Source organism: Lynx rufus, unplaced genomic scaffold (assembly GCF_022079265.1).
Source record: "Lynx rufus isolate CCGP_SWC_20201006 ecotype Redwood Valley unplaced genomic scaffold, mLynRuf1.p SCAF_16, whole genome shotgun sequence".
Taxonomy (NCBI): domain Eukaryota; kingdom Metazoa; phylum Chordata; class Mammalia; order Carnivora; family Felidae; genus Lynx; species Lynx rufus.
Genome location: NW_025814830.1, coordinates 54,822,434 through 54,893,700, shown reverse-complemented (window position 1 = coordinate 54,893,700; position 71,267 = coordinate 54,822,434). Strand labels below are relative to the sequence as shown.

Here is a 71,267-nt window from a genome sequence, read left to right as displayed (position 1 = left end):
AACTAATGATTGTACAGCCCGTGCTCTGTGAAAGCGTTCTACACATATTGATTTGCGAAACCTTCTCCAGAGCCCTGCAGGGTGGGTGCCGTTATCCCCACTTTACAGTTGGACAAAGTGAGGCAAAGAAGGTTAAACAAGGTGCCTGACACCACCCAGCTCATGGGGGAAGGCGGGGGACGGGGGGGAAGCAGACGGCATGCAGACTCTTCCACACTCAGAGGCCCCCACTGAGCGACGTGTCCCAGGGATCACTGCCTTTGTGAATCTGCCTCTTTATTCTGAAGGCTGCACCCGTCCTTTTCGGGATAGATCCCAGTTCACTGACTCACCCCCCGTGCACGAACGTCTAGGTTGCGTCCAGGCTTCTGCTCCCGCACCCAGTGCCTGCAGGCTTCTGAAAGTGCACGCGCCCTCTCATGGTGGGGCAAACCCCCAAAGAGTGGAATTGCAGGGTCCCGGAGAAAGTGCATGCGAAATTTTGGTAGTGACCGTCATATGTCTTTCCAAACAGCTTGTCCTGCATCTGCTGCAGCCAGCTACATGTGAGAGCCCCTGACCCTCACTCTAGCACACACACTGCTCATTTAGTCCACGGCAAAGCACTGCGCCCAGCTGAACGGTGCCCCCCCCAGGTTGTGTAGGGCGCAGCATGCGTGGTCACACCTAGCGCCCTGAGATACTGGCGAAACAGCCTCACTGTGGTTAGAATTTGGTTTTCCTTCACTGAAGATGAGCTAAAGCATTGTTTTATAGATTGAGACTCCTTTCTACGGCCTTTCCTTTAACTAAAACATTTTCACCCCCAAATTGTGGCTGTAGGTGTTGGTTGACACACAGGCTTATCCCTCTCCCCCAGTGTGCTCCTAGAAGGTAGATGAGAAAACATTTATTTTACTGCTCCGAAGGAAGAAACAAACCATAAAAGGAGACAGGGAATATGACAAAGAAAAGAAACCTGGGTTGTGGGAGCCTGCGAGATCCCTGGGCCAAATCACCCATTTGAATCTCATTCCGGTCAAACCCCATTCCAACATTTTCCAAGAGGCTGAGAAAGGAAATCTGCTGGGAGCGGAGGGAGGGAAACGCCCAGGGGGTGTGTGCTTGCCCGTGTGTGCGTGCATGCGTGCGTGAGTGCACACGGACTCCGTGTGTGTTTCAGACGTGGACTTATGAGGACAAAGAATAAGTAAGAGGAAAGAAAGGAAGAAAATAAAACACAAACCTTGTGTTCAGGTGGGCAGCGTGCCGGGAAACCCTGCAAGGGGATCTCAGAGTTATCGTGAGGGTCTTTGCCGCTGTGTCCTGAATATCTAGAACATTCCGACCCAGGGTGCTCTCAGAGAGGAAGTGGTGGGTTCTCTTGTGCCCTGCACTCCCCGTGCCCTCTGACTAATTCACTGGTATTTATGAGAAGAACACAGCTTAGCGGTCTTTTTCTGATCTAACGCATTTGGAACGTAACTTAGGACAGTATTCCGTGTTTTCTTGCGAAACCGTTCCCGGGTCCCCGTGCCCTGAAAGTTCGCCGTTCTTGGGGACTCTCGGGCAGCTCCTGAGCCCGCCTGTCAGGGAGGGACGGTCCGCAGGTCTGGGGTAGGAAAACCAGTCTCGTTTCGGTTTTGGGTTTTTTTTTTTTTAATTGTGATGAAATTGCAAACTTACATCCTGAGACTAAAATTAAATGGAGGGAAGGTCTGACGTCGTGGGTGGTCTTCCTCAGGCGCTTGGAAGGAGGGGTGGGGTGGAGCGGGAGAGTGCGTTTAGCAACGTTTCCAATAGGGTAATGACAGCAATAATGATAGCTGTCCCACTTGGGAAGGGGAAATCACACAAGCCTACACGGCGACAAAAATAAACAAGCATGCAACGCTGGCCAAGGGGCCCGGGGTCCGTTCTGAACTTGAAAAACATCAAAGCGAAGCCAGTTATCAGGCCGGCCAGGCTCCAGGCTCCGCCACGTCCTGCCCGGCACTTTTTATCGGCCTTGGACGGGCTCGGAGGACGGCCGCCCGGCACAGCTGTGGGAAGGACGACCCGCAGACGGAGGGGAAGACGCCGAGGTTGCACAGTGGTGCCCGGGACCCCCTGCATCCAGATGCCCCCGGGGCCTCAAGACCCCGAGCGTGAGCCCAGCCCTGAGCCCCTCTTCCCCGTCCGCGCAAACGGGGGGTCCTGAGGACGAAACGCACCCGATGCTCAGCCGGTAAAGGCGTTTGAGTCTCTGTCACGTGCCAGGCATGGTTCTGGCAGTGGGAGGAAAGTTGTCCCAAAATAAGGTCTTAAGAGGCTCTTGAAGAAATCAGGTTAGAATACAAATTCCAGAGAAATCAGATTAACAGCTTCCTGGTGCTGAGGGAAACGTGCCGTGCCACGACCGCGTGCGGAGGCGGCACGACCCACGTCATGCACACCCGTGAGCTCACACGCGCGCACGACCACAGGTAGATCTGACAGAGATGTGAGTGACCAGGTGGGTGGTGTCAGCACTGAGACGCCGCTGGCACCTTCGTACGGCCGTTTTGCGAAACGTTACCCCTGGGGGATCCACCTCCCTGGACCCTCTCGTACGACTAGGGGCGACTCTGCCATGATCTCAGCAGGAATTCCAGGAAAAGGAAGACGAAGCCCCTGGGCTCCCCGAGCCCGTGTTCCAGCGGGGAGTGTCTCCTCCGAGGTGTAAGCTGGGCTCGGAACCCCACCTTCCAGTAGGCGTCAGGTGCGTGGACAGCGGGTAACCGGTAATAGCCCGGTTAGGGACACGGGATCAGTCCGGGTCTCGCTGGGCTGGAAATAAACAGCCGCTCGAACTGGGTTTTAAATTGAAGGGGTTTGGGGGCACCTGGCTGGCTCAGTCGGTGAAGCACCCGACTCTTGATTTCGGCTCAGGTCACGATCTCACGATTCATGGGTTTGAGCCCCACGTCGGGCTCTATGCTGACAGCGCGAAGCCTGCTTGGGATTCTCTCTGGCTGTCTGTCTCAAAATAAACAAACAAACTTAAACAAAAAATAAATTGAAGGGGCTTTAACAACAGCAACATTTGCAAGGTGTGGGCAAGGTCTGCGGACCTGGGGGAGGGATGGGAGGCAGCAGCAGGGGACTGTAGGGATGAGGGGACACAGGTGACATCATGGCAGGGTGTCCACATGGAGAGGACCCCAACGGGAGCTGTGACCTCAGGTAGGGGACACCGCCCGCCAGGTGGAGGTGGCCCAGCGGGGAGGGAGCAGAGAGCACCCAGCCTCCCTCCCCTCACTGTCCTGTGGTCCACGGAGCCCCCGCTGCCAGCTCCAGCTGGGAGCACAGGCCAGGGTGGGACGATGGAGTCCAGGCAGGTCGGCCGCCAAGGAAGGGAGGACCGAATCGGGAGGGGCGCGAAGAAGATGGTCGGCAGGACACCCATCCATCAGGATGATCTAAATTAAGACGCAGAGACCAGCGTGGGCATCTACTTGAGCATCGCGTCCTGGGGCCCCAGTGAGGGGGAGCACGCTGGGCAGCTGGGAAGGCAAGGGCTTGGGGCGCTCGCGGTGGGGGTGAGGGTCTCCGGGTGTGAGTCAGAGGAGCGGACCCCTCCCGGGAGTCATCGGGCTGCCTGCGGCTGAGGTCCGGGCTTTGCTGGCAGTTTGCTGCCCCACTGGTCACTTTGAGGACCAGAGCAATGCTTCTCGCTCCCTGGGGCCCCGAGGCTCCGGTTGCCGCTGTAAAGGCACTGGGGCCACGGCCGTGAGCAGCGCGCACACACACAGAGCCTCGCCCGGCTTACAGCAGGCGGGGGAGAGCTCACGAAGCTGGCACAGAACAAAGCAGAGAGGAAGTTGGAGGGAGCTGCCAAAAATAATTGCCACCAACCAGGTGATTAGAGCAACAACAACTTATCCTCTCCCAGTTTGGGCGGCCAGAAGGCCCCAGTTCGTTCACGGTGTCACAGGGCCGCGCTCCAAAGGCTGGAGGGGAGGATCCTTCCCGCCTCTTCCAGGTCTTAGGGGCCCAGGCGTCCCTCAGCTTGTGACCGAGTCCCTCCTCTTCTGTCCCTGTCCTCCACAGCCTCTCCTCCCCTCTGGTCTAGGGAGAGGATTCAGGATGGTCTCCTCTGCGATTCTTAACCTAATCACATCTGCAAAGACCCTTTCTCCAAACAAGGCCCCATCCACCGGGTGCAGGGATTAGGATGTAGACATACTTTGGGGGACCATCCAGCAGCCCCCCCCCCCACCACCACCACGGTGGTTATAGGGAATGGGGAGCTTGGAGGAGCGGAGGAGGGAGAGAGACCATCTGGGCAGGGAGAGGCGAGGGGAGGCATCGGTGAGGTGCACCGCCATCAGCCCTGTGAAGGAGCAAACCCTGAGGGCGGGGGCCAGGGCCCAGGTGAGGTGCTGCCCTCGGTCCTGTCCTTGGTCCTGCCCTCGGTCCTGTTCCCGCCTCTCACGGCCTCTCAGCCTTCTGCCCCGTTTTGCACCGTGGCTGGTTTTGATTGTCTACGCTGTGTTTACTCGTCGGATTGATTACCTCGTGTTGTATAACCTGGGCCGCCACAAGCCGCCATCTGTATTTTACAACATCCAGAAAGCCCAGGCCGGCCTCAGGTGTTGAGTCGGGAGCCTGGGTCTGTGGGAGGAAGAACTTTGCAGGCGGGGCTGCATAACCCCGGGGGCCCAGGGCCGAAAGGAAGCACCAGGCCCCTCCCCGCTCAACAGTGATGAATTTCAAGACAGTGACACTGGGCGTTAAACCCAGCGGGACTCTTGCGACAGGGACGCCCGCTGAGTGGCAAAGGGTTAGAGAATCACCCGAGTTGATCCAAAAACAAACACAAAACCCAGACTGATCCCGGGTCCCACCCAGACCAGTGAGATCAGAACGTCCGGGTAGCAGCATGTCTTAAGGCTCCCGGGGTCTCTTCCTCAAAGGGAACCCATCGTCTCCCACAAAGGCCTGCTTCTCCCTGGGAGGCAGTCCGCGGAGCTGCTGAGGCGAGGCGGCGCTCACCGGCCACTCTGTGCGTGCTGGAGGTGGAACTCTGGCCACACACCTCGGTGCCCTGGGGACAGCCAGGGCTGGGAGCTCAGGGGGCAGGTGAGGGCGTTGCAGCGGTTAACGGAGGTGACCTTCTTCAGACGCGCCCGCTCCTGACGGCTCCCGGGGGGCCCTGTCAGTGTTGGCTGTCCTTACCAGGCACCCTGGGCCAGCACAGCGCCCGCACGGCACGGTGTCCTGCAAATTCTTGTGAGCGTACAAGTCCTGGGTACGAGAAGGGAGGAACGCCGTTGTCCGAGGCGTGCGGCATCCCTGGGGTCTTTTCCTGGCTCCCCATTTGGGCTTCCTGCTGACAGCAAGGACCAGCTTGAGCCTTTGCCTAAACTAAACAGCCCCCTCTCCAGCTCCCACCCCACGACATATACCCTACACACACACAGCCTACACACACACACACACACACACACACACGTTCATTTTCTTGGCTGTTCACACTTCTCCTTTTACAGTTCCTCCAGTCCTGATCCTAAGACTCCCTTGATTTTGCTCCGGGCCCAAAGCAGAGCACTGAAGGCACACACCTTCTCTTGCTGCAGTGGGTCAGCGGTGGCTGAGGGTCAGTTCAACACTGGGCTCCCACCAAGCTGGGACCCCCAGGGAGGCACAGAAGAGTCAGACATATGGATGGAGTCCACCCTGCCAGGAGCCAGAAATGTGATTTAGAGGAAGGGGCCATGGTCTGTGGAGTCAGGGAGAAGGGGCGTGTGGTCTAGAGGTAGACGGTCTGGCTTCAGAACCCGGGCACCATCGTTCACCGGGAGCGTGAACCCGGGCAGTTACTTAGCCCTTGCTATGCGTGGCTTCCTCATCTGTAACCTGGGGACGGTGTGAGTGCCTTCCTGTCTGTGGCTGTCGGGAGGACGGGATTAACGTTAATATTAAAAAAGATGGACAGGGGTGCCTGGGTGGCTCGGCTGCTTACGTGTCCGACTTCGGGTCAGGTCATGATCTCACGGTCCGTGGGTTCGAGCCCCGCGTCCGGCTCTGTGCTGACGGCTCAGAGCCTGGAGCCTGCTTCGGATTCTGTGTTTCCTTCTCTCTCTGCTCCTACCCCGCTCATGCTCTGCCTTACTCTGTCTCTCAAAAATAAATAAATGTCATAAAAAAAATTTTTAATAAAAATTAAAAAATAATAAAGATGCACAGGTCCAGGAATTTAGTAGATGTTCAGCAAAGCTTTTCCGGGCCCCTGAAGTTGCTTACGGTCTAATAGGAACAGGATGCCCGCGGAGGACCGAGTAAGTTGGGGTGAATCTAGGGGAAGGGTCGGGTGGGGATTTCAGACACTCGGTGTCATGGAACCTCAGAGAAATCAGAGCCCCCCTTCTCACCCCAACTGTGGTCAGTGATTCCTTTTCCCTTTACCACCCTGAAAGCGGAATTATATTACAATTCCAATATATCGCGTTTATTTTTGAAAATTTACATATTCCTCAACTAACGCCGTTTGTTACAGGAAAATTGGAACATACAGATAAAAAAAAAAAAAGGAGGCCAAAAACCCACCGTGTTTCACCAGCCGGAGATGACAGTGAACATTTTGGTCGATGTCCATCCAGGTTTTCTTACTTAAAACACAGAAATGGGATCGCCGGCCTTCTCACCCACTCGCCTGGCTTCCGCCCTCCCCCGGTCACTGACCACCACCCCCCCCCTTGTCCAGGTCACCAGTTACCTCGAGGTGACGATTTCTGCGGCCACTTGGCAGATTTCACAGCGACCCTATTGTGATGACACTGCAGTGAGCATCCTTCTCGCTAAAATTTGCATCTTCTTTATATGCAAACAGATTTTTAAGTTAACCCCGCCCCCAAACGTATCAAACCCTAAAGCTGTGGAACTAGCAAGGACCTACCTGATCCCCACCTCTGCACCGTCTCCCCCCTCGGGAAGCCAGTGCCCCATCAGGACAGACTGGTGATATGGCAGACAGCACCCCCCCACCCCCCACCCCCGGGTGGGACTCCTCTTGCCCAGGCAATAGGATGGTTCTAGACACACACTGTACAGCCACACGTGGCTACTGAGCCCTGGCAGTGTGGCTGGTCTGAACTGAGATGTGCTGCCATATTTTGAAGAGTTAGCATAAAGGAATTTTAAATATCTCCCATCTTCACATTAACTGCAGGATAACGCGTTGGATATATTGGGTTGAGGTATTTTAAAATCAGTTCCGCCTGTTTCTTTCTACATCTTTTTTAACGCGGTCGCTAGAAGATTTCAAATTCCATGTGTGGCTTGAGTTATATTTGCATTGGATGCCGCTGGCCAAAACACGCCCCCTTTTCACACCCGCGAAATTGTTTATGCCTGTCAACGAACGTTGTGTTTGTTTCATTTCACCACCCTGGCAGGTGAAAATTGCTCGTCTTCGTCTTGTAGATAAAAATGGGTCCCTTGGGGCATGTGGGTGGCTCAGTTGGTTAAGCATCGACTCTTGATTTGGGCTCAGGCCATGATCCCAGGGTTGTGGGACTGAACCCGGCTTAGCGTGGGCCCTGCTTAAGATTCTCTCTCTCTCCCCCCATCCCGTCCCCCTCCTCTGCTAGCTCTCTCTCTCTCTCTCTCTCTCTCTCTCAGATACAAAGATAAAATTGAAACAAATGTACCCCTTGGAGAGATGTGAGATTTGCCCGAGATCACAGCGTGCTGAAAAGAGCGTGCTCTAGAACCGGACCTCCTGCAAGGCCAGGGCGTGTGCCCCGCGCTCCTTGGAAGCCCACCTGCCTGGACTGCGGGTCCAGACTCCCATCCTGCTCGCTCTGGGCCTGCGAGGCTTTGCGCCACACTCAGCCCTGCGTCCCTGAGGGAGTCTGGACTTCCGGGGGACTCGGCTCTGATCCCGTAGGCCTCAGGGAGCCAGGACAACTGGGGAGAGAGAGCTGAGCCCTCCCTGCCCTGCAGCCCTGCCCTCCCTTGCCCTCCCCCTGCCCTTCCCTGTTCTGCAGCCCTGCCCTCCCCTGCCCTCCCCTGCCCTCCCCTGCCCTGCAGCCCTGCAGCCCTGCAGCTGCCCCCTCCCCTTCACCAACAAGAAGAACACAGAGCGGAAGGGAGGCTGCCACACTGTCTTGCTGGGTCCTGTTCCCGCTAGGGTGACTGTTGACAGGAACACGTCACCCGAGAAGACAGATGCTGGCCTGGTCCTCAGGCCTCAGTGCCAGAGGCAGCCCTGGGAGGCCTCTTCTCTGTAAATTACTGCATTTATTTAGCCCTTGAAGGTTTTATACGGAGCCTGCTAGGCCACAGGGGTGGGGCGTCCGGTCCCCCCTGACAGCCACACCATCCTCTCTGTCACAGGGACACTGGAACCAGCCTGGCTCAGACCCACCCCCTCTGGCCATTTCTGTATGTATTAGAGGCACTTGTCAGTCGTGTTCAGATGTGGTTCTAATCGTCTGTTTCGCATTATCGACGGCAACGTAGTGAGTTGGTGAAACCGCACAGGCTCAGGGGTCCCTCGGTCGGCCTCTGACGGCCCCCCACGCGCCTCCTGGATGGGACCTCACAGCTCGTCATTACGAGGCGCCACCACACGCCTGGCACGGGGCTTGGGGCAGCCAGTCAACTAGACGTAGCTGCGTCGTTTCCTCAGGGAGGAAACTGAGGCGGGAGGGGCGGAGGCATAGCCAGGAGGTGGAGGCATCAGAACGTTAAGGGGGCTGTGGCCTGCCAAGGGTCTCAAATAGACCGCCGGCCAGGTGACAGCACGGGAGTGCCACGCTGGGATTGTTACGTGGACCAAGAAGGCAGGACGGCGCCTCGGGAAGATGCTGTCGGAATAAGCCGTTATCCCTCCCTCTGTACACAGATCGGACCCCCCCTGCCCTGCTGGTGGGAACGTGGAAGGGGCGGGGCTGTGGAAAACCGTCCGACAGCTCCTCAGAAAGTTAAATCCGGAGTGTCCGTGAGATCCGCAATCCCACTGCTGCGGATGTAACCCAAAGCTGCGAACAGCGCAAGTGTCCGTCAGCGGGGACTGTGGATGGACAGACCGCAGTCCGTCCAGGCGGTGGCCTATCGCCCAGCCGTACGAGCCCCGGGCACGGCAGGCAGCAGCTGGGAACGGTGATGCGGGGGCAGGGAGACACAAAGGCTGGCAAGCTGTGGGGTTCCGCTTCCGTGAAACATCCCAAAGAGGCAAGTGAGGGAGACGGAGGGCGGATGTGCGGTTCCAGGCCGGCCTACGGAGAACGGGGAGTGCGAACGGGCCTGGTGTCTTTGGGGACGACAGAGATGTCGGGGGACCACACAGAGGTGGCGACTGCACGATGCCGTGAATGCGCCGAATGTCATGGGTTCGGACCCTTCAAAGGGTCCATTTCTTGTGTTTGCTTTTTAATTTTTTTTTTTTAACGTTTATTTATTTTTGGGACAGAGAGAGACAGAGCATGAACGGGGGAGGGGCAGAGAGAGAGGGAGACACAGAATCGGAAACAGGCTCCAGGCTCTGAGCCGTCAGCCCAGAGCCCGACGCGGGGCTCGAACTCACGGACCGCGAGATCGTGACCTGGCTGAAGTCGGACGCTTAACCGACTACGCCACCCAGGCGCCCCTCTTGTGTTTGCTTTTTAAAAGGGGCAGACAGGGGGTGAGTTTGCAAGCCATCCTTCCCACCTACAATCTCATGAGAAGTCTCTGTGCCCCCTTCCTCCGGCTCCAGTTTCCCGGGGCTGGCCTCTCCAGCAAATTCCCCACATGCAGCCACGATTGATAGCTGTTCAGAGGGGTGGCCCCCGTCCCCATGCCTGAGCTCTGCAAAGGGAATTGATGCTCTCACAGACGGAGAGCCGGCCTCTCCGTTCCCATAACACCCCGCAGTTGCTGTCTCCCAGTGTGGTAGCTAATGGACCAGATGAAGGTGTTTAGAAGTGAAGTCAGGTGTCTCAGAACCACAGTGGTGACTCCAAGTCCTGGCTCCTTAAATTAGCAAAAACAAAAAACAAAAAAACAAGGCAAAGGCCTGAACACCAAGGTGGAAAGATACAGGCGCTCGTGTGCACAGCTGGGGGACGGGTCCGTGAATTTACAGCCTCTCCACGCGGTGACTTGTCAGTGTACACGCAGGAGCTTAGAAGCGTCCACACCCTCTGAGCTGTGGCTCCCGCGCCGGGAAGTTACCGCAGGAAACACACGCGACTCGCGTCCAAGGATTTGCATCCGCATCCTCGTGTACGAGGGTGCCCGTCCAGGAGCAGCCCCCACGTCGGTCAGGAGTAGGACGGGCTGCGTCCTGTCTTGGCGTTTCTGCTCACTCTGCAGAAGCATCTTCTTTGTTGTCCACAACAGGGTTCGGTTTTTCAGTTTTAAAACATACATGTTCCGGGGCGCCTGGGCGGCTCAGCCGGTTGAGCGTACGACTTGGGCTCAGGTCCCGATCTCGCGGTTCTGGGGTTCGAGCCCCGCATCGGGCTCTGTGCCGACGGCTCGGAGCCTGGAGCCTGTTTCAGATTCTGTGTCTCCCCCTCTCTCTGCCCCTCCCCCACTCGTGCTCTGTCTCTCTCTCTCTCTCTCTCTCTCTCTCTCAAAAATAAATAAACGTTAAAAGACAATTATTTTTAAATATACATGTTCCCAAACGATATTTTAAAGGAACAGAAACATTTCATGATACAGTGGTTATGGGGAAAACAGGATCTAAAATTATATCATTCTAACTGTGTTATACACAGATACATAAATGGAGAGAAAGAGAGAGAAAATATAGCAAGATGCGTAAAGTGGCTAATCCCCAAATGGCAGGGTTGTGGATAATCAAGAAATTATTCCTTAAGTGTCTCCCTTTCTTTTTCTTTTTTTTTTTTTAATTTTTTTTCAACGTTTTTTATTTATTTTGGGGACAGAGAGAGACAGAGCGTGAACGGGGGAGGGGCAGAGAGAGAGGGTGACACAGAATGGGAAACAGGCTCCAGGCTCCGAGCCATCAGCCCAGAGCCCGACGCGGGGCTCGAACTCACGGACCGCGAGATCGTGACCTGGCTGAAGTCGGACGCTTAACCGACTGCGCCACCCAGGCGCCCCTGTCTCCCTTTCTTAATCAACTTTCTATACTGAATGTTTTGTTTTATAATAAACATAAGACACTTACTTTACAATAGGAAGAAATGTGGTGGTTTTCAGATCCCCCACTCGTCGGGAACCGAAACGGCAAATATAAGAAAAGGCACGAGGGGCAAGTACGTCTAGGATTATCGCTTAAGGGGCTGTTGACACTACGAGATCCCATGCCCCGCTTCCTCCTCCAAGGAGGCAGGTGTGGGGTGTGGAGATCCCTCGGGTTTGGTAAGCTTGCTAGGGGGAGACTGGGTCTCAGACCTGGTGCTGAGGAGGGCGACCTCCCCTGTGAACCGGAGGAACCCGCGGCCCCCCAGTCCCAGCAGGGCTCTGGGGCCCAGGCCCAGAACAATGGAAGGTGTTAAATGTCTGTTATTCCAAGCGAGCCGAATTAGCCGACTTCAGGGTACTTAAGACCCGTGCCACCCTCCAGAAAGCCCTCCTCCTTCAAGTGCCGCAAAGCAAACCTCTTATTGGCGATGCTCTAACTGTTGAAAGATCACAGGCCCTTTACAGGGCCTGACAAACCCCAGAGACCCCGGAGGGAGGGCGGCAGTGAGACTCCCAGAACGGTCAGGTCAGCGACACAGGCTGGAGGGGCAGGGGGAAGCTTCCCCGGGTAGGAGAGGGAGCACAGCCCCAGCCACCGTGCTGAGACCCCCCTGGACACCAAGGGCCGGACTCTCGACAGGTCTCGGGTTGCCCTGATCTCACCACACCCTGCAGGTCGGGAGCACTGAGCCCAGTTTATAGGTGTTTTTAAAAGGGAGCTCCCGTGGCCCCGTGAGGAAGCATCATTCACTCACCCATCCGTTCAAAACTATGTACTAAGGCCGGACGTGACAGGCCCTGTTCTCCACGCAGGGGATACAGCAGCGGACGCCACGGGCAAATCTCTGACCTCCCGCAACTTGCGTCTCTGGGGGAGCGTAAACAGACCCGCAAACGTCAGGTCATGTTAAGGAAAAGGAGGGCAGGGCGAGGGGCACCGAGTGGAGGGCCATGGGGTCTGAGCAGACACCTCACTTTCCTGGGAGCCCTGCTCCCCTTTGGCCTGAATAACACGGTCGGCTGTGCTGACGTCACATCCCGGTTGTGACCTCATGCCGAAGCTATGCGGGGCGTCACCACTGAGGGAAACTGGCCGGAAGCTATACAGGGATCTTCCCAAATTATTCCTTACAACTGTGTGTGCGTCTGTAATGATCCCCAAATTAAAAGTGTTTTAAAAACCAAATAATGATCAACCTCCTCCCCCCCCAGTAATAATCTTAGCTCCCATCTGTCAAGTGTATGGAGAGACTATAGAGGCTGACGGCCCTCAGCCAGACCGCCTGGGTTCCAATGTCTGCCCCACGTGTGGGTAAACTCCTAACTGCTCCGTGCCTCAGTATTTGCATCTGAAAAATGCGTCCTAGGTGGTCCCTACCTCCTCTGGTTGGTGCCAGGATGAGCTATTTCTGGGCCGGTGCCCCATTTGGGCTGTTTGTTTCTTATTGTTGTGACTCTGCGGAAGGTTCTGGAAGGCTCTGGGCTGGCCCTTTACAAGCATGGATCATTGCCTCACGTAATTCTCACAGCCACACTTCAGAGGCATGAGGAGCCCCCTTTTACAGCCTGGAGATGGGAGGGGGGGTCCCAGAGCTGAGGTCAGGTGGGCAGGGCTTAGAGGGCATAGGGGAGGCTCCTGGGCCCAGCGAGTAGAGGGGGGCCTGGCCTCTGGGGTCAGAGGCTGCGGGAGGCAGTTTGGCCGGGCCCTGGCTCTGCAGAAGCCACAGCCCCATGGAGAAGCAGGGACAGGGCCGGCTCCCATCTCCTCGTGGGGAGGGGCCGCGTGCCCTCCCACCACTCGCACGGAGGCCGGAGCCGTGTCAGAGGGGCGGGGGTCCGCTGGGCCAGCCAGAGCTCCTGCCTCCTTCCCGAGCCTGCCTCACTCTCTTTCTGTGTCAAGCCCCGAGGTTTGTCTCGGCAAAGAGAAGCTTGGCATTTCCAGAAAGGGTTCTTCCTTCCCTGAGAACAAACAGACCCCAGCCCGTCACCAGCCCCACGGGAGGCCCGACGGAGGAGGAAGGTGGCCGCGCGTTCCTGCCTGTGGAGGGCAGGCTGCGCGTGTGCGGGGCCACCCCAGCTGAGCCCCACCTTGTGGGGCAGCAAACGGAGGCCCTCAGAGGCAAGAGCGCCCCACGGAGAGGAGCAGAGCTGGTGGGGCCGGCCTGCTGCTTTGACACCGTCCGAGGGGTTCTCCGAGATAACATTCCATCTTCCGGCTGCGGCGCCCGCCTCTCTTCCCCGCACTGCCGACGGGGTTCCCACCCCAGCTCTGGCACAAACTACCTGTGTGCTTCAGGGAAGTCACCTCCACTTACCCCATCTGCGAAATGGGCACAAAGTAACACGCGCCCCATAGGGCGTTGCCATGAATGAGGCCGCGTGAGGCTCCCCGACGGTGTCTGGACTTCTCGATACTCTACGCGAAGTCTCGTGAAGAAATCCCTTGCGATTTACAAGGGGCCAACGGAACATCAGGGTTACTTAGAACAGGTAACTGGGCTGTATTCCAGTTCATCAAGATTTGCTTTTTTTTCTTTCCAGAAAAATTTAAAATTTTGTTTTTATTTTGTCCTGCTACCTTTACCAAGGAAGAGGGAGCCACACAAAGATTCGAGAGAGCTTTGTGGAAGTCCCACTCCGGGCTCAGAACCTGCCTGTGCTTTCAGTTTGGACGCTAGGCCCTGGGCCAGGAGTGGGGTGTGCAAGTTAACGAGGGGCCCCTCGGTCGCCCAGATGCCCAGCCCGGTGTGCACGCCGCGGGCATCCTTACCGATGCTGCATCCCCGGACCAGGGCTGGCCCACCACCCACACAGCGTCTCCAGTGCGCGAGTTACCGACAGCCAAGCCTCTGCCGTGTCCAGTTAGACAAGAGGAAGCTCACAGAAGAAGTCTGCACCTGGAAGTTTAGGGTCAGGACAGCGGTCTCAGTCCCTGACTGTTCACGGAACCCCTGGGAGCCAGCAAAAACATTGGTGGGGACCCCCGCCCAGCCTAAGGCCTCCCCGATCTCTGGGGGTGGTGCCAGGCTTCCGCACCGTCAAAGCTTTCTAGGGGACCATCAGGGACAGTCAGGGTTGAGAGCCGCCAGGGGGCGGGGTGGGAGGCTTAGGGTGGGAGCAGCAGGGGACGAGCTGCGGCCAGACGGTGAAGGGGAGGGTGATGCGGGGTCCCCCTGCCCCTAGTGGACTTTCCTCCTTCTGCTCCTCGCCACACGTCCCTGACCCCACAGCTTTCTTCTCCCCTCCCGCCCGGCCCATCCGTCACCCCCTCCCCCCGCCGTGTCCCAGGCCGGCCACACGTCCAGTCTTGCAGATGGTGCCTCTCCAGACCCCCGGGCTTCCTGCTTTGACGCTCAGGGGGTGGAGGGGCTGCCTCTGCCCTGCTGGGAGCGACGGCCGGGCTCCCCAGCCGCTCTCACTGACCCAGCCGGAGCGGCACGTGGGGTTCTTCCACAGCAGCCCTGCTCCAACGCTGGCCTCGGTCCCCTGGGCCCCTGCCCGTCCACCCAGAATCCAGGCCACCTTCCGAGCGCCTCCCCACCAACGCATTCCCAGCTGTCCCGTCCCCTCCGGCCTGACGAGGGCTCCGGAAAGCTGAGCACAGAAGCCGCTGTCGGGCTGCCCGCCGTCCTGCCCTGAGGCTCCGTGGCCGTCGCCGGGGCCACCGTCCCTGCGGGCAGCATGCACAGGTGTCCGCTAAGAAGGGGGCAGCGGCACCTGTCCGGGAACAGGCACGGCAGCCGGGGGTGCCGGACCGCTCCCAGAGTCTCGGCACCAAGGCTTTGCTGCCGCATTGCCGGACGTTTTCCTTCACCGCCTACGCTGCTGCCCAGGGTGACTTAACGGGAAGGGTCAGGCCGTGGGTCTGAGCCAAAAAGTAGACGGCCCGTCTGTCCGTGTTGGGGATAAAGGGAATCAGATTCCCCGAGGAAGGGCCCTGAGCGACATGGGGTTTTTAGGAAGGGAATCCATAGGGTCTGACGATGCGCGTGACTGCATCTCGGGCAGATGAATCGGACGGGGGCTGTGGGTCCCGGGTGCCCCGTCCGATCCGTGTCCAGTCCATTGACAACGAAAACGCTTAAGTGAATATAAAGATCACTTTGGGGGTGAGGGAAGAAAGACAAGGCGTAACTCCCCGCCCAGGCGCACGGGTCTACTGGGGCGCGGGAGGGACTCAGCCTTCTCTCCGAGGTCCGGCTTCGAGCTGGTTCCGGGTGCTCCTTCCCGCGGGTCAGGAGACTTTAACGAGCTAGACGGTGGTCGCTGAGAAGTGCAAAGACTCTCAGCGGGGGGGACGAGCCTCAGCGTGTCGCCAGCGCCCACCCTTTTTACAGAAGGAGAAAACTTGGCCCGGAGAGAAAGACGCGCCCGTGGTCACACACACCCAACTCCCCTCCCGACCCTCTGCGGAGACCCCAGACCCGGCTCTGAATTGGCCGGCACACGCACACAGACCTGGCGTCTGTCACGAGCGAGCAAATGTGGGGAAGGGGGGAAGGGGCGGGATCTCATATTCCCAATGATTTTTTTTTTTTCATTTGAACGTAGACATCTGGCGTCCTCTAAATACATCAGAAAAACGTAAATCGTGTAAAGCCCATCAGAGAGTCGTTTTAGGTTTGGCGGGAGCACGGGTCAGCGGCTGCCCGCTGCACCGTGGTGGGAAAACGTGGCTGTGCACACGGGTGATCTCGCCCGTGGCCCATCACCCCCGTCACCCCGTCACCAAGGTGGCCAGGCTACACTTTGTCTGATGCATCCACGTGAAAACGTGGGCCAGCGGCCTCACGCGCATTGTGTTGCATTAACCGTTTTCAACAGCTACCTAAAACCTTTCCTGCTTTCGTTTTAGGACGACAGGGCGGCGGGCAGGGGAGGGGGGTGGGGACACCAATTCGTGGAGGAACAGCGTGCTTCTGTCTGAAGAACACAAATCCCGGGCACACCAATTAAGCCTCAGGACATGCACCCAGCCAGATTTCTAGTCCCACGTCTAAAACCCTCCTCAAAAGACATTTTCTGTTTGAGACATATTAAACAAGCTTTATTTAATAATGCTCGACTTGACTTATCCAGTTTAAATATTTGCTCTGATCGGCAACCATCTGATCCTGGCTTCCTTCGTTCCTGGCTGAGGAATAATTTCTCCGGGTTATTTTTCTTTGGTGCAAAGTTGATCCCGGAGGCAGGGGAACTGCTCTCAGGTTCCCTCCGCGTCTCTGGTCCGGGCCGTGGGGAGAAAGGAACAGAGCCATAAAAAGCCTGCGCCCCAGGCCGCTTTTACCAAGCGGACAACTGTGCCGTTGACGGAGGGACATGTCGTTTAAAAGACTCCCCCTAAGCAGATAATTATAAGGAGAGATTTCTCTTCTTAAAGGAGAGCATCAGAATGTAAGGAAATTCCCAAGGAGGTGACCTTTCGGGCGATGTATTCCGTCCTCCGCCGGCCGCTTCCCCCCATTCAGGGATCTTTATAACCATCGCTTACACCAGATGCAGGGTCATCCGTCAAGGGTCGGGGATTCCAGGGTGGCACGGAGAAGATTTAACCTCTTAATTCACTATGTTTTAAAGGAGGGAAGGACACTTGGATTTCTACTAACTTTGGGGACCCTCCACAGAGACGTTTCGGTTATTACTGTGGCTATGATTCAGATTTTATTGTCAAGGTTGAAAACACAAGACTTTTGTTTGTTTGTCTTTTAGGTTTTACCTTTGCACACTGCCTTTGAAAATAGCCACCTTGACGCCCGTGGGCCTGGCCATCCATAACGACACAGACCTCTGACTGTGCTCCAGATACCAGCCCAGGGTAAGCCGGCCAGCGGCGAGGGCAGTCGGTTATCTGCGTGGCCTCTGCGAAGGGGCTCTGCTCCCATCCCGGGAGGGGTCTTTCTCGGTGAGAGGGACGTTTGTGATTGCGGGCCAGCGCCTGGTTTATGGACCCCGGCCGGGTGGGAGGGTGCCGCCCGCCAGCCCGCGGCCTGCGCCGGCCTGAAGTGTTTACCGCTGGGGTGATTTACATCGTCCAGGTGTTCGTTTGGGAAACATCTCAGCTCAGCTGACATAGCGATTGCCCTGCATTTGCAGACTTTGGCATTTTTCTGTTCCTGGCGATCCAGGGCCCAGAGAGACGGTCAAAAAAAAAAAAAAAAAAAATACTGAGCCAAAGTGGGTCGTCTCCTGTGATGGTCACACAGGCCGGCCGAGGAAGCCCCAGCCCGATGCCCTGCGTCCTGCCCCACGTGGGAAATTTCCCGGCACGGAGTCTGTGCCCCCTCATCAGAGTGGTGTCTTCTTCTGTCCGTTGGCTCTTTGGCCTCTTGGACGCTGCGTAGATGTCGTCCCAGGCCTCCTCTCTGCCCTTTTCAGCCCCCCGGTGCTTTGCCAAAGGGCCCCTGAAGCTGTTCTTTTCTTGGGCGAGATTCCGGGACCTTGGGTATGGCAGGCACATTCTGGAGAGTGAGCCGGGGTTGGTGGGGGTTTGCTCTGCGTGGACCAGCCTCGGCTAGGGTGCTTGCACTTTGAGGGACCCACTCGACAGAAGGTTCTGCCGCTTTCCTCGATTTCTGCTCACATTCAGTGCCGGCGCGATTGTTAGTGTTTGTCCCTGGGTTCGCGCCAGGAGGTCCTAACACCCATCCTGGAGCGGCCGTGATTAAAACATGCCCCAAGCAATCAAAATGGCTTTTTTGTTTGCCAAAAAAATACGTATTTTGTGTTTAATCCGATCCCTCCCATCCTCATTGAAAGGAGCCTGGACATTGATTACGGGTCTATTTTTACACTTATACTCATCTTTTCTCCAGCCACTTCTGATAAGTCTGGTGAAAAAGAAAACAACTGTATTTTTGCCTCATAGAATATCATATCAATGCATATATTGGGGTGGAGGCAGGCAAGGATGCTCGCACAGGAGTTGAGAATGATTCTTTGCCTATGTTTGAATTTTTACAAAAACCCTTCTCGCCGATTCAGGGATACTGGGCTGCTTTTAAGAGCTCATTTCAATTTCTTATTTCTCTCTCCTTGACAAAAACGTCTCCAGAAGCCGCAGTTTTCCTCCCTACACAATCTGCAGACGGAAAACATCGGGTCAAACACAGACGGGTAAAGAGTAGGGGCCGTCAGACCCAGGTTTCACAAATGATACAATTCCTTCTGTTTTGAGTCCTACATTTAAAACAGCCTTTTCAGCCAGTGATTCGCACACTAACAAATTCACCAAAAAAGCATTCAAACTTCCCCTGTTTGTGCTCCTTTCTCCCGGACTGTAAATACATGAACCTCCCAGCACAGAGAAGTATCATCATTTTGCCACACTAAACGGCCACGTTTTCACCAGCAGCGAGACTGTTTGAAGTGATCGGCCCTGGGGCGAAAAAAAGAAAATTCCAGCAATAAAACAAAAATCTTGATTTCTAAACATCAGGCCGAAATCCTTTCAAGTGACCGTGGACTCCCTGGGAAAATGGTTTTTCTCCGTTACCATTTACAGCCTAGTATCGAGACGCGCCGTGGAAAATGTCGTGCTGGTTCGAAGAAAAAGATCCCGTGTTTTAAAAGAACAGCTTTTGCCTTTGCTGCAGATTTCCTAACTGTGTGTCTTTGTAAACCTCTGTCCTGAGTCTAAATAGGATGTCTCCACAGATACACGAAAATGCATGTGACCGCGGTCTGTTGCAGAGAATTGCCTGAGAAAGTTGAATTTTCAAACGCGAACACAACGTTGGCCATTGCCACCACGAGCACGGTTTCACTAAACGACCAGATTCATTTATTCTAACCTCTCCTGGAACCGTCCCAAAAAAGCAGGTGACTGTTGAACGATTTTGTTTTTTCATTCTAAATTACAAGCAGGATAAAACGAACGTCATTCTATGGAGTCTGAACATTAAAATGTAGGAGGGAGTTCGCCAGGATCTGGTAAATGGCTAAACAGATTAGTAGCCTTACTTTTTAACATATAAACATCTGAAACCCGTTTCCTGTTTAAGAAGAAGAAGAAGAAAAAAAAAAAAAAAGGCTAGGTGGATGACCCCGGGTACTTTTTTTTGATTAACAAATGTGAATTGTACATCATGGTGGAAAAAAAAAATGGCCCACGCTTGGTGGTCTTTCTACAGTCTGTATATGGGAGAGAGAGGAAAAAAATACAAAAATAAACGTTACCTTCTCACTTTCGGGGTGGGCAATGCCATTTCTACAGCGGCGTCCCGGGCTCTGGTAAATGTTAAGGCTGTCACCACAGACAGAATCCCCATGGTCTGTGTGCCTCGATAGAGTCCGAAGAAAAACATTCCCTGCATTCCTGCCGGCTGGTCCTATCTCCAGGCCCCGGGCTCGGCCCTGCAGACCCGTGTCACCCTGTCAAGCGGCGTAGGACACGGCTAATCTAAACCTACGCCTTCCCCGGCCAGCCCCCGGCGGCAGGGCGAAAACCAGGACCGGTTTGCTGTGAAGGCGCCACACGCAAAGTCGAGGCTCTACCTCGAGGGTAGAGCAGCAGCTGCAATTTGTTCAGCTGAGAAGGGCTTAGAGGTTCTGGCACATTCTGACAAGATAGATTTTATAGGGTTTGCGCTAAAACTTGATATTGGAAGTTGGGATTCCAATTTTATGTCTCGAACGATAACAATAGCAGCTGGGACCTTTAAGAAATGTGTTGTATCCCTTGTATTTAAGAGTTACATAATAAAAGCTATTTATGTCAAACCCCTTATAAGGGAAAGATTTAGCCTGGATGTCAATAGAACATATAATACTTTGTATATTCAGATGGGGAGAAAATCCATATCAGCACCGCCAATTATTTTCGGTCTGGAGTACCTGATATGTGGGGCCTTTAAGATTTTAAAGTAAGCATCTCCTTGCTTTAACTTGCAAATTCACTGAGTGGCGTTTGGGGGGGGAGGCGGCGGGGGGGGGGGACGCGGGGGAGGGATACTATTTCTTTTAAAAAAAGAAGACAAGTGCTGATGAATCCTTATTTGTTTTTCCACGTCCTTCTGGTGGAAAGACACAAAGGCACGCAAACCCGCTGTTGTTTGCTTTGATTTTTACGATTTCCACGGCCTGTAACGCAGGCACTCGCTGGCCCCGCGTGCCGATGCCTCCCTGCTTGTCTGGAGGCGGCCGTCGCTTTGGGCAGTGACCGGCGGCCAGAACGTGTTCGTTCCGACCAGCCGACGGTCAGCCGCTCAGAAGGAGAATCTCTCCGGGGGCTGCAACCAGACCCCGCGGCCTTCCGCAGGCGGATTTCAGCGGGGCTCAGGGTGGCCTCCTGCTGTCCCAGCGACAGCACGCCCGATGGTTTCCGAGCCGAGCGGGGCGATCGCACCGCCTCACCGACGGGGCTCGGGCTGACGCTGGCCGCTCGGAAATGACCACGTGGCCCCGCCGGGCGCGCTTGTTAGAAAAGCCCAGCTTCCTTCTTATCTTGTCTGCTCAGACAAAGAGCAGAGCCTGATCGAGAGGAGCAGAGAACCCCAATTAGCGAGGCCCAGAATCTTCCCCCCTCCCGGCACCCGCTCCTGCAGCTCAGCCCCGCCCTCGCTCTCGTCCGACTTTATCAGGCCGGTGTGACCGGGTTAATGAGCAGAGCCCGGCTGGGTGGTGGCGGGAACGGTCATCCGGACAGAGGCCCCGGGGACAGGCTCCTCGGGCCCCACTTAAACTCGCCAAAGCCCACGCTCCGTTTCTTGTCCTGAGGCCACAAGTTGAGCGGGGGGCCCCCCAGCAGACGAGAGGTTGAACAGGGACACTCCTCAAGCCTCTCCGCTGTCGTGTGTCGGAAGCTTGCGGCTCAGCAGAAGGTATCTTCCTGTCCTTTCCTCCTTCCCTCCGAGCCCCGCGCGGTGCCCTCCCCAGTTTTCCCACGGAAACCGGCACAGGACAGGGCAGGCCTTCGCAGCGTGTGGGGTTGGGCGCTGGCCCCTGGGCGGCCGTCAGGGAGCACGGGGGCCCGTGAAGGGCGTCCGAGGACAGCGTGGGTGCTCAGGACACGAGCGGGCCGGCACACGGGTTCTGGAGACACGTGCTGTTTATCCACATCGCCCCTCCCCCGCCACCGACCGGTGACACCCTCGTCCACCATCATCACCTCCACCACGAGGAAATAGCAGGAAAGGGAGACGCGGCCGCCCCCGCGGAGGAGGCTGCTTGGTCCCCAGTGATGACCGCGTGGCTGACGGCCAGCCGCCGGGAGGCCATGCTGGATGCCAGACGTCGTGCGCCGTTGCAGCAGCTTACGGAACAGCTAGTCCGACCCCCACGACAGCCCAGGGGGCAGTTTCTCATTGCCTGCACTTGGCAGAGGCAGAAAGAGGTCAGCCTCTGAAGACCAGATGGGGGGGCAGGGGCACAGTCACAGGGTCAGGAGCCAAAGCCGTGCCGTCTGCCAGCGGGTCCCGGATGTAGCCTCTGTGCCGCGATATCAGGGAGAAAGCTCGGGCCACACCACCCAAGGGCAAGCCCTGGCCCGTCTCCTGGGCCTGTCACGCCGCCGTCTGGAGCCTCCCGGTGCTTGCCTGCAAAGCGGGGCCGGCACTGCTGGTCCCACCTCACAGAGGTGTTCAGGATGGCAGAAGGAGACAGGAAAAGCGTCCCTCACGTCCAAAGTGCTCGGCAGACCCTAGGTGCTCGACCTGGGGCCTCGGCCACTTGACCAAGCCCCCTGTCCGCTCACCGAGTGGGTCACAGACCACCAGGTCCGTTTCACGAATCCACCTGGGAGCTTGGGCCATGTTCTCGGACACGGGATAGCACAGCTGCTGGGGACACACAGTGGGGTCCACCGTGCCTGCCCCACGGAAGCCCAGGCCGGCGGCAGAAACCCTCGGTCCCGCGGGGAAGGCGGGCACAGCGCCTGGGGCCCCAGCCCTCGCCGGGAGGGACCGCGCAAGGCCCCAGGCCTGGCCTTGGGAGTCACGTGACATGCCATCACAAGACCGCACGCGAGCCCCTGCAGGCTCGCCGCCCACCCACCGGCCTTCCGGCCACCCTGGCTGCCCTCTGGTTTCTGTTGCGTCTGTTTGGACGGCAAACCCCCGTGGGACCCCTCCTTCTGCACTCTCTTCAAAGCCCACCGGCCCCACCCTTCAAACAACGTGTTGACGGTTGCACAGGGAGCCGCAGGAACAATAAACAGGCCCGCATCCTGCAGCCGGCCTGCTCCGGGCATTCCCGGCCGCAGAGGCCAGGCGGCGTGGTGGCTGGGGGCTTGGGGGTCGGGCAGACCAGGTTCAAATCCCACTCTAGCTTCCCGTGAGCTGTGTTTGCTCAGGCAAGCAGCTTGCCCTCTCTGGACCCCAGCTTCCCCGGCCAGAAAAGGACAACAGACGCGGGCAGAGAGCCGGTTTGCAATAAATGCCGATTATTGTACTGCTGTTTCACTGAGGCTATAAAAGGAAAACACCTGAATGTGTTGAGAGCGGGAACTCATTCTTAAAAAACAGGATGCTGCCTGTTTTTTAAGGGCTAGAGGGAAGGCTCTCGGTGGTCTGGCGCGGCGGTGAGCAGGGGCGCTCTGCCTCGGGAAACCCGGGTTTGGCCTGGTGCGGTTTGTACGTGCTTCCTGCGTGACCCTGGACCTCCTTCTCCTTATTTCTGGACCCTTCCTCCGCCTGTACACGATGTCGCCCACGTTTTCTCCCCACCTTCTTCCTCCGGCTCCCGAATAAAACCTTCCGTAAGACACCACCTCAATACAGACACCCTGCTCTCAGCCGCCCCGGACATTCTCACGGCACCCACCCCCGTAATTAGAAGAATGCTGACTTGTCGCAAATGTGAGAAAACCTGAAAGCGGAGGGATAATGGGTGATTCTCTTCTGTAGCCCATCTTTTCTTTCCACTTCTTTTAAATTTTCTATTTTATAAAGTTATTATAATTACATATAATTATAATGAATTATCATACAATGACAAAGTTATAACTATAAAGTATTTTTTAATAAAGTACAATTAACATAGAATGTTCTGTTAGTTTCAGGTGTACGTTATACTCATTCAGCCATTCGATACGTACTGGGTGCTCATCACGACAGGCGCGCTCCTGAATCCCCATCACCTACTGCCCCCGTCCCCCCACCCACCTCCCCTCTGGTCACCATCCGTGTGTTCTCTAGGGTTAAGAGTCTCTTTCTTGGTTTGTCTCTTTTTTGTTGTTGTTGTTGACTTTCTTAAATTCCACGTATGAGTGAAATCATATGGTACCTGTCCTTCTCTGACCGATTTATTATACTCTCTAGCTCCATCCATGTCATTGCAAATGGCAAGATTTCATTCTTTTTCTGGCGGAATAATACTCCTTTCTACATAGGTACCGCGTCTTCTTTACGCATACATCTGTTGATGGACACTTGGGCTGCTTCCATACTTTGGCTATTGTAGATAATGCGGCAGTAATCATAGGGGTGTGTGTATCCCTTTGAATTCGTGTTTGGTATTCTTTGGGTAAAAACCCAGGGGTACAATTACTGGACTGCAGGGTAGACCTATCTTTAACACTTTGAGGACCCTCCGTACTGTTTCCCAGAGTGGCTGCACCAGTCTGTGTTCCCACCAAGAGCGCACAAGTGTCCCTTTTCTCTGTGTCCTCACCAACGCAGGTTGCTTCTTGTGTCGTTGATTTTAGCCATTCTCTTTTTTTTTTTTTTTCCTTAGAGAAAGAGAGAATGTGGGTGGGGGAGAGGGGCAGAGAGAGAGAGAGAAAGAGAGAGAATCTTAAGCAGGCTCCACACTCAGCACGGAGCCCGACACAGGGCTCCATCCCACGACCCTGGGATCCTCCCAATGAGCCGCCCAGGCATCCTGATTTTAGCCACTCTGACAGGTGTGAGGTGGTATCTCATCATGGTGTTGGTGTGTATTTCCCTGATGATGAGTGACGTTGAGCATCTTTTCATGTGTCTGTTGGCCATCTGGATGTCTTCTTTGGAGAAATGCCTGTTCATGTCTTCTGCCCATTTTTAATTGGGTTATTTATTTTTTGGGTGTTGCGTTTGGTAAGTTCTTTATATATTCTGTGGGTTTTTTTAATGTTTATTTATTTATATTGAGCGAGAGAGAGAGAGCGAGAGTAGGGGAGAAGCAGAGAGAGAGAGGGAGAGAGAATCCCAAGCATCTGCCTGCTGTCAGTGCAGAGCCTGATGCGGGGCCTGAACTCAAGAACTGTGAGAAAGGAAAAAAAAAAAAAAAAAGAACTGTGAGATCATAACCTGAACCAGAAACCAAGAGTTGGAGACTGAACCAACTGAGCCACCCAGGTGCCCCAGTTCTTTATGGGTTTTGGATACTAACTTTATTCGATATGTCATTTGCAAATATCTCCTCCCATTCCATAGGTTGCCTTTTAGTTTTGTTGATTGTTTCCTTCCCTATGCAGAGGCCTTTTATCTTCATGCGTTCTGCAACATATCTTTGAGTAAAGTCTCACATCTTCTCTCCCCAACACCTTCTAGGAATTTCTCCTGACAGGCACATGGTTGTGATGACAGATGTAGCTGTATGACCCCATAGCCCTGCAGCCCTGACGTGTACCCCACCGCGTGGGCACGGCATTCTAACGGGTGACCACACCCCTCCCTGTTGTGGGTGTTGGTATAATTGCACGTCTGTGTTACATGTTTATCTCTGTAACGGAATATTTTACCCAGAAAGCTTTGTGCCGTATCTCAGTTATTTTGGGGGCCATGGATTTACAGTAGTCATAAAACAGAGTCCAAGGCTACCAGCCTTTGATGACCCTTGGTTCATTTTAATGGCACTAAGGAGCCCCACGGGGGGACATAAGGCACCTCTGCCCAAGCAAGCAGCCCATAGGTCAAAGTTCAGTGGAAGTGACCCTAGGGCCTTTGCCTGTGAATTGCAAGAACCTGCATGAACTCAGACTTTTACTAAGAAGCAGACTTGGGGGGGCGGGGAGAGGGGGACGTTTTCTTTCAGTTGTCACAAGTTCTCTGGGGGAGAACAGCTTTATAGATGAGATTAGTATTAAGAGAATTATTTACAGAGACTGTGGAGAAACCATTTCTGCTGATTAAGGGCACATCTAAAAGAAATGAAGAAAAATGAAAAACCTAAATCGCCATGCTGGGGCAAGGACAGGGACAGTCCCTCCACCGTGTCATCTCTTAAAATCCACACCCAAACGCAGGGGAGGGAGGTGAGCGGAGCCCAACCACAGGCTGCCAGCCCAGCAAGGCCCCTCAGGCTTCCTGTCTTCCGTGGCCTTTCCGTGCAAATGCACACTGGGGTTCAGCAGGTCGAGGTGGGGCTGAGACTGTCCATGTTTAACCAGCACCCAAGGATGCCCGGAGTTGCTGGTCCCTGAACCACACTGAGTGGCCCTTGATTTTACCTAGTCGGTGAGAGTGGCTTCCCAGTCTCCTTGGTTTGGAGCATTCAAGACTTTAGAATCACCAGGGGAGATTTTTCAAAACCCGGTACCTAGGCCGCATCCCAGACTAACCCAGAATCCTCACACGGGAGGCCCAGGCATCAGGACGTTCTCACACGTCCCAGGTCCTCCGACGTGCACCTCATTTAGACGCTCCCTTCGTCTGGGCTGGGCAGGAGGAGCAGGAAGCTTGATCGACGCACAAGAGAGCCCCACCATTTAGGGTCCTGGAAGCTCGCAGGAAGGGTGGTTTGCCCAAAGGGCAGAGTTAACAGATCCCAGCAAATCAGGGCATCCAACGCAAGGGCGGCACTGAGGAGTCTGGTGTTTTTCCAGGCACACGGAGGGTGGAACTCACAACAAAGGCCACCCCTGGGGCAAGTATAGGCTGAGAAGGGACGGGGCTAATGGGGGAGCCCCGGGTACCGGCGATAGCATATGTCTCCGCTGAGGTTACGCATCCGTAACACTCGTCAAGCTGGACGTGTAAGACTTGTGTACTCCATATACGTTCTGGATGTAAGTTAAACTTGAAGGAAAAAAACATTAAAAGCCAAGAGAGATAAATCTATATACCAAGTAAGATGGCTGAGGGGCGCCCGGGTGGCCCAGTCGGTGGAGGTCCGACTTCGGCTCAGGTCGTGATCTCACGGTCCGTGGGTTCGGGCCCTGAATCCAGCAGTCTGGAGCCGGCTTCGGATTCTGTGTCTCCCTCTCTCTGTGCCCCTCCCCCGCTCATGCTCTGTCTCTCCAAAAACGAATAAATGTTAAAAAAGATTAGAAAAAATAAAACAAAATCAAATCAATACTGAACCGTAAAAAACAGAAGTATAGCAAAGCTTTTCTTCCTCTCTTCCACGTATTGACTATCAAATCCTTTTTTTTTTTTTTTAATTAAAAAAAATGTTTTTTGGAGGAGGGAACTCTGGGAGGGGCTGGTCATCCAGGTGACGACAGAGGAAGCTGGTCTCAGAGACACGGAGGATCCAGCCTTGGCAGCTCCTGCCATGAAAGGGGCTCGGAGTAGGGGTGAGTGTCAGGTGTGGGAGAGCAGGTCTCCGGGAGCTCTCGCTGGAGAAGCAGGTGCAGCTGAGGATAAAGAACCCAGCGTTGCTCAGGGCACCAAGGGTGGTCCGAATGTTAGCACAGGTGCACCTCGCACCGCGCCCCCCCCCCAACCCTGCCTCTTCTCCCCGAATGTTGCGCCCGGGAACAAGTCTGACTCATTCACGAGACGTGATTCATAAAACGCGTTTCCCAAGTCGGATGGAGAGGCGGGGACAGAAGTTCATACCGAGGTGGAAGTGACTGTCTCCAGGCCCCTTCCCCAAGCCAGAATTGCTGCAGACCTCTGGGAGGAGAGAGCTTTGAGGCTGGGAAGGGGCGGCCAGGACCCTCCGAAGCAGGAAGAGTGGGCCCCAGGCCAGTCACCGCCCACTTCGACTCTGCAGCCCTGCAAGGGGCACAGAGGAAGCTCTGGGTCAACGTTGCTGTCGTTACTGTCATGGAAGGTGTCAGTGAATTTGTGCGTCCTCGCAAGCGTGGAGTCCCTTTCTCTGGGTGCTGAGGGCGTGTCGGCAGGTTCTGCGTGGGGCCCGGGCCATTGCACCCAAAGTAGAGAGACGGACAGTCAGCACGGGTCCTGCGGAGGCTGAGCCCAGACCTGCGGGGAGACGTGAGGGCGGAGGCAGCCCCTCCTCCGGACAGCGTGACACTTGGGTGCCCCGGGACGGGCCAGTGTGTCCTGCGCTGTGGGAATCCCCGAGACCCCTCCTCGCCCCCACGCCCCCTCCCCTGGGGTGCCACCGGTGGCTGAGTGTATCTACTGCCCTCCGGAACTGGGGCATGACCACAGGCGGGTTTGGGGACCCACTGGACCCGCTTACGACGCATCTGAGCTACAACCCCGCTAACCCCCTGCCCTCCGTAAGCCCCTCCTGGGACTGGTTGGCTCCCGTGGTATTGCGGGCCTCCTGGATTAATGTCTGTTCGAAGCCAGGGTCCGGGGATCCGCCAAGAGACCCGATTGCCCTCTTTCTGCCATGCAGTTGCCTCGGTCAATGGCTGCTCTTGTCCCCGTCCAGCCCTGCCCTTCTGAGCTGTGTCCTCACACGGTGGGCCGTTCTCACCTTCAGAGAGGGTCGTGTCATCTGCTGTTCAAACCTGGGAACTTCTGAGTGTACGTGGGACAGCAGCCACAACTCGGGACAGACAGAGTGGGACGTGTGGCCGCCATCACCCATGGACAGCAGCCAGAAGCGTCTGGGTGACTCATAGCGCTGCAGGTGTTGGGTCTCGGCCCCACACCCCCCACCAGTCTTGTCCTACATCTGTAGCCCAGACAAGCAGGCTTTCCTCCGCCCACTGTGCCTCTGAGCCGCCGTACAGGCAGGTTCCTCCTTACCTGCCTTCCCTTCCCCTCTGGCTGCCTCTGAACCCGCAGCCCAAGAGTAGCTGGGGCCTCTCTACGGTGAGGTCTCTTTCCTGTCGCCCTCACGACACTGTGGTTTGTCATTTCTGCTGGACGGCGGAGACAGGGCCACTCCCTATGTGGTCCCCACTGGTGTCTGCTGTGGGCACACGGCAGACAACCACAGATACTCGTCGAACGAGCGTGGGAATCTCACTGGATGCCTCCGACAGGGGAGGAAAGTAGCCGCCAATCCGCCGGGACTCTCGGCGAGCCGATGCAGCTTGGTGACGCTTTCGCGCACCGTGTCCTGATGTGAAAGACAGCCATCCCGTGGAGAAACATGGGAAGTCTAGAGCAACGTGGGCAGCTCAGTAGTTTTCCCAGCCGTGAGCGGCCCCGGGCTCTTGCCACGCGCAGCCCCATGGCCTCTCCTGAAGGGGGAAGCGCGGACAGGGAGAGACCGCCTGGGACCTGGTCTCTGTGGGCACAGCGCACCGGGCAGCACCGGCAGGGCAGCCGTGGCCGGGCGACACGGCGCCTTTGCGAGGACCATCAGGGCAGCGCCACCCTCTGGGCAGGCCCGGCGCCGCACCGGGGTGTGTGGTTTGGTGAGCTGCCTGGGGGCGGGCGGGACCGCCACCAGCCCCCTCGCCAAGGGCAGTGGCTCAGGGAGCAAACCGCACGGCTGCCCACGGCAGCCCCGGGAGGTGCCACGGACAGCGTGCAGCCCAGGGGAGCCCTCGCTCTGACCTCGGGTTCCGCGTGGAACCCCCTCCCCCCTTTCCTGCCCCGAGCCCCAGGTTACGGGAGCAAAGCATGGCGATGCCCGCAGGACGGCTGCATTCAGAACAGTCCCTACTCCCCGCTGCCCGATGTCATACCAATGCTATTTCCTTTCATTATAAATAGGAATCGCACTCAGGGGTACGGCCTCGTACCCCCTCGGCCGCTTTGTACTTTAATCAGAGCTTTCCTGCCGAACATGTTTATCTTCCAGCAGAGAGGTGCTAATTTGGTCTTGCAGGAGTGGATATCTGCTTACGTCCCTTCTACCTCGGAGGAAGATAACCGAACGCGCATTATGTCATCTAAATACAGCATCCTTGGAGATCAAAAGGCATAATGTATACATCTGCCAAAGTTGATGGAGCGGCCATTGGTGGACTTTTCCGCCGGGTCGTGTGCGATTCATTGATAGGCATGCTTCGCGTTTCTGTGAAAGAAACTCCCAGGCGCTCTGTTTGTGCCAGTTGATTTCAGTGATATTGAGAGGTTTTGAAATGAGAGTCCAAAATAGATGCGCCCTCTCACCCCCCTGTGTAAGCCCTCGCCGCAGGAAATGGCACAGGTTCAAATTTTCATAATGGAAGCGCCGTGGGACTAGATAAGGCGAATGTCCCTTACTGTGACGTTTCAATGTTTAAAATAGAGTCAAAATGATCCATAGGCAAACTCCACCTGAGCGTATTTTTGTCTTTGGACGCGAGTCCCGCCTCTGGTTCTAGTGCCCGGTCCTCACTTTCTTGGATCCCATTTTGTTGTGAGCGTGCACATGCCAACACACACACACACACACACACACACACACACATATTTGAACCAAATGGCCGCAAAAGTAGACGTACTCTTCCGCGACGCATTGTTCCCTGACGTTTCGTCTAGTGTGGTCTAGCCAGGGATCTCGTCCTTTGCTTCTCGAAGTGTGGTCCCTGCACCAGCAGCAGCAGCATCCCCTGAGAGGTACCAATATGGAACCGAGGACCCACCAGCCTGCGAAACGATGGTCTGCAGCGTCATCAATTGGACGAGCTCCCAGGCAACGCACACTGATGGCCGAGAAGCTCCGGGCCGGTCTGTTTCCTTTTCTGAAGCTCTGTCTCTTTTTGTGAGTCGATTGCCCTTCTCTAAATGGACCAACACATTCTTCTGTGCTCCGTGACCCAGGGTTTAATTAACCTACTTGGGGACTCTGGAGCCAGCATTCTTTGGGCTTCACGTGGCTTTGTTGGGAGAAGAAATTGATGTTTGCCTACAACTGTGCGCTCAGGAGATGCCCCAGATGGGTCTTCGAGATGCAGAAAGATGAAGGCAGATGGTTGCCTCTTGACGTAATGGTGCTGCCTAACAGCCAACCACAAAACCTCAGTGTCCTAAGGACAGTAAATTTTTCTTTGCTCACGTATCTTGATCTGGGCAGCGCCGCCGATCTGGGCTGGGTTTGCTCACATGTCTGGGACTGGTAGGCTGTGGCTGATCTGGGCTGGCCGCAACCGGGACAAATGGGAAGTCAACGCGGCTGCATTGTGTCTCACGTCTAGCTGGCCAGCTCAGGCACGTCCTCATGGCGTGGCAAAGACACAGGAGAGCACATCCCAGTGCGGGAGCTCACAGCGAGCCCCTACTTCCCTTGTGTGGCTAATGTCCCACTGGCCAAAGCAAGTCACTCAGATGAGGCCAACGTCAAGGGGCGGGACGGTTCTCCCAGCCCGCGGTGGGAGAGCCCTTCACGGTCACATGCACAGGCATGGATGTAAGGAGGGGTCAACGACTGGGATCACGGTGTGCCACCCTAGCTGTGTGACACTTCCAGATACTCAGATGGCTGGGAGACAGTGTTCTAGCTCACAGTACCGGTGAGAGGCTTGGATTAGACGGGGTAGCTCCAGCAGATGGCGGGGTGCCTGCACACAGGGCGTGCTCCGTAAATGGCCGCCATGACTTTCATGGCGGTAACAGCTAAGGATGATGGGCAGGTCTCGTATTCCAGCCCCAGGGGCCTGACTCTGCCTGTTCTTCAACTCTACAGAGAACAGATAAGGCTGTGCTCTGTGTCTGGGGGCAGAGAGAGTTGGAGTGAGTGCGTGTGTGTGTGTGTGTGTGTGTGTGTGTGGCCAGATTACCCAACTCTTGCTTTAGTTGCCCGTAATGAGGTTGAGGCTGGAGCAAACCCTGATTGCATTATGCAGACACATTTACCCACTAATAACCACACTCAGAGCTCCTGCCCAGCACCCAGCCTTGAGATCTGCAGCTGCCCCTGGAAGGATCTCAAGTCTCCCTACACCTCCCACAAAGATGAAAATGTGGCCATTATTTTAAGAGCCCCATAGACATTTCCATTAGCCTGAGGGTAACATGAATACACATTTTTATGCTTTGGGGCAGATTTTTTGAAACTGATCTTATTGAGGCAAATTTTATTTACAACAGAATGCGTCCATCTCAAGTTTTGACCAATATATACACACTGCAACCATAACCCCGACGAAGATATAGTATGTTTCGTCCATTTCTGTCACCACTCAAATACCGCTGCCCTTCCCAACGAATCCTCCTACGTCAGGCAACCACTCATCTGATGTTTACAGCTATGGATTACTTGCACCTGTCCTAGAACTTGATTTCAATGGAATCATGTAGGATTTACTCTTCTGTGCCTCGCGTCCTCCACACAGAATAATATTTTAAGCTTCGTTGATATTGTTTCTTATGTCAGAAACTTGATCCTTTTTATTATTGAGTTGTGTTCCACCATACAGATTTATCACTGTGTGTCCATTAACCTGTTGATGAACTTTAGGGCTTTTCGCAGTTTTGACCGCTTAAATAAAACTGCTCTGATCATTTGCATGCTAGTCTTTTTATGAACAGGTGCTTTAATTTCTCTCGGGAAGAATTCCTAGGAACTTAATCGCTATGTCTTTCAGGAAGTGTATGTTCCACCTTATTAGAAACTGCAAGCTGCCTTTCCAAGTGACTGTCCATTTTATACACCCACCAACAATGTGACAGGGTTCCAGTTGCTCCTTTTCTTCGTCAACACTTGGTAGTGTCAGTGTTTTTAATTTTAGCCATTGTGGTGGGTGTGTGATGTTGCCACACTATAGTTTTGATCTCCATTTCCCGACGACTAATGATGTGGATCATCTCGTGCGTCTTGTGCATCCATTAGACATTCTCCTTCTTGGTGAAGGGTCTCAGTCCTTTGTAAAATTGTGTCGATCGTCTTTTTAATATCGCGTTGTAAGAGTTCTTATGTATTCTGGATACGAGCCAATATCTAAGTATGCATACTGTAACCATTTCCCTCCATCTGATGCTTGCTTTTCCATCTTTAATAGTATTTTTTAAAGAACAAATATTTTTAATTTTGAATTTCAATTTATCACTTTTTTTTATTAGTGTGTTTTCTATCATGTCTAAGAAATCTTTGCCTGCCCTAAGTTTGTGAAGGTTAGAAGCTTCGTAGTTTCAGCTCTTGCATTTAGATCTTTGATACATTAAAAAACAAATTTTTTTTTAATGTTTATTTGAGACAGAGACAGAGCATGAGCGGGGGAGGGGCAGAGAGAGAGGGAGACACAGAATCCGAAGCGGGCTCCGGGCTCCGAGCTGTCAGCACAGAGCCCGATGCGGGGCTCAAACTCACAGACCGCGAGATCATGCCCTGAGCCGAAGTCGGATGCTTAACCGACTGAGCCACCCAGGCGCCCCTAGATCTTTGATACATTTTAAATTGATGTTTGTATATGGTGTGAGGTAGGGATCAGGGTTGTTTGTTTTTTCTTCTCCATTTGACGATCGAGTTGGTCTTCACCAGGTTCAGTAAATTCCCTCCTTATTGGCTGAGTATTGAATTGTGTCAAAAGCTTTTCTGCACCACGTCACACACTGAAATACTAATAAACATGAACTGCAGAAATAGGTAATAATCACCAGGACTAAATAATTAGGGATGGAAAGAGGACTCATTCCTTCGGTGGTTCAATTGCCCTAACAACAAAAGGCACGTGTCAGCTGGTGGTCCGGCAGCTACTTGCAAATCTCTTTCCTTATCTATCCAGGCAATCACTTTTCCAGCCTTTCCTACAGAGAACACACGACCCAGTTTGGGTCAATGAGCCATGAAAGAAAGAATGTTATAAGACTCCTGGAAAAGAGTTTTTCTCCCTGATAAAAGGGGTGAGGTTGCTTCTCTTTCTACCTGTCTTGGGAAGCAATCCTACAATGGTACGATGCCTAAATAAACATCTGCCACCTGTGACTATGCTAGAAGGTCAGGAAGATTTCAGAGATGCTACCCAGAGTCCTGACATCACTAGGAAACCCATTCCACCGTAGGATGGAGAACCCCAGACGTCTTATTTGGGTAGATAATTTATTTATTGGGTGTGCCAAATCATTTGGTATTTTAATATTTACTTAATACAGGTTTCTCCTCCAACCCCTAAATCCCATTCTGGTCTGGAATGAATCTTCTCTAGAATGAAGCAGCTGTGTATTTTCATTACCAATTCTTTCCAAACATGAGAATCAGAGGAAAGACTGATTCCACAAGGTAAAAGCCAGGGGATGGGACCTGCAGAGCATTGTGGAAAGACTGCTCAGCCTGGAAGTTGCAAGCCTGAGTTCTAAGGCTGCCAGCCTCCCCAGCACCTCCAGGCTTCCTTCATTTTCACAGTGTCTCATGCTCCTTTCCTTGTTCAAGACTTCCCTCTGCCTGAAATACTCATGTCTAACCACGCTTTCCTTTGTCTGGCCAGTCCTACTCATTCTTCCGGTCTCAGTTTAAAGATTACTTCCTTAGAGGGTACTTCCCGATCCCCCAGGATCCTCTCTCCTAGGACGCTGAATTTTTTCTCATAACAATGACCCCAATTGAAATTAAATACATGATTTGCTCTAACCCGTCTCCTCCACTGGAATGTAAGCTCTCTGAAGAGGGGGATCTGATCTGCTTGTTGGTGCCCTACTATGGTGCTTAGCACATCAGAAATTGTCAGTATGTATCTGATTGGTTGAATGATGGATGGATGGATGGATGGATGGATGGGTGTATGTGGGTGGGTGGATGCATAGTTGGATGGGTAGGTGGGGGATCAATGGGTAGGGAAATGGATGGAGGGAGGGGTAGATGGATGGGTAGGTGGATGAATGGAAGGAAGGAAGGAAGGAAGGAAGGAAGGAAGGAAGGAAGGAAGGAAAGATGGGTGGGTGGATAACCGCGTGGATGAATGAATGGATGGACAGATGGGTGGATGGGTAGGTGAATGAATGGATAGGTGGGTGGATGGAGGGAGGGAGGGAGGGATGGAGAGATGGACGGATGGATGGATGGATTGAATTGCGTTAGCGCCAGCTTGCTGCATGACCTTAGGCAAGTCATTTCCCTTCTAGGCTGTAGTTTTCTCATCTGTCACATAAGGAGTTTGAACTGAGGAGTGAACTGAGTGTCTAAGAGTCCATCCACCACCAACTCTTCATCAGATTCACTCCAGATGCTCAGATGTGGCTTTTTAAAATTGGCCCTCCCCCCATCTATCCATTTACGTTCCACCACTGCTGGTGACCCTGCAATTGTTCCAGAAGCTCATTCCAAAGAAGGCTCCCATGGAAGACAGCTGGAGCTGGTCCCCTTGACCACCCCCAAGATGCTGGGTGCAGTGGTTTACAGACATGGGAGGGCTGCAGTGCCTGGCAGTTTCTCCATGATGCCAAGTCCCCATTCCCCTTGTTCTGTGATGGGAAGGCAGGAGTTTCGGTGGGTCGGTGGTAATCGTCAGAGGCGGCCGTACCTATTTGCACATCTGGTCATCATCACTCACACGGTGGATAAGAAGAGCCCTCTTTGCAGATGAAGGACCTCAGCCAGTGCAATTTCCTGCAATGCCTATAACGGGCTTTTACATCTACATGGCAGGTGCTGCAGGGGTTTAATCCTGAGCACCTGGCTGCACACGGAAAGCTCTTCTCGAATCCACAGCCTGCACACTGTGTATTAAACCCCTGACACACACCCTCACTATCACCCCCAGTGGGATCAGAGGCTAAGGAAATCCCATCCCATTTACTTTACCCTTTTTGTTCATGTCCTCAGGGCAGAGTCATTGGCTTGTCTGCCATCCCCCCCCCTCCCCCAACAGCAGAAATCATGACAAGAGGTGACCAGTTACTGAACCTACTGTCAGGACCACTGCTAGGGCTATTTAGTGCTCTCTCTCTCTCTCTGTGTGTGTGTGTCTCACAATTCTTGATTATGTATTCTCGTCTCCATTTGATAGAGGGAGAAACTGAGGCTCAGAAGCATACTCAACCTTGCCCAAGGTCACACAAGCGAGAGTGGTGGGTCTGAGATTCAACCTTGCCCAAGGTCACACAAGCGAGAGTGGTGGGTCTGAGATTCAAACCCAGGTCTAAGCCTCGGAGGCAGAGCATGTATTCTACTCCTGGCTGCCTGTCCAATAATAGGGCAGGGGGCTAGACAAGGTGGCGGGGGCTAGACAAGGTGTCAGTCGTGGAATCAGAACCAGGAAAGCAGGCTGCCCAACAGCTTTGCCTGCGGTGGGGCTGGGGGGAGGCAGGGATGAGCAATGAGACACTCATGGGGACCTCCTCTGGGCTCACAACCATCCGTCCCAGAAACCCTCAACTGGAAACCAGTGCCCCCCCCCCACCGAGATTGCCATATAGCTCTCTGAAATAGGGATAAAGCAATTTTTTAATAAATGAAAAGGGGATGTGTAATAGAAGGAGATTGGAGAGGTCCGGAAATAGGATGCTCAGAACAGCTGCCACGTGTCGGGGCAGAAGCTAAGAAAATCTCCAAGACGCCGCCTTGGAGCGTCGATGTTGCTTAGATAACCGCTCCGTGCAACCTTATCCACCTGTGAGAAAGATAACCTCCCACTGACGCCCGCTACTGGCCTTAAGTGCATTACTTGCAGCTTACAGCATTCCTAACTGACACACGACTTAGGCCACAAACCACCTGTGACACACCGAGTCCCTCCAATGGCTCTTGGTGGGGGAAGGGGGGAGAGCTAGCTCCTTGGCCTATATTCAGAGACCCCTGTACCCAAACCTCCCAACTCCCCTGCCACAGATCATCTTGGGCAAGCCACCAGATATCCTTTGCCTCTCTCCTACAAAACCCCACCGCAAATTCCAACTCATGCATTGTGAAGGGATCCTTATCCAGTAGGAATAATAGCCACCGTCTGTTCTCTAGCTGCATTCCCAAATTAAAAACAACCAAAAAAAAAAAAAATCAGGGAGAGTTAGCCTCCCCACATTCCCAGCTCAATAAATACAATCAAATGATGGCAGATGAAAATCAAACAGCCAAGCATTCCGTCTGAATCGGGAATCTGCAGCCCAGATCCTCCTGGGTAAAGCATGCCCCATCACCACATCATTACCCAACCCTGCCATTAGGGAAGGCAAACCCGTACTTACAATCACAATGAACGTAATATGTAACCAGGAGGCAGCTTGCTTCCAGGAAACGTGGCTGAGCCCGCCCCATCCCCCAGCTGCCCTGCCCGCCTCCTTCCATCACCCGTTCCTGGTTCTGTGCTCCGCAGAGGTCCCCGTGACATCAGACACCTAACATCTCTGTGTCCCTTCTGTGTCCTTCTGCCTCCTGCTGTGACAGAAGCTGTCTCTCTCTCGGGGCATCTTCCTCTTGTCTGATGCTAACGCGTGCCTTTCTGATTACGACTCGCTCTGCCTTCAGTGGGATTGCAAGTCAGGATCTCAGGGCCAAAGGTTTTCTGTTTCGCCTTGAAAATGCACCTTGTGGGCCCCGGTGAGGGGCAAAGGGGTAGCAAGCATCTTCCGTTTGCCTTAAAGGAACGTGAGTTAGGGCAGCAGCCTGGAGGGGCAGGTCCCCACCGTGTGTGTGCGCCCGCTGGTCCGTTCTCCTAGGTGAACCTGGAGATCGCACAACAGTGCATACGTGGATACAGCATGAAGTGTTGTTTTTATAGCAAAGCCCTGGGAACAACCCAGATATTCAGCTATACAGAACTGTTACACTGATCAATTGGCAACGAAAAACAGTGTGCCGCCATTAAGAAGCATCTTCGTGCGGAAGTGTTAACGCCAAGAGACATTAATAATAATCCATAGACACGAATGAAACATGCTGAGTGAAGCAAGTAATGAGACGAGGCCTGTAGCTGCACACTTCTACCTACGTCCTCGTAAGTGCTGGCGCGTGAAGAACGAGGCATGTCTCTCGCGAGAATGCAGTGGAGAACCAACCCCTCTGTAGCACGTGCACAGGGCAGTGTCCCAAGTGCGCGGGCACCCTCATACTGAGCGCCTGTGTGCGCATCCTTGCAATGGTCACAGCGACCCTCTATTAGGCACCGAGGCTCCAAGCCACACAGCTGATCAATATCGGATCTGGGATTCCACACCAGGAAGTCCGGCTTTTTGGCTGTATGCTGGAACACAACTGTCTGCATTGAATACGTCACAACGGTCGTCAGCAGAAAATGGGGCAGGCAGAGAGGACGAGAGGGAATAAACCGGCAAGCCGATAAGGTGGCCTTGCAACCCTCTTTGTGAGAGGTCCAAGGAAGGGAGGGCAGAAAGGAAGCCGTACGCAGGGGCAGGTATACGTACAGATACAGGTACGGAGAGAGGCAGGGTGCAGACGTGCGTGGGTACAGATATGCACAGTGTGACACAGCTGAGACTCTGGCGTGCCCCTGCTTCCTAGGCGGATACGCCGTCCCTGGGATCCTGTGTCTCCCACCCGCCCGCTCCCTTACCCTGGTCACAGCTGACTTATTCAGGGCTTAGCACTTAACCCATAGGAAAAATAATCCACAAGCTGGCCAGAGATCTCTAACCTCAAAAATGCTCACAAAGGTTATTTGATTCACACAGGCTCCAGAGAATTTGAGCGAGCGACACGGAAGGGATTCTCCAGCGAAGGTAGCACTGGGACGGAGAGAGGGCCGTGCGGACGGGAGGCCGTGGGGCGGTCCAGGGGACGAGCCGTGTGCCTCCCACGGCGGCTGCGACGTGGACAGAACAGGGACAGAACAGGGCTGTGTGGGGAAGAAGAAAATCTCCCGGGGCCCAGCGTTCCCCCGGAAGGCGGCCTGGACTTCTACGCTCCAGACAGATGTCTTCAGACCTCCGCGTGTACCCCACTCTGTGCGTCGATTTCCCCACGGGGCCCCCAAGCATTCGTAGCTCCAGACGTCGGTCGGTCCCTGGTCTTCACCTCCCACGTGCTGGGCTTCTGCTCCTGCTTGGCAGACCCCTTCCCGTTGGCCGCGAGGCCTCGGGCAGGGGTTACCCGGACTGGCCGCCCCCACCGTGAGCAGGGACAGAGCTGTCCCAGGGCTCTCTCAGCTGTGTCTTCCGTGAGCCTCCTAGCGCCCTCCCGCCACCACCATTGACGTGCCCTTAAAACGGTTAATTACGACGACTTTGTGACTCTGAGAGGCCAACTTGGCTACGGACGCCATATGCCTATTTCTCTCCTTTCTCTTCAATTCCTGGGGGTGGGAGGGACCTGAACTTGACCTTGAAAACACAAAACACTTCCCAGTATTGACAACTTGTCTTCGTCAACCAGTTAGCACTGGGATGGTGTTCCCGAGGGAACGCGGAACTCAGCGCACGAAGCGGTTAAGCTAAACCGTGAGCCTGGGAGCCAGGGCTCGGGGCCTCTCCGTCGCTCCGCGGCCCTGTGTGGTCCAGGGGCCACTCGCTTGTGACCCCCGATGGCTCTGTTTCCCAGAAGTATAAATACCGATGTCCTTTCCTGCTTGAGGCTTTTCTTCCCCAGAAACTCAAGTGTTGAACTAAAAATATTTGCTCAAATGTGAAAATGAAACCATAGAAAGTCCCATGCATACAGGATGTCTGGGTTCTCTCTTCCTGTGTGTGTATTGTAGACTCCAAGAGGCAGTGACTCTAGCTGGAGGATAAGGGTTCTAATCCAGCCCACAGACGAACAAACAGCGGCTTCACCCAAGCCTCTTGACCCCCCTGGGCCCCAGTTTTCCATGTGTACAAACGCTGCTGGCCCAGATTAGCGGTTCTCGACCTTGGTGGTACATTCGAGTCATCTGGGAAGATTTTTTTTTCAATGCAGATGCCTACACCCCACCGTGGATCTGTTAAGTCTGAATTTCTGGGTGTAGGGCCTGGGCCTTGGAATTAAAAAAAAAGAAAAAAAAAATTCCTCAAGTGATTCCCAGTATGCCGCCAGGATTGAGAGCCTCTGAACTGGGTTCATGGTTTTAAAACTATTTTTAATCAGATTCGTTTCTTTAAACAAACACACTAGAGGCCCCGTGTGTAGAGCAAATCGCATGCAGTTGTTCTGTTTGAGGCCGGAGAGCAGAGAGGGGTCCAAAGTCCTGCCCACCCAGCCTCTCCTCCTTCCGCCTTCCGACCCCGGAACCAGCCCCTGGGACCCCTTGCAGCCCTGGAGGCCCCCTCCGGACCCTGGGACCCGAATGTTCTGCCGAGCACGGTGCAAAAACTGCTGGAGACTAGACAGTTTCCAAGACTGTTTAAATAACTAACGTTCTGCGTTCGTGTGAGAACAGTCTCCATCTGGAGCAGGTATCTGGTTCATAAATATCGTCACAAACCCATTAGCTCAGTGAAACCGAGTTTCCGCCCTAGATCGTGTCTGGTTGTAGAACCGGGGCCGACGCTGGACAGTCGGGAAACTCGTCCAGCCGTGACTTCCCCGGGCGCTCTCGCCAGCCGGGGGGCTGCCCGGGCCCCTCCCTCTCAGAGACCAAGGGGAGAGAGAGGCCCAACATGCTCTAGTTGACATGACCGCGGGCAAGGAACGGCGGCACTGGAAGTGACCCTGGAACCACCCAGCTGGCACGTGGGGACAAGTTCAGGGGTGTTCACGGGGGGAGCCCGTTTTCCAGACTGAACGTGGAACTTGTATCAGAAGTCGGACCCCCCCTCAGGAAGTCCCAGTTCTAGGCCTGAAGTATTTAAAACAAACTTCCCTTTGCTCTGCAAGTTCAGAAACACGAAGGTGCAAATACAGTCCCGTGGGAACAGGGCCAGAGTCCCCAGAAGAACAGTGTGTCGGGGGCCACGCAGAGGGAGAGCAACACGGGACCACGACAACACGGACAGCGAGAAATGTCAGCATTGCCATCAGAGCCCCGGGCCAGGATCAGAGAGTGGTTCCTGAGGCACCTGCCCCGCCAGCGACGTTTAAGGCGCCACTAAAAAACCCAGCACTCAACTAAGAAACACTTCAATGCCAGATTTCAAATAATTCCGTGAGGAAAAAATATGAACGTCGCAAATGGAAGATCAATACTGGGATTTTCTCCTTGCCGCGGGCTCCAGTATGGCTCAGGTTGGTGAGGACGGAATCCTTTGGATGGAAACGAAGAAAGCCTCATTTGGCCTATTGTTAATGATGGTTTCAGGACAGAAAACCAAAACTATGTCATCCAATGGTTATGATTACGGAGGGCTCATCGCGGTCCAGACACTTTACCAGTGTTCTCTGCATTTACTTCTCACAACCGTTCTGAAAAGAAATTACCATTTTACAGATGAAGAAACTGTTCCCCGACCAGGGGTAACTGGACACTAAGACCACCGAGGCCTCCTGGGCCTTGGTGGCCATGTTTAATTGTGCTTATGATAACTTTATAAGGACAGGATACGTGTTTTTACTGTTATGCATTTGGGCAGGTCACTTTTGCTTTGCAAGTCAGTTGGCTCAGCTCTAAAGCAGGAGTGGGGCCTGACTGATGTCCGTGCATCTGAGGACATTAGAGTCTGTCCTCCAGCCACCCAGCTCGTCTGTGACCGCTCTCAGCTTTGTGGGCTGGTCCTCTCCCTTTGACTGTAAGGTGAGCTGGGGATTACCTAGACCTTTCTCTGCAAAGGGAAGTAATTTGCCCCCAGGCTGAGGAGGAAACCCTCTCGGTTTCTCCTTTAGGCTTTCGCAACTTCTTAGGCAACCTTTTTTTTTTTTTTTTTTTAATTTTTTTTTTCAACGTTTATTTATTTTTGGGACAGAGAGACAGAGCATGAACGGGCGAGGGGCAGAGAGAGAGGGAGACACAGAATCGGAAACAGGCTCCAGGCTCTGAGCCATCAGCCCAGAGCCCGACGCGGGGCTCAAACTCACGGACCACGAGATCGTGACCTGGCTGAAGTCGGACGCTTAACCGACTGCGCCACCCAGGCGCCCCATAGGCAACCTTTATAAAGCTTCACGATAGAGAAGCCCTCCCGCTCGGACTCTGATGGGTGTATCAGGCAGGCAGCCACCTTGCTGAATGTTGGTTCAAGAAGGCAAGTTTCTGACTCAAGCCCTGAGAGCACAGTTGTTTGGGGCATAGCTGCAAGGCAACACTCCCACATCCGTCCTGCTCCTGCCTCCAGCAGAGACCCAGTGACGTGGAAGGTAGAGAATGACACAGAGAGAGACAGAGGACTGTGCTCAGTCGAAGTGCCCCTCATTGTCAAGAAGAGAAAGGGTGAACACATGGAGAGAGCAGGAGTCGCCTGAGGGGGGGGGGGGGGGAGAGTGGGATCCCACCCAAACCGACTTCAGTTTGTTGTTTGAGGAATTTCCAGGAACCTGGTTAACAGGCCTGACGCCTAGGGCTTGGATGTATACAAAAGGAAACGGTCTTAAAATGAGCAGAAGCAAACAGGGAATGCCACGTAGCTGAGAGCCTAGGCCTCAGGTAGCCGAGTTCTAGGCCTCTTGAGAATGTTTTAGGTGTGGTATCAGACACACCCTGGACAGTGTCGGGTGGGCGTGATGGGGCCATGCGGACAGCCGTTCTGCCCTTCCTCCTGGGCACAAGGCTGGGCCACGTTTTCTGGAATCCCTTGCGGTTAGACGTGGTCTACGGCAAAGAGCAGAAGTGACACGTCCCCCTTCCACACCCGGCCTATCAAAATCTCCCTGTGCTCACTTCTTCCACCCAGGGACCCAGAGGGGCCCACGAGCACAGATGCGTTCAGCCTGGTTCCTGAACACCAGCACGGGGCCGAGCACCCCGTGGATTAAGTGAGGAAGAAATAGTCTGTGTCGGGATAAAGCCCCGAGACGTTGGGGTCGTGAGTTATGGCACTCGGTTGGCTCTAATACAGGGAGCGAGTGGCACCGATTTGAAGGAATTCGGTTGTTGAAGCAAACGAATATCAGGAAAGGCAGAATGAGGGCATCTGAGAACCTGCCCCATACGAGTTCATGGATTCCCTTTCCGGAATGTTCCATTAATGTGGCTCTGCTCAATACTCTCAGATTCTGCTTCTCTGGGTTCAGGGCTGAAAATTCCCGGGAAGAAGGATGTTCAACTGAATCTTTTTCTCCCCCCACACCTATCCTTCCTTCTGTCTTTCTCTGTCTCCTGAGATTGTATCCCCACGCAACCTGCCAAGGAGGCTGAACGCTTGGAGCCCACTTCACCTCTCTCCCTCAATCCCTGCAGCCACTGATCACCAAGAACAACTGCCCCAACATCTGCCCAATTTGGCGCATCATCACGTGTCTCCAGGACAACAGCCAAACCATGGAAGCAGTGCAAATGTCCATCGACAGATGAATGGAGAAAGAAGACGCGGTGTATGTATACAATGGAATATTAGTCATCAAAGAGAATGAAATCTTGCCATTTGCAATGACGTGGATGGAGCTAGAATGTACTCTAAGCGAAATAACTCAATCAGAGAAAGGCAAATACCACGGGATTTCACTCATTCACAGAATTGAAGAAACGTAACAGATGGACATATGGGAAGTGGGCGGAGGGGAGAAGAGAGGGAAACAAACCATAAGAGACTCTGAACGATAGAGAACAAACTAGGGGTTGATGGAGGGAGGTGGGTGGGGGATGGGCTAGACGGGGGATGGCTACTAAGGAGGGCACTTTCGATGAGCACTGGGTGTTCTATGTGATGAATCACCGAATTCTTCTCCTGAACCCAATATTGTACTGCACACGAGCTAACAAAAATTTAAGTTAACCATAAATAAATCAACAAAAATAAAAAAAATAAAAATCTGAATTCTGCCACCAGAAGAAAAAGAACGTCTCCATGGTACATACCAAAGCTGACTGTATGATTATCCTAGGGCACAGCACTTCCGGTCCTAGGTACCTACGCATCAAAATGAAAGTGCACGTCCGCCAAGAGACACGTAGGAGAATGCTCATGGGACGTGCGTTCACGATAACCCCAACTAGAAACCTCCACCAACGGGAGAATGAATAAATACACCGTGGCATGTTCATACAATAGAACGGTATTCTGAGAACAAGAGGAACCACGTTCTAATACTTAGAATAACATGGCTAAATGTCGAACGAAAGAAGCCAGGCACACCCTGCATGAGTCCGTGCGTATACGAAGTCCGAGAACAGCCAAAATGAATCCATGATTCTGGTGAAAGTCAGAGTGGTGGTTGCCTCCGGGAAGTTGAGCTTTGGCTGAAGAGAGAGCCCAGGGAGCCTCTTGCGGGTGCTAGAAGTATTCTGAGCCTTGACCCGGCCGTGCGCAGATTTCAGAATTCACCGAGCTGTACCCTTCATCACTGGTCGCTTCGTCACAGGCACGTAATCTTCAGTTAAAAATGATAACACGTCTCCCCCGTTCCACCCCCGTCAGGGGCTCCCGTTGCCTCCAGAAGGGCCACTTCCGTTAGCAAGGCCCAAAGGCTGTTCACGACTCCGCCTCCCCTTGGCCGTCTTCGTCACACACATTCCATCAGTTTTCCAGGCAAGCTGCGCCCGTCCGTGGCTCTGTGTGCCTTCACAGGCTGTGCCTTCCGCCTAGAATTCGTCTCTCCTCCCCGTCTGCACAACACGTTCTTCTTCATCCTCGGGGCTCCGGTCAGCGCTCACCTCCTTGAAGCACACCCTGATCCTCTGGGGAGGAGAGGCCGCCCCCCCCCCCCGCCATGCACCTGTTCATTTCCTACGGCCGCCTGAACAAATTACCACAAACTAGGTGGCTCAAAACAAAATAAGTTTATTCCGTCACGGTCTGAGAGGCCAGAAGCCCAAACCCAAAGTGTGAGCAGGGCCGTGATGTCCCCAGGGGCTCGTGGGTCCCGTGCCTTTCTCTTGGCTTCTGGTATCTGTGGCAATCCTTGGCGCTCCTCGGCTTGTGCGTGCCTCGTTTCTATTTCCGCCGCCTCGCCCCACGGCCTTGTCCCCCATGTCTGTCTGTGTGTCCCTTTCTGTCTCTTACAAGGATGCGTTCATGGAATTCGGGCCCACCCCCATCCAGCATGATCTCATTTCCGTCTTCACCTTAAACACATCTGCAAAGACCTTAATTCCACAGAAGTCCCGTTTGGAGTTTCAGGACGGACATAAATGCGGGGCGGCGGGGGTCGGAGGGGGTGAGAGTGAGGTCATCTTCATTCCATACCATCAGTCACTTGCGCGGAGCCCCACGGGCAGGTGCTCCAAGCAAATGTCCAGGAAGTAAGTGACGAAGAATCCAGAACATGCTTCTTCTAAGCCTTCGCTGGACTCGATATCCCAGCCGTTTGCTCGAACGCCCTGACGCATTCTCCCCTCTGAAGGGTTCCACCAGGAGTCAGGAGCAAAGGGAGAAAATCTCAACGGCCACCCGGCTCCCTTTCGTTCCAGGAACTCTCCGCGCCAGCAGCCAAATGATTCAGTGGGTCTCAGGAACTCCAAGGCTCTGCCACGGAGGAGTTCGATGGGAAAGATCAGATGTGCACTGTTGGTGTGGGAGGAGAGCCGCGGACGTGCCCCAGGAAGCAGATGGAGGGCAGAAGGTGGGGGCTTTTTATGAGCGTTCGTTCCAGCTGTGGGTTGGCGGTTTGGCCCCCGGAGCGGCTGGAACCAGGCAGCTCGGCCTCCGAATTCCAACCTGCCTGCACTTACCAGGAAATGGCACGGCCTGTAACTGGGGTGATCCCTGCCGCCGTCCCGGGGCCCCTGGCAAGTGGAGCGAATACGCAGCCTCTCGCTGGCCCGTGGAACCGCCTGCATTCCCGAGGACCCCGAGGGCTGTGGGTTCTTTCTGGGGGGCCGTGGGGATGCCCATTACGTGATCGTCAATGGGGCCTCTCTGCCCCACTGTGGCCTGTCCCTGATGCCAATTCCCCGCCCAAGGGCTGTCTCCTGACACTCCCAAAACTGCTGAGCCCTGAGAGGAGCAGCCTGGTGGGTCTGCACCGTGATGTGCCCCGTGCAGAAATGGGGAGGCTTCTTCCTCTAGCCTCCTGTGTCCTCCGGGGACCCGGGCTCCACCCGTCTCACGGGGCCACCCGGGTATGGTCTCTGTCTCCTGGTTGCTGGGGAAAGAGACAGAGTGTTAGGAAGGCAGCAGCTTCCTTAGGAGAAGAAATGCAGACGCCGTGTGGTTATGTCCACTCACGTCCTGAAGGTGGGAACGTGGTTCCCGGGGCCTCCGCGAGCTTCAAGGGAGGCTGCAGGTGGGTGGCCAGGGGCCTGATGAAAATCCAGGGACTTCCCTGGAACTAATGTAACACTGTGTCAATTATACTTCAGTCAAAGAAACAAACTAGGAGGTTTATTAATACAGGAAGAAAGAGAGAAGGCTATCGAGGGGCAGTTCGCATCGTCCTCAGGGGCTTTGTGGAGACTGAGCACAGGGCAGCCACGGGAGCTCGTGGAGTGACGGGGCGGGGGGATGCACACTGAGGTCGTCAACTGCCTTCTCTCTGCTTCTGGGAAAGGGAGGAGACCTCTGCGTCCTGTCCCCTTGTGGGAGCCATCAAAAAATGCCTAAAATTAGTTTGGAGCAAGCGATCTTATATGCCATTGGAGGGTCACGGTTTGCAACAAACTACACAAGCCGGAAAGTCCCATCAAAAACTTAAACATGAGATTATCCGATCTAACACTTTGCATTTCTAAGAATTCATTCCACAGCTAGAGTCACATGAGAGGCAAAGACGCTCTCGAAAAACGTTCACCGCGGCATCATCGTTACAGTAAGACTAAAAAATGCCCCAGGCGTCCGTCAGCAGTGGGCTGGCTTGATAAATTATGCTAAATCCACACCACAAAATACTACACAGCAGTCAAAAGCAGTAAAGCGTATCTGTAATAAAGCAGCCTCGTGAGAGCCGCTCTCTCCAGAACACAGATACTTCAAGGACCCAGAACTCTCTGTGCACTGGGACTCCACACGTTCAACAGCATCAGCACCAGAAACAGACGAGAAAACAGAACGACAGAAATAAATCCCTAAAACTGGTGGGTTTGGAGTTACCTGGGCAGGCACACGTCTGCTTCCCGCGTCTGGGCCTCCGCCTGTTGTGGGTGTCTCGTGTTCGCTGAGCCCCACTTGGGGGTCCTTTGCGTCTGGCTCCTCCCACTCCGCGAAACGTTTTCGAGGTTCACACCGTCACATGCGTCCGCGTCTTTCCCCCTGCCATCTAATACTCCACCGGGTAAAACATTCCACTGGTTTCCCTGAGTCTCAGATTTTTCCCAGCAACAGTGAAAACGGCAATCCGTGATGTATCTACCCAGCAGCCCCACCGTTTCCCTAGATTCCGTCTACTTGTGGGGTCACCGGCTAGGACCTCTTGCCCCAGCCCTCGCCTCCGTGCGAGATCTCCAGACAGGGCCGCTCAACATCTCACCGTTGGCTGTGGTATCTAGTCCAGGCGAGCTGGGAGGCCGGATGGGAACGGAACCCACGCGGGGCAGGTGGGCAATGTTCATAATAATGGTCGGCCCTTCGGGGGCCTTGCTCTCCATTGAGCCTGCCCCTGTACTGCAGCTGTCGGTCTTTGGGAGGCAAACGGGATGAGGAACACAGAAGGGGGGTGGGGGGGGTGGTCAGAGAAACAGCCACAGCCAAGAGAAGGCAAGGTGGTCAGGCGAGGGCAATACGTGGAGATGCATGCCGCCTCCTTCCGGAAGCCTTCCCTGACTGTCCTTGCCCACGGTGATCTGGATAAAGGGAGGGGGGAGTCTGGACACCGAGACTCAAATATTGACTGAGTCACTTGCAGCTGTGTGTCTTGGGCAATTTACTTCCCTTCTCTATACCCCAGTTTCCTTATTTGTCATCCAGATTGCATTTTCCAGAGATGACCACAACAGTATTCATCCGTCGTGCGTATCTATGGTCTGACCCTCCTCCAAGGGGGAGCTGGGGTCCGTGTCCCCTCCCTCAGTCCAGGTGGGGGGCTTGTGACTCACGGATAACCACAGGAAAGTGGGTGCAGGCTCCCAAGGCTTATCAGAACGGGTGCTGGCATTTCTGCCTTGTTCTCTGGAATTCTCGTGCTTGGGGCACCGGGCCACCGTGGGCAAACCTGACTCCACTGGGCCACCATGCTTGAGGAAGCCCAAACCCTGGGGGAGCATTTGAGACTCGGGGCCCTCTCAGCCCAGGCAGGAGCCTTTAGATGATTCCAGCACCCGCCCGACCCCCCACCCCCACCCCCACAGAGTTCTCCCAGCTGGAAGCCCATCTCTGCTGTGTCCCGTCCAAATTCCTGACCCACGGAGGCCATGAGCCTAGTAAATCCATTGCTGTTTCGGGCCACTGAGTTTGGGGCGGTGTGTCCCACGCAATAGCAGCTGCAGGAGAGTGTGGAAGGGGCCACACCACACCCAGCTTCGGTGGAAGGCCTGAGGAAGGAGGGGTCACCAAGTGTCAGCTTTTCCCTTTCTCCTTCAAACTCCTATGCTGTCTGTTCTCCAAGTAGCACCCGGCACCTCCAGACTCACGGACATTAGTGAAAATTCAGCCAAAATACATCATGTCCTCAACTGGATTATGGGCATCGTAAAAAGCCTTGCTCATCCCTATACAGGTGACCTGGCACACACTGGTCCTCAGTTAATATCTGATGGAGGAAGGAAGGAAGGAAGGAAGGGAGGGAGGGAGGGAGGGAGGGAGGAAGGGAGAAAAGAAGGACTGGCCTGCTAGAAACACCTAGAAGGCAGAGACCTGACCTTGCTCGTCTGTGTAACGCCAATGCCCTGCACATAGTAAGTGTTCAATCAATTCTAGCCTGCAACTTTGGCATAAACCATGATCATTTCTCTTAAAGAGCTTTGAGCTTTTTCCCTCTTAGTTGAATTTTTTTCCCTAAAATTCTTTACTTTTTGAAGGATAATGCGGTAACACAAGCCAGCCCTGGACTATCTGTTTAATCTTCTTTCCCCTAAATATTAGCTCAGTGGGAAAAGGAGCCTAACCTCTCTGTATATTTTTCTCTGTGTATACTTTTGGCCAGAAGGCTGGAAAACGCAGCACTAAAGCAAGATGCTTGGAGATTCCAAGAAAAGATGGAGAGAAAAACCTCCTGCCAAGGAAGGAAGAGGGGTGTCGGGGGGCAGGGACAGATGTGACACATCTCTTCTAGAGGGGCTCTGTGTGAGGACGTGCCTGTGTTATGTGTGCGTGATTCTCAGTGACAAGCGCGTGCACCTCCACGACCCCAGGGGAGGACGGCTTCCAGCCGGGTCACTGCTCGGACCGACCTGAGCCAGGCTGGGGGCACAGACCCCTTTGCTTGAGTCCCTTCCCCAAAGACACGCGGGGCTGAACTGGGCTGATGGCTGCACGACCCGGCCAGTGTACTAGCGATCAATGAATTTTACACTCAAACTGGGCGGACTTTGCGATATGTGCATTTTACTTCCATAGGCCGTTTAAAACAATTATGTCATTGGAAACATTGCCTATACAGATATGCACATACAGATATGTAAATGTGGATATATACACACGTGAGTATATTGCACACACATACACATCTGTACACACACATCCATGCGTACATATGTATGGAGACACACGTATGCACACATGTACATGCACATACGTTCGCATTTATAATTTAATGCGTAGAGAAGAAAGGCCCTTTGGAATTGGAAGCGTCACAGACTGAGAGGCCGGAGCCTGGCTCCCCCACTCACGTGCAGAGTGGCCCTGAGCAGGCCCCTGGCCCTGTCTGGACCACGTTGGCCATTCCCTCCCTCTTCTCCCCAGAGATGTTCCTTGCACGACAGTTGGAGTGACCCTTTGAGAACAACAGCCCTCTGGTCAGAACCCAACAGTTTCCCATGTCTGTCAGAGTAGAAGCTACAGTTCTTACGATGATCGCCACGGGTCCTTCCAAGATCCTAGAGTAGCGGTACCCAGCAGATGGAATGTTCTAGAACTGTGCCATTCAGTATGGTGGCCAGCAGCCACGGGTGGCTGCTGAGCACTTGAAATGCATCTAGTGTGGCTGAGGAGTCGATTTTATTTTAAGTAACGTAAACGCAAGTGTAAGCGGCCACGTGAGAAAGTGAGTCCTGAATCCCTAGTCTGTCATCCCCCTCCTCCTCCCCACCTCCTGACTTTCCCCTCATTCTCTCTGATCCGACCATGTTGGACTCCTCACTGCCCTTCCCCCTCTTCTGCCTCAGGGCCTTTGCAGCAGCTGCCCCCCCCCCCCCCGTGCAACTTCCTTCTTATGTTTCCCACTCCCAGCCTGGAAGCCCGGCCCCTTGAAAACAGGGACCCCTGCCTGTTCTGTACACTCGTGCTTCCCAAGCTTTTGGAACAGTGCTTGACACGTCGCGAATGCTCAACAAATATTTGTTGAATACAAACATTGAACCGAGGCTCCTGCTGTGGTTTTGCGCGTGGAGCAAGGATGGCCTGGCCATTCAGTGCGCCCCACGCAACCTCCCTGCTTCCTTCTAGCTCACGGGATCCCAGATTCCCTAACTTCCCCGTGTCTGAGCAGGTGGAGGGCTTTGGACTGAGAGGGCAAGCCGCCCGTGCCCAGGCATCCCGGCTTTACGCGGCTCACAGAGACGCTCGTGCTCTTAGCCCGACTGGAACAGGCTGGCAGGTGGGAGGAGGGTCCCCACACACCCCTCTCCCCTCACTGGCACTTCCCGGGCTCCGCTGCTCCCGCCTCGAGTGGAGAGCCCGGCACAGTGAACGTGTGCGATCACGCACCCGCCAGCTCCCTCCACTCTCTCCCTCGCCTTCCTCGCATCTGGGAGAGAAGGCTTATTAGCGAGAAGCCAGGGGGTTGCATTCCCACAAACACGCAGCAAAGGGAGACAAGAAATGATTTTCCCTCTTGGACCGACCCCCATCACGTGTGTTTCCCGGTCTGCAGGTCGGGTCCAGCTTCTCCCCTGAACTAATTCACCCCTCGAAACTCTCCAGGAGTCTGAATGCCCCCCAAAGTACAGACGCCTCCTACACTTCGTCCCTTCTAGAAACTCTGCTTTCCTTTCCTTTGTTCCGAGAACTTTGTCCACGTAAGGGTACCCGGGTCTCCCAAAGTAGCGGGAAGGCCGTTTGCTTCCTGGCTGCTGGACCCCCTTATCCGCGCTCCCTGCAGCCCGGGGACAGTTTACAAGGCGAGGCTGGTCTGCTCGCTCATCCCAACAGGGCTCTTAGTCTTGCAGCCAAACTAAGCCTTGAAATGGTAGAGACACATCTAGCTTTCTCTTCTGCCCAGCTGACAGTAGGTTTACAGTTTATAATCTGGCCTTTGTAAAAGCATTTGTCAGCCTGGATATTTCATTTTAAGCCCGACCACCCACGCAGAGGGCCAGGCAGGAAGCGGCCCTTCATTTGCACCAACAGCCCACTTGGAGGCTGGCTGCAGAAAGACAGAATTCAGTCGCAAAGGGGGACTTTTTTGGCATTATCTCCTCCGCATCTCCGGGCGAAGGCAGCCCTTGTTTATAAGAAGCAATTCCTGAACGCTAAATTTGGAAATTCTACGTGTCCCGCTAATCCGCCGGCCCCGAGCGGGACCGGCCCTCTCGAAGAAGCCTCTCCGCTTCCCCTCGGGTCCCCAGCGGGACCTCCCGACGTGACCGTGAGGGCCCACTCCACCTGAGCGCTTCTCCTGCCGGCCCAGGAGGCGCTCCGCGGCGGGGGGCGGCTTTATTTTTAAGTGCTGGCCTCCCGCTGTATGTAAGACGGCTGTCCCCGGGGCCGGCCCAGCCCAAGCTCTGGCAGCATCTCAGGGGTCTGGGCTGTGGGAGTGGACACAGAAGGAGGGGAGGCCGGTACAAAGGCGGCATTAAGTGATACGGAATCTCGGTAGCCCAAGCCGGCCTGATTAGCGGGGGAAGGAATGTAATCTAATAAGTAACACTCACGTTTTATCTACATTTTGCCTGAAGACATTTTCAAGGGAGGAAATAACACCGTTTCGGGCGACGGGGGGAGGAGACAGCGTCAGCGATGGTTCATTTCCAGAGCTCACTCCCCCTCCTCACCCTCCACCTGAGCCAGAACGCTGGAATTCGGCTTCGAGCTCTCCCGCTGACTCTCCTCCCCCTGCCAGACCTCCGTCCGCGGTCCGAGCTGTGTGTGCACATGACCTCCTTCAGGGAATCCGGGGTGAGCTGGCTGGTGGGGACGCAGACGCGTAAACCCAAGGCGCTTCCCGACCCTCTCTTCACATCGCCTCTTGCCCTGGAGCTGGGGTGGCTTTTTTGCCACCCACACAAGCTAGGTGCACCCCAGGCTCCGGGATCCTACTCAGAGACGCAAAGAACTTGGTCATGTGTTTGGAGCGTAGGCTACGTGCCAGCAACTTACTCGTGTGGCTAAGTCTTCATCCCGGGTCAGTTTGGGTGTCTCTCAAGCAGAGCCTGAGGCAAGGATTCTCACACAAGTAGATGATCCGGGGAGCAATCCCGAAGACACCAGTAGGGGAGTGAGGACGTGAGGCAGGGAAAGGAAGGAGGCTGCAAACGCACCTTTTCAAGCAAGTTACGCACCCTCCCCCCGGGGGGCCCCTACAGAGTAATCCCTCTGGGGAGTTCTGTGGAGCAGTGGACAATATGCACCTCACACCTTCCAGTCCTGAGCAGACTGGGACCCGGGGGGTTCCCCACCAGCTCGCTGGCTCCGTCATCATTGGCCGAGCCTATTGTCCACGTAAACAGGACCAGCTCTGATAGCTGGACAGAGCCCTCAGGCAAAGGAACACAAGTGCGGTCAGTTGGAAAACGGGCATTTGCTTGAATAGTGAGGGCGAGGGGTATGGATGGGCACAGAGAACCCAAGGTCACTTAAAAAGAAAGGAATGGAGACAGACCCAAACCTAGGTGGCCTAAACGTTCTTAACCCTCTCCCCACCGCCTCGCTTTTCAAACACGAACCCTGGTTTGTTTGGCATAGAGCCCTCCCTCCGAACCACACTTTGGTTTCTGTTCATGCATTATCAATTCAAACGAATGCCCATGAAAGCGTCCTGGTTTCTTACAAGAGACACATATTTTATTTGGATCGATTTCTCATATGCTACATTGCAAATACTCCAACCCCAAAGGTTAATGTTACCTTTAAAGTGGCTATAACCAGATTCCACTGGGAATATCCAAGCTATACCCAATTTCACCAGAAGTCTATGCCAAAGCGTATTTTACATTCTAAAAATTAAGACTTTAATAAAGCTGTGGAGACTAGTTTTTCCTGCACGGATCTTCGGTCGGACTGAGCACTTACTCATGTAGACGTGAATGGAGTAGCTCCTGACCTCCTAAAATGTTGACGAATTAAGGCAATTTCTTCTGACCTGGAATTGAGAGAGAACCCACTAATGGTGCCATTAAAGATATTACAAATCTAGGGGTGAGGGGTGGATGAAAAAATGGTTCAAACTCATTTATCCAGGGAAATAGGATAATGTTACACTACTCTGTTTTTACAGTGAGATTATTTTACATTTTCCAAAAGACGTAACATTTCTATTATTCAGAGGATCGATTTAGCTTATACAAGAACTTACGCTCCCACTTTTTTTGATATTAAAAAGCTCAAAAGGGATGCCTGCATCCTCAAAGTCATTTGCTAATAATGTTCGCATAGACCAACGTACTGATTTTGCTGATGTCACATATCACATGTAACCAAACACACACACACACACACACACACACACACACACATACATATGGCGGTTTCTCAGATTTTTCACTTAATAGCGATTCTTCCTGCAAAGCCTTATGTAGAACTTCAGTATGGGAAGCAGACAAATACGAAGCTGTTTCGATAGAAATCGGGTAAGGAGTTCTGGTTGGATCTCCGATCTCCCTTCCCCCGTACCTCCAGGCAACCCCAAGGACTGAATAAACCAGCCTGAATATGGCGACTCAAGACCAGACTGCACACGACACCTGCCACATGAGAAAAGTAAGACCAAGTGATGTAGAGTCATTTGGGTAACACAATGGAGCAAATCGACAGGCTGACGCAGATCAGAATCCAACTCTCTTAACTCTAGGCTGCCCTCCAGAGCCGTAAGTAAACTGGAAGACGCAGCCGAGATTCCAGAAGGGCCATGCCTTCACGGTGCAGCTAAAGGGACCCTCGAGGTAAGGCTACTCCAGACCTTCCCTAACAAAGTTAAAAACAAGCCTCAAAAGGATCAAGCTGACTTTCAAGTAACTTAACCTCCTGCTCCTGCCAAAATAAATTTCAACCCTCTTTAAAGGAAGACAACCAAATCCAACAACTCAATAACAAGCATTTGTAATGTTTGGCATCCAATCAAAAATTACTAGACATGTGAAAAGCAGTAAAATGTGACCTATAACCGGAATAAAAACCAGTCAAAAGAAACAGAGCCAAACAATGACAGCAATGTTAGAATTAGCATGGAAGGACTTCAAGCTGCTTTTCATAAGTAGGCTCAAGGATTTAAAGAAAAACGTGAACATAATGGACAAAGAATTGGAAGGCACGAGAAAGAGCTTAACTGGAAGTTTAGAGCGGAGAACGCTAACTGGAAGATGAGATTTCCACTGGGCGGGCCTCACAGAAGATTAGTCGGTGCAGAAGAAGAGATCCGGGGCCTCGTGGCTGCCGCAGGGTAGACCACGTACAGCAAAACGGTTTCGTGGGACGACATCAGACAGAATGATACGCAGGTAACTGCATTCTCGGAAGAGCGGACAGAGAGAGAGAAAGGAGCAGCGCAGTTTTCGAAGAAGTAATGGCCAACATTTCCCCCCATTTGATGCCAACTGCAAACCTACTGATCCAATAAGATTAACGCAACCCAAGCAGGATCACCGCAAAACCACACCAAGGCACGCCATGACAAAGTTGCTGGAAAACGGCGATGAAGCACAAAATTTAAAATCTGGAGGAAAAAAGGCACATTGAGTCCAGAGGAACAAAGGTAAGGATCTTCGCAGACTTTTCATCAGGAGAGGGAGTCGTCGCGGCTGCAGGAAGCTGGTGAACAAGGAAACCCAGCTGGATTAGGAAGCCATGCTTAAGCCTCTGGATGGAAACCCATGCGGCCCCTACAGTGATCTGTGCCAGCAGAATGTGTGCATCGCGTGCCACCTCTCTATTCGTGAGATCCGTCCCCTTGTGGTAGACCAGATCACTGTTGGACAGCATTCACTCCCTCCTGAGCCCCATCCTCCACGGGAGGAACGTATTTCTTCGCCACTTGACTTTAAGCTTGGCCACGCGGCTTGCTCTGGCTAAGATTTAGCAGAGGCGTGATATGCGCTCACACAGTTGGGTTTTCCTTCTCGCGATCCTGTCTTTGACCATGAGTAGGACGTGCCCCGGCCAGAGCCTGGCACAGACGGGTCCACCCTCGATCGGCCAAACCTAGTCCAACCTCCGCCGACCTCAGAGATGCATGTGCACGAAATAAATAAATAAGTCCTTATTCTTACATGCCGTTGTACAGCTGCCTTTCCTTTCAAACCCATCCTGAAATATGTTCGAGTATTCATTCTGTCGTCCGGCTGTGCAACCTAAGCAAACCGCTTGGCCACTCTGGGCTTCATTTTCCTCTTCTGTAAAACAGGGATGTCGGGTGGAATCAGAGGGTTCCAGTATTGGCCTTAAATATAAAAGACATCTTTCGCTATTTTCCCACTCAAAGCACATTTGGGAAGGGCCTCTCTTCCATGAAGAAACTAACTTTGTTGAATTATAATTGATTAATACAAATTAGAAAATCGAATAAAGGCATATATAACTAGGAGTCAGTTGGGCTCAAAGACACGAAATATTACCCCATTGAAGGGTATTTAGTTAGCACAGGCAAAAAAAAAATCACAAGGCAGTGTGTGGTTTCCAGGCGATCTCGTCACATAAAGTAAGGAACCCCAGGACCGCTCAAGACCATCTCCCAAGGATCTATGTAGGGGATTCTCACCGACATTTATATCTACAAGCTTCGCTCAGCCTAACCACGTTTGCCTCCCCAGAAATGGTGGCCAGCCTCCGAGGCCATGAATTTGTGCTTTCTTTGCTGTCGTTAGCTGGTTTTTAAGATGTTGTTGGTTATTCCCTGAATTCTTCTGTCATTTCTCTGCCCAACATTTCCTCCATGGCCTCCATAGAGCAACTGTCTCAGTGTGGGCTCCCCATGAAGGCAGAGCCTGAGACAAGGGTTTGGGTGCCCGTAGACTCTCTGGGAGGTACCTCCGGGAAGCATAAGTCAGCAAGAGGGGAAGTAAGTCGGGGGTGGGAGACGAGACGATTAAACCGCACCCGTGAAAGGACTACCGCTGTAGGAACGGGGACCCGACGCCCGGGGTCTTCTGACAAACCGTGTGCAATACGCTCCAGAGTTACCCTGTTGAGGGACTGGCAACCCGAGGTATTTACCCACCAAATCCCACCCCTCGCCTGGGTGGGGTTCCTCCAGGGCAGGTTCCATCTTGGCGATTCCGGGCCACCCTGCGCGTGCACTGACAAGAGTCCCCGCGGTGCCGGAGCAAGTCGTCGGGCGGACGTGAGAAAAGGGGTGCAGAGGGCTGAGCGGGGAGGCACTTGGGGTGCCCGGGAGCCGCGCAGCACAGTCTTGGGTTCGGGGGACCGTATGTCAGCAGCACCGGCTGCCAAGGGCTACCCACTGCCACGTGTGGACACGAGCCAGAAACCACACCCCGCTCTTCACAGGCGTGGTGTCCTTGACCTCGCTAATTCTACGCAGTAGGTCTTCTTGTTCTCCCATTTCTCAGACGGAGAAAGTAAGGCTGAGCAGGGTCACGTACCTTGCCCAAAGTCACCTAACTTGTGACCGCGGTAGCCTCGATCGGGACTCTGGCCTGACACCTGCCTCTCGAGGGCTAGAGAGGGTCTGTCGTGGAGGCCGTGACTCCGGAGGGTCTGTCGGCTCTGACCTCTGACCTCTGGCACACCTCGGCTCTGTGTAAAGTGTCACCTGCTCTCCGTCCCCAATCCTCCTCGGGTGCTCCCTGCCCATGCACAGGTGCTCACCACCTTAATCACAGAGCCGTGGCGAATTCGACCAGGCCGCCGCTGCCCTGCACCGATGGGCCCCGAGCTGCCCCTGCTCGCAGAGGCCCTGCAGATGTGTGCAATTAGGGGGCGGGGAGGGCCTGCATCGGAAACCAGAATTCTGCAAAGGATGCCACAAGGACTTGGTCAAGAATACCAACCTCATGTGACCGGTGCCCAGGGAGCAGAGGAGGCAACCGTCATGCCTCCTGGGACAACGCTGAATCCTCCTCTGACCGCAGCTAAGAAGAGGCTTTCAGGAAGAACAAAGGGTTAGCGGCCTGGACGGCCAGCACGACCCCGGCTTGGCTGGTTAGGGTAATTCCAGGACAGACCGTAATTAAGCTGCTTATGGTTTTGGCTTTGAACCCACAGAGCTCAAGGCAAAGGGAGAATATGATCTAAGAGCCAAGCCCATGTGGAACCTTCAGAGAGGGACGCGAGGGCTGTGGCAAAGCCCACCCGTCCCCCAAGCCATCTGTCCTAACTGCCCGCGGGGGCCTCACGGTTGAAGGAGAAGGGAGGACCCGGGAGCCAATGAGACGTGAGTTCCAGTCACTAACGAGTGGTTTTCCTGGGGCTCGAATAACAAATGGCCCAGACTGGCAGGGAGGAGGGCGCTCGAAAGAACAGAAATTTATTCTGGGGGCCGCAAGCCCACAGTCGAGGTGTGAACAGGGCCAGGCTCCCTCCAAAGGCTCTCGGGAGGGTCCTACCCGCCTCTACCAGCCTCTGCCACCGCTGGCCACCCCCGGTGTCCCTGGCTTGTGGACACATGCCTCTCCGCCTCCGTCTGCACACGACCTTCCTGCCTCTGTGCCCCATTTCCCTCTTCTTATAGGGTGCCAGTCCCTGGGTGAGGGCCCAGCCCGATCCAGTATGACCTCACCTTACCTCAATTACGTCGGCTAACACCCTGTGTCCAAAGGAAGTGACGCTCACTGGTACCAGGGGTCAGGACTGGAACACGTCTTTACGGAGGACACAATCCAACTGAACAGCATCCTCCTAGCCTCTCCAGACAGAGGCCACTCACTCAGTGTGCATCCAGGGCACCAGTGCTGGTCTGCTTAGGAGCGTTTACAGCAACGTGACGTGGCCGTGACATCGCTGTTCCCAGACTATCTCTGGTGAAAGGCCAGATCTTTTTATTTCCGATTCCTCCTGGTTGGATCCAAAGACCTACTGCCCAAGCCTAAGTATTCAGCCTTCGCTCCCGGCAACCCACTTGCTGGCCTTGACCGACAGCAGTGGGCTGGTGCTGGCATTCATGCACACGCACACACACGCACACACACGCACATGCACACACACGCACACACACACCCATACACACGTGCACACACATGCATATACGCACATACACATATGCATGCACACACACACATGAGCACACATGCATACATTCGTGCACATCACACGTGCACACACACATGCAGACACATGCACACACGCATGCACACACGCTCACACGCACACCTATACCACATGTGCGCACACATGCATACACGCACATACACATATGCATGCACATCGCACGTACACACATGCACACACATACACTCATGCACACATGCTCATACATACATTCGTGCACATCACACGTGCACACACATACATTTGTACACACACATACATTCGTGCACATCACACATACACATATGCATACATGCTCACACGTATATTCGTGCGCATCACACGTGCACATGCACACACACGTGCATACACATACATTTGTACACACATACATACATTCGTGCGCATCACACGTGCACACATGCACACACACATACGCACGCACACACACACACGTGCCCATACACACATGCATACATGCACATACACACATATGCATGCACACAAGATGCACACACATGTTTGTGCACACACATACATACATTCGTGCACATCACACGTGCACACACATACACTCATGCACACATGCTCATACATACGTACATTCGTGCGCCTCACACGTGCACATGCACACACATACACACGCACACACACACACACACACGCCCATACACACGTGCACACACATGCATACACATACACACATGAGCACACGTGCATACATTCGTGCACATCACATGTGCACACACACATGCAGACACATGCACACACGCATGCACACACGCTCACACACACGCCCACACACATGTGCACACACATGCATACACGCACATACACATATGCATGCACATCGCATGTACACACATGCACACACATACACTCATGCACACATGCTCATACATACGTACATTCGTGCACGTCACACGTGCACATGCACACACACATGCACACACGTGCACGCACATTCATGCACACGTACACACACGCACTCGTGCACACACATGCACACTGCACCTTCCCCACAGCAGAGCTGCCCACCCTGGGGGCCTTCGCCCCGAGCCGCCTCCTCCAGGCAGCCAGCCTTGGCGACCTCGGCCGGCAACAATCCTTGCAAGCTGTGCTTCCCACTCCCCATCTTTCCTGTGGAAAGTAATTCAGTCTTGTCAGGGACTTTCACAGTCGGGAAACTTCGGTCTCAGAAACAGGTTAGAAAAGTCTACAGACCGGGCTGTAACGAGACCTCAGGATAGGTTTTGCGGCCCAACTCTGACATCAGGAAGCATCCCACTGACCAACAGAAACGAAACCGCTCTTCACAGAGCCCGCTGCCTCTTGCAGCATCATTCGGGCCCGCAGGAAAACTGCAGGTGGGAACTGAGCACGCGTCCACGCCATAGCCGGGAAGAGCCGGGAGCGTGGCGGATGCGGGAGTCACGTGGGGACGGGCAGCGAGACGCGGGGCCCGCGGTGGACTGACTCTCCCAGCGAAGCCCACCACCCACAGCTTGAGGAAGAAGGTTGTACAGACACGGCGGGGACCCTTGGGTGGGCCTCCCCCTGGAATTGTACTGGGGAGTCTCATGCACGTCTGTCCAGTTTCCTACGTAAACGTGTACCTACTAGTAACACAGAGCCGAGTTTGACACGGTTCTCCACTCCTTATAAATAGTATTATTCCGGGCATCTCCTTCTGCTAGGAATTATTCGCCCCTGTCGGCGCGTGTAGCTAAAATCCATTCGCTTTTCACCGCTAGGCAGTAGTCTGTGCTGTGAACACGTGACACTTTATTTCTCCTCGTGTGAGGGGCATTTGGGCTGGGACATTCGCCTGCTACTCCACATTGTCCCACCGTAAACATTCTTGAACTAGTTTCCTGGTTCCCATTTGGGGGATTTTCTCCAGGAAGCGTTTCTCAAAGTGGGGTCCACCAAGCTAGCAGCTCACTATCGCCTGGGAACTTGCTACAAATGCAAATTCTCGGGGCGACTGGGTGGCTCCGTCGGCTAAACATCCGACTTTGGCTCAGGTCTGTGATCTCGCGGTTCGTGGGTTCGAGCCCCGCGTCGGGCCCTGGGCTGACAGCTTGGAGCCTGGAGCCTGCTTCGGATTCTGGGTCTCCCTGTCGCTCTGCCCCTCCCCTGCGCTTGCTCTGTCTCTCTCTTTCTCGCTCTCTCAAAAATAAATAAGCATTAAAAAAATTTAAAAAAAAAAAAAGGAATGCATGTTTTTTGGCCCCACCCCAGGCGCACTGAGCCACTGCAGGCAGGCGTGAACAGGGACGAGGGAAGGAACTTGTGACAGGTAAGGGAGGCACAGCCTGGGCCCCACGGGCCCCCTCAGCAAGCAGGGGTAAGGACGTCATCAGAAAGTCACAAACCGCCCAATTTAAAAATGGACAAATGATCTGAGTAGACATCTCTCCAAAGAAGACAGACGAATGGCCAGTCGGCACCTGGAAAGATCGTCCACATCGTTCGTCCTTAGTGAAACGCAAATCAACAGCACAGTGAGGAGGCTAACACCTGATCCCCACTAGAACGGCCAGAATCAGACAGGCAGGTAACAACAGGTGCCGGAGAAGACGGGGAGAAAGCAGAGGCCTCGCACACTTGTGGACGGAACGCGAAATGGGGCAGCCGCTCCGCAGCTCTTCGGAAAGTGAAACAGAGTTCCCATGCGACTCAGAAATTCTACTCTTAAGTATACATACCCAAGACAGAGGAAAACACATGTGCACCCAACAACGTGTGCGAAAATGTTCAGGGCAGCATCATTTATACTTTTTCTGTAGCTTATATTTATAGCCCAGAGCAGAAGCCACCCAAATGTCCACCCGATGAAACGGATGAGCCAAACGCAGCTCGTCCACACGCTAGGATACCTCGGAGCCATTCAAGGGAATGAAGTTCTCACACGTGCCGCAGGAGAGATGAACTTGGAAAGCACTCTGTAGAGCCCGGGAAGCCTTCGGATTCCCTTTATATGCAACGTTCAGGACGGACAAATCCATGGAGACCAGGCATATTGGTAGTGAGGCAGGGGAGGGAGGGAGGGGAGAGGGAAGGTGACCGTTAGTGGGTACAGGGCTTCTCTTTGAGGTGATGGGAATATTCTAGAACCAATCTGGCGATGAGCGCAGAACTCCGTGAATATACTAAAAGCCACCAGAATTGCATGCTTTAAACGGACGGATCGTCTGGTGTGTGCGTGATGCCTTAGTAAAGATGTCCGCCCTGACACACGCACACGGCGGTCGCATTGGAAATGTCCGTGGACCGCTCTCCCTGTTCCTCTGGCGGGCTGGAGAACAGAATCGGTCAGGAGAACGTAGCGACAAGCGTGGGGCCCAGTCGCTGACTCAGACACACCCGGACCCTAATCCCTCCCCGGTGCGTGAATGCCGTCAACCACACGGCCCTCTTTGCCTCTTCACTTCCCCTCCTTTGCAAAGTAGGCGCTAACAGGGCCTAGCTCCTACAGCTGCTGGGAGAGTCAAACGTGATCATGTGTGGGCACTGGCCACAGGGCCTTGACACGTGCAGGCCCTGCCTCAGGGTCACCAGGCGACTTCCGCTGCTGCCGGCCGCAGGCCAGGGGCCGCTTGGGACCCAGAGGGAACTGTGTCCCGAAGGTGATAGCCTGGAAAATCAGGAGTTGGGGTGGAGGGCGTGGGGTGTCAAACCCTCCTCCTAAGGTATTTGGGACAAGGTTGGGAGAGGCCCCAGTGCCTGCGAGCATGTTTCTTCCTGACACGGAGAGGGACCCCGCTCCCCAAGTTGGAGAGGCTCAGAGAGATCCTTCTAAGCTCAAGGATTACCATGGAGGAAAATGACAGAAGACAGGGGCCATTTCCCCCCAACTTCAAAGGCCGCCTCGGAGTGCGGCCCGGTGCTATCAGGGTATCCCAGCCAACCCCCACCTCTGCTTGCAGGGAAAAAAAAAAAAAATCCTTGGACAGGATCCATCTTTAACTCACTTGCTGTGTCTGAGGCCCAGACACATGCTGTTTAGACAGCCTGTTTCGGTGGGTGGTCAGGCCGGGAGACCCGCGTGCAGAGTTTACAGAAGGTCCCGGCACAAATGAACTGTTGACGACCAATTGGAAAGGCTCAGTGAAATCACAACATGTAAAATGTGAAAAGGGGGCCCTTTTCCATGCGGGGGGGGGGGGAGGGGGGCGGGGGGGATGGGGAGAAAAGAGGAAAGAAAGGCCCATTTGGAAAGAATTCAAGCAACCACAATAAGGCACCGCACAGGAGTCTGGCCATCAGACCCGTGTGCCCTCCGCAAAACGCGGCCCCTCCCTCCCCGCTCACACACACACGGCCTTTTTTTTTTTTTTTTCAAAGCTTCATAGATTTAAATAGTTTTTCTGCATCAAATACAAGAAACAGACCGACATTTTCTCATCCCTGTTATGTGGCAGGCTAATATTTGGCTATTTACGCTCCATTGGAGACCATTTCTGGGAGAACACGGCCCCTTTCCAGGTTGGTGGCCACCCGCCCCCACCTTGACCGCCAGGGCTTGGCGAGGTCTGAGCGAGGAGGGGCGGCCCCGCCGAGGGTTTGGGCACAAAAGCCTGGCCGGGGCCGGGGCCGGGGAGCGGCTTCCATCCATCGCGAGGATCCCCGCACCGCAGCACAGCCCGTGGGGGAAAGGGGGGGAGCGTCCTCCGCGTGGGCCTGAGCGCGAGCACCCGTTAGCACGCCATGTGGGAGCATGCATTCTAGAATCTGCTCACACCGGCTTCGTGTTCAGCCCCCCAGCAAGTCCCGCGGTGGTGCCCAGAAGCTCTTGGGTTTCCATGTCTGCGCCTCCCTGTTACCCTACGCACATCCAAGAACAACCCATAGCTTTATTCTGCATGTTTTTAAAAGGCGTTAAACGCGTCAGGTTGACATTTCCTTTCAAAACGTTTAAATTTTGCTCCAAAGCGCGCTTTTGGAGTTTGTGGATACGGACATGAAACGTCGTGGGGATGGACTATGTCGGTCCCCCAAGCTAGGCAGGTGGTGAGCAGGTATGCACCCCCCCCAACACATACACACACATGCTCTGGTCGGTCCCACGGCCGGGGGGCTGTGGGGGGCGGCAGCTCTGGGACAGTTGCACGAAATGCGCATTTACGAGAATTCCTCCAGGCAGGAAAAGTGCTACTTATCTTCAGGCTTGCCGGCTCTGGCCGGATCGCCGTGCCACCGGGGCTCTGCGGGAGAGTCTCGCTGCTCAGCGTAGGCGTCCTCGCGCGACGGGGCTTTGTCAATAGCACGAAAGTCACTTGTGGTCGAAGTGGCCCCACTCCCGCGGGTTGGCGAGCCCACGCACCTTTCCGGGCACGTTAACACCCGGTTCCGTCTTCTGCCCGGGCACACCTTGCCTGCTTTTCTGTTAGGTTCTGTTGCTATTTGTTGGGTTGTTTCGGAGCCTTTCACACGCCTGTGTGATTATAACACTGGCAAACGCCAGCGCCCCCGAGGCTGGAGGGGCTGCTGCGAGGGCATGGCGGATGTCACCTGCAGACGTCACCTCCTGAGGACTCCCAGACAGGGAGGTGGGAGGCTGGCAAGGAGAGTGCTTGCGGGCAGGACCCTGACGGAGCCCCGGAGCTGTCAGGGAGGACGGGAGCCCCTCCTTCCGGTCCGGGGTTCCGCCGGTCACCCCCCTTCTGCCTACGGGTGCGTTCGTCAGGGAGAAGAGCATTTGGGGTTTTCGCCGTAATGCGCCAACCCCTTTAAGGTGCGTGGTGCCCGTGCAGGGGTGGCCCCGACTGCGGAGTCGGGAAGCTCCCTTTCGGGGCTCCAACAGGTACGTTTCGGTGCATTTGGCACTTCCTTTCCGCAGACACCTGATTTTACTGTATCGTCTCAGGTAAACGTCCACCTTACTCTGGGGGGGCCGCTGACGGATGCCGGTGTGGAGAACGCAGCTCCAGCTGGGGCCTGGGGGCCGCGCGGGACCCCACCAGACCGGTGTCTCGTCGTAAAACGACACCGGGGACCCTTGGTCTGCAGCCAGAGTTTATTGCCTCGAAGATGACCCGAAGGAGGGGTTACGATTCCAGAAAATTCTTTCAGGTCTCCGTTGGCCCCATCCTGACTGGCCCTGCCAGCCACCCGTTGAGAGCGGGACCCCCAGGCCCCCCGGCTCTCGGGTCCAGGCCGACAGCGGGAACTCGGGCTCTGCTGGGAACCCCCCTGCCGAGCATTACCGCGTCCCCTCCGTTCAGCACCCCACACCCCATCGCCGCCTGTCACCGCCGTTGGCAGTGTCCCCGTTTACAGACACTGACACCCTGGGGCTCAGGAGGCGACGCACCTTTGCCGAGGCCCCACAGCTGGAATTGAAACCTAAAGTGGATGCTAGAACAGGTGCTCTTTCTCTGTCGCGGACTCTCCCAGCCGCGGGGGTGTCTGCTTCTGGAGGCCTGCCGGGAATTCAGGTGGGCGCCGAGAGGACGCCTATCCGTGTCCGCAGTCACGTGTTCGTCGTCACGTGGGTTGGGGAAGTATGAGCCACCCAGGCACCTGTCACACCGCTCAGGTGAGGCTACCGGGGCCGGACGCAGTCGGTGACGCCCACGTGCCCTGAGCCACCCACCGGGGTCCGAGCCCATCCCTGCCCTGGCTGGGTGACCTCAGACCCATGACGGGACTTGGGTCTTGTTTAGGAGTCTATCCACTCATCGGTTCATGGGCATCTGGGTTGTTTCCAGGCCTCCGGGCCGACCCATAGGAGGCGTTGCGGACTGCGACCGGTGCGGGAAAGCATGCAGTCAGCGTCAGGTCTCAGGTCAGATGTTTAAAGTAGTTCTGCTTAAACTGAAAGTACTTTCTAGGGACAGAAAAATGGTACCAGCATTTTGTAGATGTGGAAATGATGGCCCCGTCGTACCCAACGTCCTCATGGACACTTAGCGTTTTCAGAGCGTGACTCTCAGCCCCGGGCGTGCCCGAGAGCCACGGGCGGGGCCTTCAGCACCTGGCCCCACCTCAGACCGCGTGGAGCACCGCGGGGTGCGGCCCAGGTCAGGAGGACGGGGACCCCAGGTAACCTGCGCACAGTGGGTCTCCTACGTGCGCATAGTGGGTCTCCTATTGCGGGCACAGAGTGAAGACGAACTGGAAAGGAGGGTGAGGGCTGGAGACTCGGGGACCCAGATGGGGCAGTGGAGACGGGGTGGGGCTGAGAGGTGACCGTGAGCCCTACTGCCGGGTTGAGGTCAAATGTACATTTAACTGCTTTAAAGTGAGCGATTCAGGGGCGGTGAACGCGTTCCCAGTGCTGGGCAATTGTCACCAGTATCTGATTCCAGAATACGTGCATCTCCCCAAAAGGACGCCTGTCCCCATTTGCAACGAATGGCAGGAATGGGGGCTCCTGCCCTCCCGGCCCCAGGCAACCACTGGCTTCCTTTCTGTGTCCTTGCATCTACCCGCTCTGGACTTTTCTGTGGAGGGAACACACGGGCTGTGGTCTCCCACGAATGCCTTCTCTCGCTCGGCAGGGTGTTCCCAGGTTCGCCCCCGTGGTAGCTGGGAGTCAGGGCTTTGTTCCTTGCCGTGGCTGTGGGTCCAGGCCACGCCTCAGTTATCCACTCATCGGTTCACGGGCATTTGGGTTGTTTCCACTTCTTGGCTGTTGTGAGTAATGCCGTGAGCATTTGTGTGCAAGTGTTGGTGTGGATGTGTGTTTGCGTTGCTTGGGCAGGCACTAGGAGCGGGCGTGACCCAGAACTCCACTCCTTGCAGAGACCAGAGTCCCTTGTTTTAAACACAGATCCTTGCAGCTAACATTTGTTTTTGAGAAGGTACTGGGGTCTCAAGAAGTTTCTAGACCCTTTTCTTTCTCCCTCTGACTTACTCCTAAGCAGCATTCCCGGCTTGCCCACAGTGACGGAGCTATCGGGGGTCCGCGCAGGGAGGGCCACAGGCGGCCTGCGGAGCCCCCGCAGGGCCCCCTCACCTCACCCCCTGCCCTCACCCTGATCCGCAGATCAAGGTGGCAAGACAAGAGAGGGAGGAGAGCAGACGGGCTCGAGGAACCCGGCGTGGCCCCTGGTCCGCTGCCTGTGGGCCCCTCGCAGACCCCGGCCTCGGCACCTGTCGCAGGAGGTGGTCAGACAGGAGGCTGTCGGAGACCACCACCGGCTCTGAAGGACACTGCATGGGGACGTGCTCGCCTCACCTCCCCCTGCTGCCCTACAAGCGCCAGTTCTGGGGTCCAAGGTCACATCCGAGCTGCGTGACTTCCTGACCTCACGGGTCTCATTTTCCTTATTTGCAAAATGCGGATAATAAATGGGTCCGGCCCCTACAGCAGCGGTGAGGCTTCCGAGCGTCAGGCACCCCCAGGGTTGCGTGCGCCCCCAGTGTCGGCTTTTGTCGCTGCTGTTTAGCCACCAGAAGAAGCTCTTAGCCCCAGCCTGGCCCTCAGCTCTCCAAATCTAAGTGGAGAAGGAGGAGGTAGAGGAGAGGGTGGTGGGAGGAAGGGGAGGAGGGGAGACGGGGAGGGACAGGGAGAGGAGGAGGAGGGGGGCTCCGGGAAGGAAGAAGCTGGTTCGAGGGAACGTGTGAGAAAGTGGCCGTAGGTCTCCTGTCCTCATTTCAAATGCGGGCTTTAATTACACATATGTGGCTGGCAAAGAAAAATATGAACCCCCAAGAGGGTCACGACCTCAGAGTATGTTTTTAAATACACAGAGGAAATCCCCAATTTGATGCTGCTGGATGGGTAATGTTTTTATTCTTTTCCCTCGCTAAAACCTGGTGCACGACCTTCATCCAGAAAAGCAGTGTTACCTTGACACTTGGCTTTTCACGTCAGGAAAGGGGCTGGGGTTTGCTGTCGCGGTGAGATCCTCGCTGGTGCAGAGACAGGGTCCTGCCCGCGGGAATCCAGCCAGATGGCCCCAGATGCACCTTCCGATGAGATCGGAAGCGGAGCCACCTCGGCAAGGGGATGGAAGGCGGAGACGAGGTAGAGACGAGAGCCAAGCGCGTTAGCGATTTCCAGCGGTAAACACGAGGACGCGGAGCGTTGCTTCCCATCGAAAACCGTACTGCAAGTTCAACATCTAACTTAGCAACAGGGCTGGAACCCGGGCCACCGAGCCCGTTGGTCGGTTTCCCAGGCGACAGAACTGTCCGTGACCACACTGCAGCTCGGCGAGCCACTTAATCAGGCCCCCACATTGTGTGTGCCGCTTTAATCAACAAAACTTGTTTTGTTGCAACCGTTTTTATGGAAAAAATTTTTTTTTTTCCCGAAATGACTTGCACATTTCTCAGAGGGTTTGGGACATATTTTGAATTTCTCCGGATGCCACGGCGGTGAGTGTGGGTCCGCGTGCCGGCTTCCACCGCCGCCCCTCCTTCGCTCTGCCCACCAGGAGCAGAACAGACAGACAAGCTCCCTGCCCGCAGGGCACAGACACTCTGGAAAGCAAAGCCAGCGGGGAAGTCAACCGCGTGGGGCTCGTGTTAGGAGGGCCCAAGCGCTTGGAGCCGGGACATGGGAGCAGGTGCCGATCAGGTCGGCCCCCGTCCTCCGGGTTTCAGGGCGCTCGCCCGCTGTCGCCTTCAGGATCGCAGGATCCGTGCTGGGAATAGTTTTCCTTCTGTCACCGTCCTTGAATAGGAGGTTCTGAGCCACCGAAAGGAAAGGCGATGAGTGCCCGCGCGGAGACCGAGGTGCTGGCTTCTCCCTGCCGCGTGCGCAATCCGGGCAGCTCCCGGCTGATTCCCACGTGAGGCCAGGCTGGGGAGCCCGGCTTAATGTGGAGCAGAGCGCCTCTCCGCCTGGGGTCCCCCGACCCCCGGCATCAGCATCACCCGGGAGCTCGCTGGAAATGCAGATTCTGGACCAGGAGGTCTGGGGGCCGGGGCCCTTGGCACACCCTCCGGGCCAGCTCGCGGAGGGAAGCGGGGCGGGTTCTCCCTCCCCGCCCCGAACCATCGCTAATGCTGCCACCGACACACAGGAAGCAGCGCGTATCACAGCCATTCCTCTCCCGTCTGGGCTCTGCCCTGCGGATGATAAAGGCGGCCCTCGGCTCGCGGAGGCCCCGCGGCTAATTAGATCCAGATGCGGCCTAATGAGCCCTGGGGCGGCGGGGCCGGGGCCCGGCAGGCACTTGAGCCCCCGACTGCCCAGGCGGGATGCGCCTGCGCCCCAGGCCTCCTTGTCCCCCAGGCGCGGTGGTGACCGTTGCTTGGAGAGCCACCACAGAGAGGGGACAGGAGCACCTGCTGAGTGAGAGGGGGTGCAGGTTAAAGCAACTGTGCGTGCCAGGGCCTCGGCAGGGGCGTGGGAGGACCTGTGAGGACCCCGGAGGCCCGCCTCCCCTCCCCTCCACTGGGAGGCCCTTCTCAGAGCCCGTCACCTCCCTTTGCCTCTGGACCCTCCTGAGGGGGCCCGGGCCCGGCTGCCTCACTGGAAACCATCAGGCAGAGAGGACCCCGCGCTGGGCTGGGTGGCCCGTTTGGGTCTCCGAAGGGCGTGTCCACTCACCCCCGGGGCTCGCTCAGGGAGGAAAGAGGGGGTGTTTTCCCTGGCTCCTGAGAACCTTCTAGACCAACTGCAGCCCCATCAGAATCACCCAGAAGGCGGGGCGCCTGGGTGGCGCAGTCGGTTAAGCGTCCGACTTCAGCCAGGTCACGATCTCGCGGTCCGGGAGTTCGAGCCCCGCGTCGGGCTCTGGGCTGATGGCTCAGAGCCTGGAGCCTGTTTCCGATTCTGTGTCTCCCTCTCTCTCTGCCCCTCCCCCGTTCATGCTCTGTCTCTCTCTGTCCCAAAAATAAATAAAAAAACGTTGAAAAAAAATTTTTTTTTAAAATAAAAAATTAAAAAAAAAAAAAAAAAAAGAATCACCCAGAAGGCCTGTTCATGTGCAGATGGCCCCACCCCCAGACTTTCTGGTCCAGAATCTGCATTTCCAGCAAGCTCCCGGGTGATGCTGATGCCGGGGGTCGGGGGACCCACTCAGAAGCTCTGCTCCAGATTAACCCGGGCTCCCCAGCTTGGCCACACGGAGGAATCAACGGAGAAGGTGTCCACGTTCCAACACCTGCCAGCCTGCTTCCCAGAAATTAGGAAAGGATGGACTTTGGGGTGACCTCCCATTTTGCAGATGAGGAAACTGAGATCTAGAAAGCTCAAGGCCATGCTTGGGGTCACTCCTAGTCAGGCACCACCTGCTTTCAGATGGGTGCTGTTCCCATGAAGTTCTGTGGCCTCCTTCGTCCTCTGGGGGGGGGGGTGTCTTCCAAGAATAAGCACCTGCAGGAGCAAAGAAACGCTGAGCTGCAAGTGGAAAGGCCAGCGTGTGCCTGGAGAGGGTCACTTCTTGTTCCCGGAGGGCCCGAGATGAGTGACCCTGACTGGTCCCGTGGCCCTCATCCCCACAGCGATCAGAGACCCACATCCCCCTTGTCTCGTGGCTCCGTCTCTTCCGTCATCGGCTTCCGAGGTCGACAGGTGTATCTGAGCCAGGCCAGCGGAAGGGAGAAGGGCACAGAGGGTAGCGGGGAGGCGTGGCCTGGAGGTGGCTCTCGTCGTTTCTGCTCACGTTCCGTTGACGCAGTCTGGCTCACGGCCTCACCTGACCGCGAGGGCCCCTGCGGAACGCGCGCAGGCTGGGCTCCGGGGAAGAAAAGGAAATCGGTTGTGAACGGCCCGCTGATCTCCGGCACAGTTCAGCCTGAGCCGGGTGGGTCCCACGCCTAGGTGTATTCAGCCCCCAAGAACGAAAACACATTTGCACAGGAGACGTGCCGAGAAGAGGTTTACGGCAGCCTGCTTCCCGAGAGCCCCTCCTGGAGCCGACTGGCTGTTGGCCAAGTACCGGCCAAGGCCACATCCGCTGCACCCACACCCGTCCCCCCAGATCCCCTGGTCCCAGACTTCCGGTCTTCCCTGTGTCCCTCCTGACTCTTGGATTCACCCCCTTAATTTCCTTTAGTCCTGCCGGGAGAGGAGGGCAGGCTGCAGTGACCCCTGAAGAGACCACGGGGAGGGCCGTGGAGGTGGATGTGGCAGTCTCCTCGTCTGTGGTCCGATCATGCCTTGGGGTGCTTCTCTGCCCTTCCCCTGCTTCCTGAGGTTTGACCCTAGAGCCAGAGAGATTTCAGGGTGATTAGTCAGAGTGGCTGCTCTGGGCCATCTGCAGAACGAAGCAGAAATCAGGGGTCCGTGAAGGACACCCCTCACCCCAGAGGGGAGAAGGGGGCCCACGTCCAAGGACGAGGGGGCCGTGAGCCCGGCAGAGGGAGCTCAGCAAACACGCATCCCCAGCTCCACTCCGTCTTTCCCCCTGTCCTGCTCCACGTGCGCCACGTGGACATCTGTCACCAGATCCAGGGCCCCCCTGGGTGACCCGGGACCGGCCCCTCCTCTCAGGACCACTAACTTAATTGCATATTTTTGTCAGACAAGGCAACAGTCGCTCCTTTGTCAAATAAGGTCACGGTCACGGGTGCCGGGGATTAGGGCGCGTCGTGTCTCTCGGGAGCTGAGCCACCTTGGAGGCCATGGCACACAGCCTTAGAGCATTTGAACCGGGGAGGACCTCGGAGGGGCTTGCGCCAACCGCCCGCCCGTTTACAGCTTGGAAACGGAAAGTGCGAAAGAAGTCATTTGTACAAGAAGCTGGTGCCCAGGTACACGGGATACGGGGTGCGGACAAGCACCCCAGTCGGGGTATCCCCGGAGATGAAAAGATTGCCCCAGGCGCTGATAGCAACAGTAGCGGGAGTGGTGACATCCCGGCCGATCTTTGCTGAGCGTTGACCCCGTGGCCGCCCTGCACGGGGTGCTGAGGACACAACTGTGAACCGAAAGTGTCTTCCTCACAGAACTCACCCTCTCGCCGGAGAAACAGACGACGAAATATCCCGTGTTCCAGAGCCACGTGCTAAGGAAGGAGAGCCGTCCGAGCAGCGGGGACAGGAGGGTCAGGAGCGGGAATCCTGAACTCTGAGCTTGCGAGGCCAGGGAAGCCCTCACCGAAAAGGGGTCGGGATTGAATAAACCCAGGAGGAGGGGAGGGAAGAACTTGCCGATGCCTGGGGAGAACATTCCAGAGGGAACAGAATGCACTGAGTGCTGAAGCAGACGCGAGCCTGGAGCACCAGAGCATCCACAGGGCCCCACAGCTGGAGCAGAGAGGCGTCTGGGGTGTAATGGGCAGGACTGGGGAGAAGCTGGGCACCCGGGGGCTGGCGGTCGTGGCTTCACGGCAGCGTGTCCTGGGTTGACGTGTCCCGGCTTTTCATCTGAGTGTCTGGCTAACACGGGAACAGAGTGCGGGGCAGACGGAAGCAGGGAGAAGCCAGCAGGTATTGGGGTGAGGACGGAGGGGGGCTTAGACCAGAGAGGCCAGAGGGAGGTGGCAGAGAGAGCTGGACTGGGGCCAGCGGGATCTGCTTGAGACTGAACGTGGCACTTGAAGGACGGAGGAACAAGGCCGACCCCGGGGCTTTTGGCCTGAGCAACTGGAAGGAGAATAATCATTTCTTCTCTCTTTGATATCCAGCTGTGGACAAAACAGCAAAGGCCCTTGCCTTCTGGACTGTAGAGCTAGTGCGGGGGAAGCTCGTGAAAAAAAAGAAAGACGGGAATAAAAAAAGTACGTGTAAATTATAGCAAGTGCTTAAAAAGCAAGCGGGGGAAATGCACTCTCTAAGAATGTCAGCTCTTGGCGGGCAGGAATGCCTTATTATCCTCCGCTGGGGCCCCGCTGCCCGGAAAGCACCTAGCAGTGTAGCACCCGGGGATCAATAAATATTGGCTGAAAATGACGAAGCACAGGGGAGGCCATGGTCACTGAGCCCTACCCGTGTGCCAGGGAAAGAGCACAGTGTTTTCGTATGCAGCCTCTCATACCAGCTTGACAACCTTCGAGACAGTAC

At 54.9% G+C, this 71,267-nt stretch overlaps 1 long non-coding RNA gene across 1 annotated transcript; it reads right to left on the bottom strand.

Annotated features, from left to right (window-relative positions):
* Positions 1-11,050: 11,050 nt before the first annotated feature.
* On the bottom strand, positions 11,051-46,667 carry LOC124511559 (uncharacterized). The gene is made up of 3 exons (XR_006961930.1): positions 45,999-46,667; positions 13,916-14,042; positions 11,051-13,587 (listed from the first exon to the last, which is right to left on the bottom strand). It is a non-coding gene; the product is annotated as an uncharacterized LOC124511559 (long non-coding RNA).
* Between the last annotated feature and the right edge of the window lie 24,600 nt (positions 46,668-71,267).